General features: G+C 38.4%; 3 protein-coding genes and 1 pseudogene across 7 annotated transcripts in view; 2 read left to right on the top strand and 2 right to left on the bottom strand.

Moving 5' to 3' along the window:
* Nucleotides 1-1403: 1403 nt before the first annotated feature.
* Nucleotides 1404-9799, bottom strand: LOC114463355 (transcription factor 7-like 1-D). 2 transcript variants are annotated; one of them, XM_028446864.1, is made up of 8 exons: nucleotides 5884-6036; nucleotides 3806-4043; nucleotides 3281-3342; nucleotides 3105-3167; nucleotides 2823-2970; nucleotides 2620-2727; nucleotides 2417-2511; nucleotides 1404-1759 (listed from the first exon to the last, which is right to left on the bottom strand). In XM_028446864.1, the coding sequence occupies exons 1-7, from the start codon at nucleotides 5994-5996 to the stop codon at nucleotides 2452-2454; spliced, it is 792 nt and encodes a 263-aa protein (XP_028302665.1). In that variant the 5' UTR covers nucleotides 5997-6036; the 3' UTR covers nucleotides 1404-1759; nucleotides 2417-2451. The 2 variants fall into 2 exon arrangements, with proteins under 2 accessions (XP_028302665.1, XP_028302666.1); XM_028446865.1 differs by lacking the exon at nucleotides 5884-6036 and adding an exon at nucleotides 9707-9799 and having other exon boundaries at nucleotides 1405-1759.
* Nucleotides 9800-13099: 3300 nt separating this feature from the next.
* LOC114463344 (amphoterin-induced protein 1-like) lies at nucleotides 13100-19082 on the top strand. Of its 2 annotated transcripts, none has more exons than XM_028446849.1 (2): nucleotides 13100-13262; nucleotides 16297-19082. In XM_028446849.1, the coding sequence occupies exon 2, from the start codon at nucleotides 16312-16314 to the stop codon at nucleotides 17791-17793; it is 1482 nt and encodes a 493-aa protein (XP_028302650.1). In that variant the 5' UTR covers nucleotides 13100-13262; nucleotides 16297-16311; the 3' UTR covers nucleotides 17794-19082. The 2 variants fall into 2 exon arrangements, with proteins under 2 accessions (XP_028302650.1, XP_028302649.1); XM_028446848.1 differs by having other exon boundaries at nucleotides 16264-19082.
* A 1426-nt stretch (nucleotides 19083-20508) lies between these two features.
* Nucleotides 20509-30444, bottom strand: LOC114463334 (RNA-binding protein 15 pseudogene; annotated as a pseudogene).
* A 6675-nt stretch (nucleotides 30445-37119) lies between these two features.
* Nucleotides 37120-55903, top strand: part of LOC114463339 (sodium-dependent neutral amino acid transporter SLC6A17-like) — a 19406-nt gene continuing 622 nt past the window's right edge. The window contains exons 1-13 of one of the 3 annotated variants that reach the window (XM_028446842.1): nucleotides 37120-37405; nucleotides 42860-42954; nucleotides 43046-43436; nucleotides 48455-48612; nucleotides 49568-49694; nucleotides 50987-51168; nucleotides 51249-51359; nucleotides 51436-51677; nucleotides 52426-52618; nucleotides 52698-52890; nucleotides 53074-53233; nucleotides 53332-53494; nucleotides 53593-53994. In XM_028446842.1, the coding sequence (XP_028302643.1) occupies nucleotides 43154-43436; nucleotides 48455-48612; nucleotides 49568-49694; nucleotides 50987-51168; nucleotides 51249-51359; nucleotides 51436-51677; nucleotides 52426-52618; nucleotides 52698-52890; nucleotides 53074-53233; nucleotides 53332-53494; nucleotides 53593-53994 (2214 nt within the window). In that variant the 5' untranslated portion in view covers nucleotides 37120-37405; nucleotides 42860-42954; nucleotides 43046-43153. Of the gene's footprint in view, nucleotides 37406-42859; nucleotides 42955-43045; nucleotides 43437-48454; nucleotides 48613-49567; nucleotides 49695-50986; nucleotides 51169-51248; nucleotides 51360-51435; nucleotides 51678-52425; nucleotides 52619-52697; nucleotides 52891-53073; nucleotides 53234-53331; nucleotides 53495-53592 lie in introns of those variants that run through there. The other 2 variants (XM_028446841.1, XM_028446843.1) reach the window with 2 other exon arrangements.

Here is a 55903-nt window from a genome sequence, read left to right as displayed (position 1 = left end):
ATTTTTTATGATTATATTTGGCCATATCAATAAAGTTATGTATACATTTCCAGAATGGCCAATCCTATGGAAGCCCATTTCTGCAAGTTAAAAAAAAAAGAAGCTAGGAATAGTAAAATAATGATTAAAAAAAATCTGAAGTCATAATTTTCAGATTCTATCTCATAATTAGGACTTAGAATGATACCTATTTATTACTACCTCATATTTATGACCCATTTTATTTCTGATTAAAACAAGGATTTACATCTTTAAGATGACTATAAATTATGGTGTAAATAATACACTTCCTGGATAACAGTGGATATTATTCAGATATAAATGTGGTTATTATAGATTCATAGAACAATGGACCATCATTTTGCTGACTTTATGGATGGGCCCCAAAAATCTCTCCCCTGTATCCCCCCTTTTTGTTGACCTTGTCTCCACATGACTGTTCTTTAATGTTCATGTCTGTGTTCAACCATCTTCAGGTACAGTGGGGGTCGATCCTCGGTCTCTGGGACCTTTATTTTGGGGGTCTCTGGCTGAAAAGGTTGAGAACCACTGCATTTAGAGTGATCAGTGTTTCCTGAGCAGATCATCGCCTTTGGACTGAGGATGTAATTAAACTGAACACGTGTCAATGTTTAACAAACTGTTCCTCTCAAACCAACTGATTGATGTCAACTTCACTGAGAGTTTTTGAGGCTCCAAAATATGAAATATAGTGTGTAATTGCTGATGTACGCTGTACAGGAGGAGATTGTTAGATCATGAATAAATAAAGAAAACTGCACACAATAGAAACCCTCTTCATCAGTTTTAATAAAATACAAAACACAAGGCAGATACAAAAAGCAATGTAACTTAATTGGACTTTTACAAAAGCATTTGCATCCTTTTGACAACTGACAGACTTTTATACTGGTTTTTAAAACAACAAGAACTCAAAGGCTTCAAGGGAAAAAAAAGATCAGGCCATGATCAGAAAATGCCACTGGGGAGCTCCCTGTTAAACATCTCCTCAAAGTCGAGCTCCCTGTTCATCAGGTCATCCTCTACATTCTCCAGTGCCCACTGGTGGTCGGTGAGTTCAAGTGCCTCCCACTCAGCCTGAAATACAATGGAGGAAGATCATTTTATTAGAAAACTACTGCAGACATTCCAGGAGCCAAATGTAGAGACAGGAGCGAGCATACTTTGAAAGCTTTATTTGTATCTGCAGGCATGGCCATGGCAGCACCGCTCATCTGCTCCTGCATGATCCTAGACTGGTCTGCCCCTGTGGACATTTCATTAGAAAGTTCATTTGAAAGCAATTAAAAAAAGAAAAAAAAACAAACTCTTAAAGGCCGACTGAAAACATCAATCACATCAATCACGTTGCCCTTATTGTTGCTGCTGCTGATGCTGTTGTTGTTGCTGATGCTGTTATTGTTGCTGAGGTTGCTGTTGTTGTTGATGTTGCTGTTGTTGTTGCTGCTGACCTTGCTGCTGTTGTTGTCGTTGCTGTCCTTGGTGCTAGTAAAACATTTAACAAAAGCTGAGTCATCATGAACTAAGTGATTGATTACACAAAATGATTATTATTATTGATTACACTAATTCTGAAATAAAACAATAAGTAAAATAAAGTGATTATTTGAGTAAAGACACTTAATTTCTGCTGATGTTGGTGTTGACGTTGCCCTTGTTGTTGTTGTTGTTGTTGCTGATGTTGTAGTTGCTGTTGATGTTGCTTCTGATGTTGTCGTTGTCATTGTTGTCCTTGGTGCTAGTAAAATATAGAGAACAGCTGATGAGTTTTCTGATTCTACTGCAGGCTTGTTTCTAGGTGAGTCTCTATGATAGAATACAACATAAACTAAAGGTTAAAGACCATCTTAAATGGCTGATATATGCAATTCAAACAATCTATGGAGAGCACAGACACTATTTGAAGTTAAATTGATGCAAACCTTGATGCTCTTAGACAGACATTAAAACACACATCTGAGATTAAACTTGTTCTCAGAGAGTGTGTCTGTGTCTGCACATCACTTTAAGGTACACCTCATTTTTGTTTTAGACTATTGATTCATTATTATATATAATTATTTTAACTCTTTTTAGTTCAGGGGCCAAATTAGGACCAGTTTGGTCTTTATTGGGCCAGTATAAAATACGGTGGTACCGACAATATCCAAACAATAAGTGACTGATATTATTCTTCTCTTTAAATTAGTTTGACACGTGTCTTAGACTAAGACAAATAAACACACAGTTGAGATTAAACCTGTGGTTAGAGAGTGTGTCTGTGTCTGCACATCACTTTAGATACACAGTAGTCTTGTTTTATAGTAACTGATTACCTGATTTTACATTTGTGCTGAAACAAATGTAAAATCAAATGATGATGAAATGAAGTGATGTTTTGAGTAATGAGACTTACCGTTAGTTGTTAGCGATGTTTGTTATACAGTCCCATCAGCAGGAGGGTGGAGGCAGAGGTGGAGCTTTAGCGTTGGACTTTTTACTCTTTTTCCCCTAAAAACAGACACATGCAACTTCTAGTCAGCTGATAAAACACTTCCACAGTCATGGCATCATCACCTCTAAGGTTGATGTGTAAACATTTCTGCAGAGTAGACTTACGTAGTTCACTTTGTTGCTCCAGCCGGGATTATTCAGAGCATGAATTTTAGCTTTGGCTTCGGCTTCTGCTTTAAAGACGTCTCTTTGTTCTGCTGGCAATGACTTCCACTGTGGATGAACAATAACAAAGTGTCACACACACACATACTGAAGACAAAAATGTGAAGATCACGGATCATTCATTAAGGAACAAACAAACGTACGCGTTCAGAAAGAACTTTGTTTACTACGGCACTGTTCTTAATGCCGAGCTCTTCCTGTACCGTCTTCCTCTGGCTTTTGAGGAAAAGCATAAACGCGTTGGGAGGTTTCTTGATATACGTCCTCTTATCCTCCTCATGCTTTCTTTTCCTGAAAAACAAAATGCAAACAGTGAGCAGGGCAGGGAAACAGTAGCTGAGAGTAGTAGAGAGAGAGAGCAGGGAGACACTCTGATCTAGAGTTTCTCAGAAAAAAGACAATTAAAACAACTCAAGGACACTCACTTTGGAACTGGGACGGGTTCCACGGCCTCTGATGTCATGGCAGCCACTACACCATCGCAATCTCTACAAAGATAAAAACATAAACACGCTGGATGAGAAATCATGTCACAAACATGTGGACCAACATCTGTGATCGATCAAGTCTGTTTGTTTGTTTGTTTGTTTGTTTTTCTTACCGTTCTCCAAAAAGGTGAAAAAAATTGTTTCCTTCAGGCATGAGGAATGGAACGCTGTCAGACTGGAGACACAAAAACATAAATATTAGACTCTGTCATGGCATCAACCATCCACCAACAAACTAAACACCAGGGTTGGTGTCAATTATAATTATAACCTGTATGGTATTTGATAATTAATTACAATTATGGTGTAGTTATAATTGTAATTGCATTTTTTAAAATATGTCACTGTCATATCTGTAATTTAGCTCAGATAATTGACTTTGCAACTGTAATTGCCATGATAATCCTATAAAAATTGTCAATCATAATTTAACGCAAACCTGGGGAACTGTGTTACAGTTCTATGTACAGTTAAACACATATGTATAGTTAACAATTATTAAAATATATAAAATAATCAAGCTTTCACATATTTTACCATTGAAAAAAATATTAAAACAGATATTTTCATTGATGGATGAACAAATGCATGCTGGGATGTTGCCCAGATTGGCTCCATGTGTTTGGGTGATGTCTTACTTGGAGTCCAGTTGGTGGTGGAGCAGGATAGTGACAAAGAGGAGGAGATGGAGGAGGAGGAGGAGGAGAAGGAGGAGGAGATGACACCATATGGTTAGAAGCCCAGAGCACCACATCTGCGATCTCTGGAAAGAGCTCCAACACATCATCAACCTCAGGAAGGAGATTGTTCAACTCCTCCTCCTGGACGAAGCTATCGAAGTCGTCCAAAAGATCCATCAGGATGGTCTTTGGTCTCCTGTGACACAAAGTAAAGAGAATAAAGAAGCTGCTGAGGCTCATGCATGAGAACCAACATTTAACACAGACCTGAAACTAAACTCACACAGCAGACAAATACAGTATAAGCAGCCATGTGACTGGATATCACCTGTATTTGTATTGTCTTATCTGGATATTAAAGTTTAATTCTTGCATTATAACAAAAAATAAAATAAAATAAAAACATTTTACAGGACAGGCCTCTGCATTGTTTAGTTCATTTCTAACACTGTCTCTTAGAATGGAAAGATGTGTTTACCTATAATATCCAGCATAAAATGTCTGAAAAGGGCTAGAAAGAAGTAAAACATATTTATTCTAATCCTTCTCCATCATTTAATAATCACATATTATAATCCTGCTTCTTAAGACTATATGTATATATGATAACAGTATTTATACTATATATACATACACATCTGTGTATATATAAATACTGCGTACATGCACACAGATATATATATATATATATATATATATATATATATATTAGAGATTAGAGAAACTCTATTAATCCCCAATGGGAAACTTATTTACACACACAATCTGAATGTTAAATCTAAATGTCATGGGTGAAACTAAATATTTAGCTACAATGCAAATTCACCTGAAGTACCACAATAAAATCTCATTTAGATTTAATATTTAACTTTAAATGTTGATTTTTTTTTTCTTTGATTGAAATGTTTTATTTTTTGATTGAATAATAAATACACAAACATACTACCCATAACATGGCCCAAATACGAAAAATATATGACTTCAATATAATTAAAAAATTCAACTAAAAGTGTTCAAATGCAATTACTTGGGTCTCAGACATTTTTTGCATTTAAACACTGTTTTTTTAATTGAAAATATTTATTTTTGATTAAACTTTTTTTTTTTTTAATGATAAAGGCTTTAAGTTTTTTTCTTTTTATTTTAATGAAAAGTTGTATTTTTTTTCAATTCTTATTATTAAATAATAAAGACACAAATCTACGTTCATACACATTAAAAAAAAAAATCACATACGTTTTTATAAACATGGTTTGTTGCTAAATGTTACTGTTTTATTTTAGCATGCGCCCCATATTCTGTAGCACCGTTTCTAGCCCCACATCCTCCACCACCGAGAGTGGTCGACTGTCCACTACAAGCATTTATCCAGTGACTTTGTTCATTAGTCAGTAATGGACGTATTCATTTAGGCTCTGAACCCTGTCATGTTGTCGAGTGTGGATTGGAGACACAGCAACCTCGGAGCATGTAGCTAGCACTGTCCGAGTGTCCATGCTAGCTATATGCTACATGTTTAGCATTGAGGTGCTAGCAGCCATATAACGTCTATGCTAGCAGCTATCTGTATGCTACATGTTTAGCACTGAGGTGCTAGCAGCCATATAACGTCTATGCTAGCAGCTAGCTGTATGCTACATGTTTAGCATTGAGGTGCTAGCAGCTAGCTGTATGCTACATGTTTGGCATTGAGGTGCTAGCAGCCATATAACGTCTATGCTAGCAGCTAGCTGTATGCTACATGTTTAGCATTGAGGTGCTAGCAGCCATATAACGTCTATGCTAGCAGCTATCTGTATGCTACATGTTTAGCACTGAGGTGCTAACGGGAGCTGAAAAGCAAAGTAAACTATTTCTTGCACAATGTGCAAACAACTGTGCTTTTGTTTTCCCTCCAGTGTTTTAATTAAAACAAAAATTAACGCAAACGTCTCATCTGGGTCTCCCTGTGTGCATCAGTATTATGGGTATATCGGGAACTTTTGCAATAACTAAGGTTCCGGGCTGCTTGGAGTGCAAAAAAAAAAAAAACTTACATTGTTTCTTGAGAACAAGGTAGTAATCTGTTGAATGTCTGGATGACGATGTTAAGAAAAGGTCGCTGGTGATTTTTGAGCGTGTTTTCCTTGTTGTAGACGGAGAAAAACATCCGCCACAAATGATTCTGCCTTGGAGAATGTTGGAAAACTGTTTGTTTTCTTTCTAACCGCTTATATAGGGTGAGAGATGTCACGGTTGCCATGGAAAACGTGTATTTAAAAAATGCTGTTTTTTTAAAAGCAACGTATTTGTTTTTGTCTGAAGTGGATGAAGCAGTGGTTCCCAACCTTTATTGGGTTGTAACCCCATTTTGAAATCATACATTTCTGATGACCTTAAATACATATTTTCCCCCTAGAATTAGATTTTGATAATGTTTGTTTTACTGCTTTAAAAATACAGAGTAGGCCAGAATTAGTGCTCAAAGAGACACGTGACAAAATCTGCCATTTTTATACTGCATTTTATTTGAACTAGATTTATATTTTAGTTAAGTGAAAGTATTGAAAGCAGTTATTTAAGATTGCGTGTTTTTTAATTTGAGAAAGAAGAATAATTTAAACATTTTAAAACAATATTTTTTTCATTTTTGATTATTATCAAACACTATACATTTTAGGAAATCCCAAGGTAAAAAGAAAAAAAAAAAAAAAAAACTCTGTCCTACCCATAATATGGCATAAGATTACTTCAATCAAAATTATTATTTTCAAATTAAATAAATGAAATAGCTTGATTGTTGTAAATAATTTTTTGTAAATATCTGTATATTATTATTATTATTATTATTATTATTATTATTATTATTATTATTATTATTATTATTATTATTGATATTATTATTATAAATCTTACTTTATTTTTTTATGAATATAATGTGTGTGTATCTGATCCTTATTTTCAACAGTCTTTTACTTAATTATACACTTATTTCATGTTTATTCTTTCTTTTGTCTTTGTGAAACGTTTTATTCTTTTATTTGTGATTTTTTTCTTAACTGGCTGTAACAAAAGCAATTTACCCCTGGGATTAATAATAGAATTCTGATTCTGATTCTGAAATAATATTTCAATTTAATAAACATTTTCAATCAAAGAAAAAAAATTCAAATGCAGATTTTTGGGGTGTCAAATATTTATTTCCATTCGAACACTTTTTTCTTTATTAATATAATTTTTTAATTGAAGGAACATTCTTTTAAGATGGAGCATTGTAGTCAGTAATAAAACAAATAAATCTTTTTTTTTTTTAAATCCGTTTTCCGAATTAATATTTTTTTTTTTTAAATCCATTTACTAAATTAATTTTTTTTTAAATCCGTTTTCCAAATTAATTTAAAAAAAAAAAATCTGTTTTCCGAATTAATATTTTTTTAAAATCCGTTTTCCGAATTATTTTTTTTAAAATCCGTTTTCCAAATTAATATTTTTTTTTAAATCCGTTTTCCGAATTAATGTTGTTTTATTCGGTCGCATCAGTATATTGTTCACAACCTTAAGAGCCTCTGTGCAGTATATACTTTGATTTACTTGGTTGTAATTCCAGTGAAATTGATTCAGTGCAGTAAATAAATTCTGAATTTCTTCAGTAACACAGATATTGTGATGTATCGTGGATGAAATTTCCCGCAATATATTGATGGTCACCGTACCGTGATAATATCGTTATTGTGGGCACAAAAAAATTACCACGATGTATTGTATCGCGAGGTACCTGGCGATATACCCAGCTCTAATTTATTATATTGTCATTATTGAAATGAAAAATGTTTGTAGTTAATTTTTACTACATAATTCCTTGAATATTTAGAGATTTTCAATTATTATAGTTATTTTTAAAATGTTTTTGTTTATTTTATACATTCAATGTTTATTCATGTATTTTATAACATATATAATTAATCCAAAAACATCGGTGTATATTTATTCAAATACTAATGAAACATTATGAATAAAATATTTATTTAGTTCATAAATTATCGATACATGTATTTATTTAGTCTGCCTTTTTTTTTTTTTTTCTTTGACTGCATGTTTGGACACACACACACACACACACACACACACACACACACACACACACACACACACACACTCGTCCTGTAATTATAATACATTTCCGTGTTATTCTCATACGACTACGTATTAGGACCACATTAAAATAATTGAGCACAAGACAGGAGGGACCTAATATATTTATTACTCATATTAATTGATCAATTTTCTATTTTATTAATATTAAACATTTTATTTTCCATCCATTTTCGCACCCACTTTCTCTTTTTCAGGATTATTATTATTATTATTATTATTATTATTATTATTATATTTGTGTCGTTTAAATTCAGCTCTGCCTAAAATGGCTGCACTGTGCTTGTTTGGCCAGACGGTGGCAGTGTATTCACTTGAAAGCAGATTGATAAAGGAACAATGATGTTTCACTTACAGTTTATAGCAAAAGACCTTAACTCTCCACATTTGTAAATCCACCAATAAACTCATTGTAAAAATGCTCTTCTAAAACCATTTATGTCAAATCAATCCAATGAACGAACAAATCTATGACAAAATCTAAACCCTGCCTTTATTTGAAAAGGATAATGATTGATGATTATCATACATCAGAGTCTTGTGGTGGTGATGCAGTTAAACAGTCTGACTGCAGATGGAATAAATGACCTGTGGTAGTGCTCTGTCTTGCAGGGTGGATGTCTCAGTCTGCTGCTGAAGGAGCTGCTCAGAGCCCCCACAGTGTCATGCAGATGTATTTTTTCCCCTATTTAGCAAAGCCTAACCAAAATTGTTATAAACTCTTGTTGTTTTTTCATATATATGTTGTGTCATTTTTATATATGCCTCCATTTTGTCTATTGGGATTTCGTACTATCATCTCTTGAGTAATATTCCAGCCATACTGAGTTTGATCTGTTGCTTGCTGATTTCTCTGTACAGCACATTGTGTTGCAGTTCACTGTAAGTAAAAGTATTGGCTAGACTTATTAGAAGAACAAGAGTGTCAAATATTTTGCCCTAATACACAAACATGGCTCATGTTTTTGCCTTTTCTAAAGCCTGGTATGACTCCGCTCTGGTGATAAATGAGCACTCATCTGTGTCCAATGTGTCCAATGGCTGCTATTAATGGGAGCTTTATCTAGGTTTGTGATTGTCCCATGCTGCATACTGGGAGCTTTAATGGAGCTAAACCATCAATCCCTCAAGCTTTACCAGCTGTGAGAAAGTGGAGGAAAAAAGGTTGATTGCTCAGTTTTTCTTAGCCTGGACTCTCCTGGGGCTCTACGCTGTAATCTTAAAGGACACTTTGCAACATTGCACGGATTTTCTCACTCTACAGTATTTCATGCACAGTTCCTGTTCGATTCATTTGTTATTTCTTGTATTCATTTCAAATTCTTTGTTTTTAACTGTTTGAAAGCCGCTACAAGTTTGCTTTTATCCAAATGCAATCCACCATTTAAACACATGCACTCATCTCCCCCCCATTGATCTCTGAACCTGTCTGCATTCACATCACGTAGTGAGAATTAGATTGCTGCTGCAGCTGCTGCAGCAGCAGCACACACACTGTATTTGCCCTGTCCTTCACCAGAGTTGTAAAATGGTAATCGTTAGAGGTGTCACACCTTTAAGTGACTTACTGCAGATTACAATCTGTTGAAGGGAGAATACAAGTGAACCTTCCCCACTAACACCATATCATGGTGAACATGTACATAAGAATGACAGACACCTTGGCATGAGTGCAATAAAAAAGACAAAGATAGATATTGATGAACACAAAGGTTTGAACCACATTACCTTACAGCCATAAGTTGAACTAAGCAGAGTTTGCGTGTTCGTTCATTGTCTATGTGTGCACGACTTAGGTCAGGGCTGGTCCTGTTGACCGTGCCCTTTGCAACGACTGGAACACACTGCACCCATCTTTGTAGAAGATAAATTAACTGACTTGGACGTCACTACTGTGAGCACTTTTATTACATTTCCAAATACAGAGGAGAACATTTGGGAGTCTTCTCACCAAGAGTGTGAGAAAGACAACTCACTACCTCAACTATGCAAGTATAAACTAAAATAAAAATGTATGTCTCCTTGAATCCTCCTGTTTTCTTTTATTACAATATTTTAAAAAAAAAAGCTTGACTGATCAGCACCTCATATTATTGTGTGAGCAAATATACATAATATTATGAGGGTTTGGTGGGGAACCAATAAGGATAAAGCAAACAGACCTGGGCTATTTCCATTTCCATGTTAATAAAGCACAATCTGAAGGGAATATGAGTTTAAAACCAGAAGAAGGAGAAGGAAACTTCACACTAACCTAATGTAAACACAGACAGGAGAGCGTTAAAAGTATACCTGAACACAAGGAAGGACACAGGTAAACAAGAGCAATCCAAAAACCTTGACTGTAAACAAAACTATGAACAGTAACACAACTCACAGTGCGAGGGTAACTCGATAAAAGTAATCAATGTGCAGGATTTAAATACTTGCCTCCAGGCAATGAAGGCAGTGCTTTTAATCAAGAGGTAGCTGGAAAAAAACCTGAAATCAACAGAACACATTTAGTACAACCCAACTATAACAAACAATAAAGGAATGAAATGAATCTACCAAAAATAGGAACCACCATATAGTACACAAACAACACACTCACATAGTGTATAACAGATATGATATGAAATGTATTGCACAAAGGTCCCATCCTAAAACTTTAGAGCAAAATGTAAATGCAGTGGGCCTGCTTAATGTGAAAGAGCAAGACTGTTTCACACAATACATTTACATGTACACAGCTATGCTCACAGGTTGATTAAAGCTGCAGTATGTAAGTTTTTTCTTGGCTTACTTTGGTAAAAAAAAAAAAAAAAAAATCCATAATCACCTTTGAATATATTGCGATATAAAGTGTTCTGAGTGGACCTCTGCTCCTTCTTTGCCCTGAATTTGAGCTTCAAAAATTCAGTAGTGTGATGCTTCTTTTCAGCCAATCAGAGATCTTGTTACAGAGTGCTCCATGAGCTGCTTTGGGATGTGACTATTGCCTACCCGACTAAAGTTGATGCACGTTCACATCCCTACAGTATATCTGCAGTACTGTAGAGGTACAATGACAGACATTCATGCAGGAGAAGTCATCGCCGCAGCGTTTGGCATAATGGTTACGTGGTAAAGCAAGCAGGAAAAGGAAGACCAACATGGAGAAGCAACAGCCTAAAGTCACAAAGCCAATACAAAGATCCACGCAGACTCAAAGTAGACGTCCGTGATAGTGCGCTGCCCCTTGCACTGGTGTCAGAGGGAGAGTGATAACAGATGGGATCAATTGCGTGTAAACCTCAGAGAAGCTTATCCAAGGTGAAGAGAACAATTAATTGACAGTCTGGATGTGAAGTGGGTCTGCTCTGAGCTGCAACTGGGATCACTGCAGGTGAAGGAGGGGCTCACTGCTGCAGCCACTGTTTTTTTAGGACAGTAACTACAGTTTGATACATGCATTAATGTCAGAATCTCTAAAACATCAGAAAACTCTCCAATAACACAATATAAAGCCCATACATTTCACATTAGTCTCTATTGTAAAACAAAGTTGCTAAGAGCTCCACAATTGTGTGCGTTGTCATACATATTGTCAAATCACATCAATGCCAAACCCACCCCCCCTCCTACCCACGCATCACTGTTAAGGATGTGCAACTTACAACTACAATCATTCTACAGATGTATATTTACAAAACAGAAAAAATAATAAAGGGAATTAAAGTAATTTAAATAAATGATCATAATAAGCAATGAAATATATACTTTTAAATAATTAAATAACTAAGATAAAAACAAATAAAGATATACAGACATGAAATTAGTCATGTTCAGCGTTCTTCTCATCCAGAGATATTTGTAATTTCTCAACATATTTCAGAAAAGGGATCAGGTCTCTAAGAATTGCTGAGTAGTTTTTTTTTAGAGTGAATCTTGTCTTTTAAAAGTGTACTTTATCATCTAAATTAACTTAAGTAACCATGCTTTTCTGAGGTTTGTTTTTTTTTTTTTTTTTTTTTTTGTTTGTTTTTTAAAGTTTGTTATGGCAAGTCGTACACTATAATTTTTTGTAATTTTTCTAGAACCTTGCAATTTCTATTAATGTATCATACATCCATATCTGCCAATATTAGGAAAATACAGAAATGCTTTCTGTTCCATCAATCACACAGGAAGATGTGCTGAATGATAATCGTGGCTACAGTGGGGCAAAACAGTATTTAGTCAGCCACTAATTGTGCAAGTTCTCCCACAAAAAAAGATGAGAGAGGCCTGTAATTTTCATCATAGGTAGCTCAACTATGAGAGACAAAATGAGAGATATATCCAGAAAAGGATTTTTAATGAATTAATTTTCAAATTATGGTGCATGGAAAATATGTATTTGGTCAATAACAAAAGTTCCTCTCAATATACTTTGTAATGTACCCTTTGGTGGCAATGACAGAGGTTAAATGATTTCTGTAAGTCTTCACACACTGTTGCTGGTGTTTTGGCCCATTCCTCCATGCAGATCTCCTCTAGAGCAGTGAGTTTTGGGGCTGTCGCTGGGCAACACGGACTTTCAACTCCCTCCAAAGATTTTCTATGGGGTTGAGATCTGGAGACTGGCTAGGCCACTCCAGGACCTTGAAATGCTTCTTATGAAGCCACTCCTTCATTGCCCTGGCGGTGTGTTTGGAATCAAAAATGCAGAAAAAACCCACCAAAGCAGACAAAATGAGAAAAAGAAATAAGGGGTCAACAAAATACACATTTTTTTTAAAAAAAATACACAAAATGACAGAAAAATTCATATAACAACAATACACAAAAAGATTCTAAAAACACACAAAATGACAAGAAAATTTCACAAAATGATTAAAAAAGTGAAGAAATTACAGAAAAATACTCTAATAAACACAAAAAAACCACACACACAACATGACTCCAAAAAACACACGTCAACAAAAACCCTCAAAAAAGGTGAAAATTACACAAACCTTTTTCTTTCTTTGGTTTTATTGAACTATTTATCTCATATTATTATTATATATTTTTTCCAAAGTCGTGGTCGGTTTTGGCCACCATATGTTTGACTGCACTGGCGTAAAGGGAGATAAAGACCTGCAGAGGAAATGTGACACACACCCTCCTTTGCGGATCAGCTGTCACGGACCACACAGGACCACAGGCGGTGTCCACTGGCCGCCCCGCACACCCCTTCAGCCGGATGACACACTCAGAGCTGATCGCTGAGATGGATGCTCTGTCCTGAAGCGGACCGTCTCTATTCGTCCATTCCTGTTCATCCACAGATCAACATAAGGTAAGCGCCCACGTCGCAGGGACGGGACAGTCCGACTCACTGCGCACTGCATGGGACTGATGGATGAACCTGCAGTGTTTTTCTCCAGTGTAGTAATGCCTCTGTGGTCGCTCACAACTTTTTGTCAGTACTGCTTTAATACGCCATGAAAGCGTCTCCCGGGTGGGATGTCCAACCCCGGTCCTGGAGGCACCGATCACACATTGAAGTACAAGGGCTTCTGCACTGGGTGATTATATATTCAGTTATTTCAGTTGTTTCACAGCAGTAATATATAACCTCTAGGACATACCTGTCAAGTTTTGGATTTGAAAATAAGGGACATTTTCTGGCGCCCACTACTGAATACAATAATGTGATTTGAATCTGGAGGTCGTCCTTGATTAACATTGAAATGCTGTGAACATTCCTACTAGGGCTGGGAAATATGGACCAAAACTCATAGCTCAATATTTTTTTCTCAAAATGGTGATATGCGATATAAATCTAGATAATTTATCAAATGAAATCTGACCAAAAAGACAATTCTGGGTTAAATTTGCCACAAAACGCCACACAGGGACATTTATTAACAAACAGCTGCAGAATATGTGCACTCAGAAATTAATCTAAATGAGCTTTACATGTTGTTCTGAGACGTAAAAGCAGCGACTCCTAAAACTAGTATTTTGATACATTATATATATATATTGATAAATGAAATATTATAGTTTTCTATATCGCCAAAATAGAAAACTCGATACATCTTGAATTTCGATATATCGCCCAGCCCTAATTCCTAAATTATAAAACAGCCTAAATAAAAACATAAATGTGTATATGAAGCACATGTGTTTATTTAATTTACTTACAGTTTATATACAAGTCAACACATTGTATATCTACTGTTAATTTCACGTTGCTTATCTTTAAGTTAGACATTTACATTTTATTTTCATTAAATATTTTCTTTTAATTTCTCATTCTCACTCATGTGGTTCTCTGGTATTCACTAATGACTTATTAGACACATTTATTACAGACTTTACATTCTTTAACACTTTTTTAAAGCGGTGTATATTTGTGGAGCTTGTGATTGGCTGATTTTTCATGGTGCCTTACGTCATTCCTTCCGCTGTGATAAACGCTAAAATCTCAGTTATTAATTTTACAGAACGTGTAACTGTGTCCCAACCTGCTGCTCTTTAGGAAGATAAACTCTGTGTCTCATTTTGCAACGTATTTACACCAGTTCTTTGTTTTTTTTCGCCGGAACGTCTTCATTCATCATCTGTGTTCTGAGTTGTTTCCGGGTTTGGTGTCGCTGTCTGCACTAATCTCGCGAGAGCTGCCACCAAGCCAGGCCATTTCAGGTGGAAGTTCTCGCGAGGCTTGTGACGGCGTTCAGTTTAGTAAGACATCTTTGAATTATTATTACATTAAAATACGGGATAATTACGAGAAAATAATAATTAGGGAAGATGGCGGGAAAGAGGGGTAAAATACGGGAGTTTCCCGCCCAAAAGAGGACACTTGACAGGTATGCTCTAGGGTTAGTTTGAGTGCATAATGTCACAGTGGTTCTCAAAATAGAGTCCGAGGACCCGGGGTCCGTCAGATATTTTATATTTATAAAATACATTATATATACATATATACTGTATCAGGGTTGGGGTCAATTACATTTTTAAATTACAATTACATTTTCAATTACAATTAAATTACAATTACAGTCACCAGTATTTTTTCCAATTACAATTAAATCACAATTACTGAGCTTGAAATAAATAGCCTAATAAAAGTTTTCCTTCCTCATGTGTTAGCTTTCTGTGAACATCTTTTATGATAACAGATCCTAAATCAGCTGTAAAATACACTAAACACAAATATCTATCTATTAATTTATTTCCTATATCTTTGTTAGGCTTCCTAATAAATGAAAATATAGGTTTTAATATTTTTGGTGTCAGATTCTGAGCTTTTTTTTGTGTCCGTTTGCCACAAGAAAAAAAAAAATGAATGGTAAAATGTGGGATAACTTTATATGAAACATATTTTAATAATTGTTAACTCCATATGTGTAGAACTGTACATAGCACAGTTTTGCGTTAAATTATAATTGACAATTTTTAGAAAATTTTCATGGCAATTACAAATACAAAGTCAATTATCTGAACTCAAATACGATTTAATTATGAATATGACAGCAACGGGTTGTTAAAATTACAATCATAATTAAGCCATAATTAGGCCAATATATATATATATATATATATATATATATATATATATATATATATATATATATATATATATATATATTTATATATATATGTATTATTTGGGTTTACATTTTTGATTTTTTTTAGGAACATGCTTTTCACACACATGCACAAACAAGACCTGTGGACATGCTGCTTTTAGGGAGCGCACCAGAGCAGTGTTGGGGTTCGGTGCCTTGCTCAAGGCCACCTCGGCAGTATTCGAGAAGTGCCCTGGCACCTCTCCAGCTACCAGAACAACTTCAGTTTTTTTGGTCCACACCAGGACTTGAACTGGCGACACTCCGGTTCCCAACCTATAAGTTCCCAACCCATGGTAATATACTATAAACACATTTTATGTATATACAAGACCAGTACAGGTAATCTTTAACTTCATTTCTACTGTGAAGATCAAAAATATTTAAGTTGAAACATTCAAAGAATCAATCAATTCTAAACATATACTGCTACAAATGGCATCAATTTTAATACAGCTCTGTTTTTGATGTTTGTGACTCAATGGTTTGCAGGTTATGAGTTTTTTACTTTTTACAGCCAGAAATGATGGATTTATGCATAATATGGCAACAAGTGTATTCTGAAAGAAAAAAAAACCCTACAAAATGTGTTTAGCTGATTATTATTCATTCTTTGTGAAACACTAATAGCACTTAGAAAAGTGGTATGAAAGTAAAGTTTCTGATTATACTGTATTGTTGATCAGGATACTGATCTATATTCTGTGTGACATCATGCAGGTGATGATGGGGACCTTTTTTGTTCATCCTCAGCTTCCAACCTCAGCGATGATGAGGAGAAGAAGCTCCATCTCAGTTCTTCACCTGGCTCTCGTGATGGTTACGGTCAGTGGGCAGTTTATGGGAAGTCCCCTGGACTGTCTCCAGACTTGTGTCTGTGCCAGCAACATCATCAGCTGCTCCAGGAGGAATCTAACCAACGTCCCCACAGCTCTTCCTCGGTACACTGCTGTTCTGGATCTCAGTTTTAACTCCATCCAAAAGTTACGGGCCGAGTGGACGCCCTTCAGCCTCAGCAGGATGGACAGTCTGCTTCTCAGCAATAACGGTCTCACCTTTCTCTCCTCTGAGGCCTTTGCTTACGTGAAAAAGCTACGTTACCTGGACTTATCCTCCAATGGGCTCCGTCTGCTGGATGAGTTCATCTTTGAGCCTCTGGAGCACCTGGAGGTGCTGCTGCTCTACAACAACCACATCTCACAGATAGATCGATCAGCCTTCGCCGGGCTTACCTGTCTCCAGAGGCTTTACATGAGTCAAAACCAGATCTCACGCTTCCCCTTGGAGCTGGTGAAGGAGAGGAGTCGCTTGGAAACTCTCACCCTGCTGGATGTCTCCTCCAACCGCATTAAAACCTTGCCACTGCAGGAGATGAAGGATCTGCCTGCCTGGATCAACAATGGTCTGTACTTCCACAACAACTCCCTGACCTGCAGCTGTGATCTGTACGAGCTGTTGGCCCGCTGGCACCTCAAGGAGCTCCGGTCTGCTACGGACTACAAGGGCAGTCACACATGTGTGATACCTGGGCAGCGCAAAGAAAAACTGTCCATACTAGATCTGGACAAGGTGTACTTGAACTGCAGTGAAGTAAAAATAAATCAGAAGGAGGCTTTGCTGGATCAGTTTTTGATTCTGGACTGTGATACCAGGCAGAAGGACATGGTGAAGACATGGGTTCTACCAGGGAACCTCACACTGCCCTTCACAAAGACCGCTGTAACGCTGGAGGGCGGCAGCCTCCAGATCGGACCACTTAGTGTCGAGGACTCTGGAGTCTACACGTGCTTCGCTTCAAGTGATTCCCTTAATGAGACAATCTATGTAACTGTGGTGGTGTTCAACTCCACCCTGATTGGAGGGCTTCAGAATCTAAAAACGGCGTACACCACACTGATAGGGTGTGTGATCAGCATAGTCATGGTTTTCATCTACCTCTACCTCACTCCCTGCAACTGCCCCTGTTGTCCAGGTGAAGACCTGGAGAAACAGGACCCCGGAGACAGCCTCCTCTCTGTCAGTCTGCCTCAGGCTCACGAGGAGTCAGGGCTGGAAGGGGTGGAGGGTAGAGGCCTTCTCTCCAGAAAAGCAGCTTTCCAGAAACCCAGAGATCTACAGGAGATGAACGGGAGGTTAAACGCAATCGGTGAAGAAGAAGAAGATTGTGACGAGGAGAAAAAGGAGGAAGGAAGAGAGTCTGATGCACAGTCTGTCAGTTCAGTTTGCTCTGATACACCTATGATGCTGTGAAGCATCAAAATCCAGACAGAAATCTATCTTTGATGTCCCCGTGCTCCATCTGTGAGTGAGTTTGAAACAAAAGGTCTTTGAAACATAATTTTAAAATCGCAGGGTCTGTAAAAGCAGTCTGCTAATGAGTAGTTTAATGTCTTCAGTATTTCAATAAATACACTGTATAACATTTCTATGGTTAACAGCTCTTTATGATCATAAAAATGGCTAAATAGCATTAAAAATGTTGCTTATGAAAGGGAGAGAGATGTGATGCATGTGCAGCATTGGACACATCAGGTTTATGACCCCAACATTTACAAACATACATATGTAGCATAACCAACAAGTTAAAATAATCACTGTGCTTTATATTTCAACTTATTTGTTTACAGCATTATTTTTCTACATTTTACTTTTATTTTTTTTTACACATTTATTTTTTTTTCCTTCTGCAATTCTGATTATATGAAGCGAAAATCACTGTTAAACCTGATGGCTGAATGGTCTGCCTCTCACTGTATACTTCTAAAGACTCAGGTCAAATATTCAGCTGGGAAATTCGACTTAGTGTGTTTTATTCCTTATATTAATGCTACACTGTTTATTGCAGTGCTCCAACAACATACCCCATATTTAGTAATATCTACTGTATGAAAAAAAGGGTCAATATAAGGCTTACATAGTGGCGTACATGTGTTGATAGTTGTATATATTTCGTGAGCAACACAACGTCGACTACATCTCATCTGTTGACATTTATCAGCGGGCGGGAGGATATTAGTGTCCCACCACAAAGCTCCTAAACACTGTCAGAAATAGCAGCGAGAGAAGCAGCCAACAAAGAACCACCTGATACATTTTAAAGTCTAATTATAGAAAACATCAGAGCTTGAAGAGTTGTATACAAATGCAATGTCCTCCAAATTGGTTCTGTTGTCTACAATTATTCTTTTTGATTGTGACTAAAGTGTTTTAAAGCAGATGAGTGATAATAATGTCTTATAAGCCATTTCTGGCTATATGCGGACTATGCAATTGCATAGGGCATCATGAGCCAATATGGGTCACCAGGGATGAGTCCTATAGGCCTCATCTGAGGAGAATGATATACCCGTCTTTATACCTACCGGTAATATACCTTTAAGAAACATAGGATAGAAGAATAATGGCTAGTGTTTTTAGGTTTTGTTCTCCATTTCAACCTCAATTTTTTTTCTGCAGGAAAACACTAAATATGCAGTATTTCCAAAAATTAAGGCCAAAGTGAAATGCATTTGATGAAAATATTAATAACAATAATAATAATAATAACAATAATAATAATAATAATAATAATAATAATAATAATAATAATAATAATAATAATAATAATAATAATAATAATAATAATGCATCAATTTTATATAGTCATTACACCTAAAACTTATTTTCCCTTTATTTTGAAGGTAGATGCTTTGATCTATTAGGTATTAATTGAAAAAGCATTTAAATGTCATGATTACAGTATATGAAAAATATGTGGTTACAATGGGAGTCAATGGGGCAAATTTTGTCACGAGGTTACCAAGTGTCAGAATGATGCATATCCCCTTTTCTATACACTTACAATACTGAGGACTTTGGAATGAAGGAAATAAAAATGAAAAAACAATAGTGGCAAAATTTCATACAACTAGCCTTAAAAGTGCACAAAATAAGGAGAGGCAAACAAATAAAAATGCCCAAAATGTCACTTTTGGTCACAAAGATGCTCCGAGGGTAAAAGACGTTAGCTGTATAATGTAATAGATTGTCGCAGTATACAAACCATTTATTAGATGAAGAATCTCTATGAAATTTTGCAAACTGGGGGCCCCAAACACCATTTTTCAAAGGCATTGCCTCAACAAACATATAATAAAACTTAGTTTTAATTCTTTATTCACCAAAAAAGTTCAATAAGTTGAATGGAAAAGATTTAAAAAGTATCACAATGTAGCAGTAGTGAGTTTTTATGTAAAATGATAGCAGACTTCAGGAAGAACCCAGCCCCCCTCACCCCCCTCACCCTGGGAGACTCTACAGTGAGCTCTGTGGAGTACTTCTGCTTCCTGGGGACCATCATCACTCAGGACCTCAAGTGGGAGCTGAACATCAGCTCCCTTATCAAAAAAGCTCAGCAGAGGATGTACTTCCTGCGGCAGCTGAAGAAGTTCAGTCTGCCAACAAAGATGATGGTGAACTTCTACAGCTCCATCATCCAGTCCATCCTCTGCTCCTCCATCACCATTTGGTACGCTGCAGCTACGGCCAAGGACAAGGCCAGACTGCAGCGTATCATCCACTCTGCAGAGAAGGTCATCGGCTGCAATCTGCCCTCCCTCCAGGACCTGTACGCCTCCAGGATTTTGAGGCGTGCAGGAAAGATTGTGGCCGACCCCTCCCACCCCGGTCATAAACTGTTTCAATCTCTCCCTTCTGGAAGAAGGTTTCGGTCCATCAGGACCAGAACCTCCAGACACAAAAACAGCTTCTTTCCCTCTGCCACCATCCACATGAACACACCCCAAGTCACCCACTGAACCCCCCACCCACCCGATCACCACCTCCATGATGACATTATCTGCTGCACTGTATATATATCCTATTTATCCTTTATTCTCTTTCTATCCTTTATTTATCCCTCATCCTTTATATTTATCATTATTATTATTATTATTATTATTGTTGCTGGGTTGTTTGTTTTTTTTGTGCACCAACTACCAAGACAAATTCCTTGTACTGTCCTTAAAACTGTACATGGCCATTAAAAACATTTCTGATTCTGATTCTGAAAATATACCATGTTTTTTTTTTTTCTTTTCATTTTTCTATGATGAATATGAGGGTTTTTCCACAATGTAGATTTACAACAGAACTCATGTTCAATACAAAGCCAATTCTGCACTGTGACATACTTATTTGTCTGTTTATTGTCCAAATGTCACTTGATGCCAAAGATTGAGTTTCTCTCATGGTTGGTGAATAATTTACATGTTACATGTCACATGATCTGTGTTGTTTATCCATGCGTGTAGTGTTCACAGCTTGTATAGCTGGTTTAAAATCCCCTATGGATATTTCAATAAATGCAAACCTGTTTGTGGACACACTGCGGTTTGTTGTTGTTGTTCCAGTATTAATTGCACCTAAAGAGTAAATCCATTGGTAATAATGAAGCAGGATTTGTTAACTTGACATCATGTGTTAGGGGCTAAAGATGACATTCATTCTACGCACTCAAATTGTTTTTTTGTACACTAATAGTTTCTGCTGAAATACTTATTAATTAATGTTTTTCTTGTATTTTCTTTATGTGGAGCTAAGTTGTTTTTTCCCCCATGCACTAATAGTTTTTGTCATAGTTTGTGGTGAGATACTTACTTAAATGTTTTCCTTGTATTTTTTACTGGGAACCAAGTTGACACGAGTCGATGTGGATCCTTTCTTGAGCCGGATTTGGTCCGCACCTCGAGTTTGACACCAATACTATAAGAATTCAGTCAATCAAAAGTGATTTCTTCTTTTTAAGTTTTTTTTTTTCTTTGGTAAAACTTGTATTATTCTTGACTTTCCACATGTCCTGCTCTTTAATTCCAACTAAAACCAAACTCAAAAGTAGCAACAAACTGCAACTAGCTTTGACTATTGTCTATCGTGCCATGTATTCTAATAATCATTTTGGTTTTCTAGCCTTTGCTAGTGACTAGTTTTGTCTGGTTTTAGCTTAATATAGTCCATTTAAACTATTAGTTGACATGATCAACACCTCTCAAGCATTAAATCTCGTCAATTGTAATGAAATGTCTTTCTTTGTTTTCCCGTTAAATCATTTTGTGAAACTCCTTTTCTTAAATAACACTGAAATGAATGACTTGTCATTAATCTTGCTTTAATAGAAACTCAGAAGCAGAAGACCCTTACAGTGTGACTTATAATCAATGGACAAATTAGCAGAGGTGAAAGGTTCAGATTACAAGCACTCATGTTACTGTAATTGAGTACATTTTTAAATTACTTGTACTTAAGTGCATTTTAACAGAGGAAAAGTACTTCAATACATTTCTACACCCAACCGTTACGGAGTAAATTCTTATATATTCTTATATTATATATAATGTACATATGTTAATATAAGTTCCAATTGTGCAAGATTTTGTCTCTTACTTCTTTAAGTTTATACACGAGACGTTTACTGTATGCAAGGGAACCGTGGCACGATTTATTAGCAACAATAAATGTTAAAGTAACTTTTACATTACATTACTATTTAATTGAGCTACATTTTACTTGTACTTGAGTATTTTATGTATGCCTTACTTGTACTCGAGTACAAATTAAATCAAGCAACAGTACGTCTACTTGATATTAGTACTGTTTAGACCTCTGCAGATAAGTCACTTCAACTTTCCTTCTTTGCATAATGGAGAATTGTTGATGCTCCTGCAGCTGCTTCATGTTTACCTGGCCCTGCCCAGTGAGTTACCTGATAGTGTAAATGGGAGTCGTGATGGAGCACTACTGTTTGCATAGCTTCAGGTGAGAGCAGCACATTTAAAGGTGGTAGCTGCCGCAGCGTGAAGGCTCTCTGCTGGATGAATGATTGAAGAGTCTGCACGGATGTTAGGGCTCCATATTTAGGCTCAGCACTCTCATGTTACCATGTTTAGGCTACATGCTTCATATCCAACACCAGTCAACTCCTGGTAATGTGGGAATGCATCAAGTAAGTTCATGAACTTAAAAATTGGAATACATGTTGAAATAAATGTTTGCCCATTTCCCTTTGTTAATGCATAATAAACCTGAGTGCCTCAAAGCCTGAGGACAAAAGATGAAGGAAAGCAGCTGCCAGAAGGTCATTGAAGGCCTCACAGGAGGCTGCACTGTGAGAATGATGAGCATGTAAAGGCTGAATTATAAGTGGGGTGACTCATCTTGCTCAGACCCTCCCAGGAGAACCAGTGCAGCACGTTGAGGGCTCTGCCATCTAGTGGCTACTCTGTGCACTGTACTGAATATGCTCTAAGTAGTTTTAAACACACTGTTCTTCTACCTTTATCTTCTCATCTATCTTTAAAAGCACTTATCCTGTTAAGAGTCACTGTAATACACACTCTCACAACACTTGACATTAACATTCATGTTAAACATGTTTGACTGTGGAGAAAACCCACAGAAAAATATGCAAACTTCACACAAAAAGCAGGAGCTTCAACCCATGGCTGCTGAACTTTGCACCACATTGTTAAATTTTTTTTTTCAATAGTAAATCAACTGTAGAAAACGCCCTATCTGTTCCCTGTGGGACATTGGCTTCATCTGCAGGCTTAAACACTTGTTTACAATAGATAAAGAGTTAAAGCTACTTTATGGAAATGGTAAATGCAATGGACTTAAAAGCTTTTCACAGAAAAAAGGCTGGGACACAAACATCTCAATTAAACTCCTTTATTTGGGCATGAAAAAAAAAAAAAAAAAACCAGCTTCCATAATACTGCTCAGGTGTGAAACACACAATCATAGAAACGTGTAACTGATACTCACCAACGCTGTGATTCTGATTTGCATTCACGACCTCAGGTTTTCACAGTGAGCGTGTTCCTCCAGACAAGGGTTTGTCTCTGGCTCCAACACGCAACACTTAATGATCATCATCTGAAAGTAAAGCAAAAAAATCCAGTTTCTTCCCCCCATGCTTTGAACACGTCACACCTCCCTAACAGCACAGAGTAAAGATCAACTGATGGTGGTTCGGTACCTAAAGGTGGGTCACAGAGACCTGCTAAAACATTTAGTAGAAATAAACAAAAACACATGCTTTTCTTTTGAAGGGATTCAGGTGGCATTCATTTCTACTTCTAACAGTATGAGGCAGAAAAATGATACATTCAACTACTGCAAAGATTTTTGAATTTGTGATGATTTTCTACTTAAAGTTCATGGGTTGAATTTTTTTTTTTTTTTTTATTATTCAAAGAATTAGTACATCATGCAGTGCACATATTTCATACTAACGACACCAGATTCTTGTGTGATGGTTTATTTTTTATTAAAAATGTTTTAATCACTCAAAAGTTGCAGCTTGTTTTTAAGGGTTGATGTGGATCCTGGGGACAAATTAGTTGAGAACCAATAAAATAAACTAATCTTACAAGCTCTGTTAAAAGATGTTTACTTGCAGTTCAGCTACACTGAGCAAACTCATGGGATTATAGGTTTTCATTTCTCAACATTAAAACGTTCAAGCAAATTTATTTGTTTTTACTGTTTTTAGGGATGTCCTGATACAACTTTTCCGATATACCGATATTGCAGCCTTGCGTATCGGCCAATACCGATATTGACCTGATATCAGTACGAATCATACATACTTTTACTTATTTTGTAGTGTGGAATGTTAGAAAAGGCTTGATCACGTGATGTTATTCAGAGAACAATAATCAGCAACAGTTGGTTACTTTGTTGGAGTGTGAACCACAGTCACCTATGGATAGATGTGCTGCAGTGGAACATTTTATCGGAGCGTTTATATCGGTGATTTTAGATGCAGTCCGATAAAATCCGATATTCGTTTTCTGGATATCGGATTGGGACACCTCTAGTTTTTTTTTTTTTTTAAATAGAAAAGACAATCAAGCTTGTGCTTTTCAACAAACCCAGTATTTGATTATGTGCACAACATAACACTACCTGTGCAACGTACTTTCAGAAAGTAGAGAAATATCTGTTTTCAACCAGGCTTTCAATCATTAAAATTTTACATATTTGAGAGAAAAAGCTTGGATTTGTTGTTTATTTTTTTTCTTAGGAATTTTATGTTTTGTGATTAGCGCTATTAGATAACATGTATTTGGCACTATATAAATAAAGTTGAAATGAATTGAATTTCACATGGATATCATAAACTTTCTATACTTTGGTTAACACATCCAAAGGATATTTTATTGCGCCCAGTGTGTGTGCGTCAAATTACGACTTTTAACCACTTTCACACAATTTTTTGTATTCAAATTCTACATTTTGAGAATTGTATTGCGGTCTGCAAGCTCAGGTATGAAAAGCTACTCTTGAATAGACAATTTCAACAAAATATTAAATAAAGCAAGGCATTCTAATACAATTTGGTTTTTTTTACCATCAAAAAGGTCAAATACATTTATTTTTTTAAACAGGAGGGGTTTTTTTAAGTTTTGCTTTTAAAGCCCTATGACCTTTTAATACAATTCAGATCATCTACATCTTTAAAGTAATATGTAAATTTTGGTGCATTATTCACTCAACACTCTGAGGACTGTTTTAGTTATGACAGTACATACCTGTTGGCCGCCCATATACTTTACCTCTGATGTAACTGTACTTGAGGCAGTCCAGGACCCTGTTCAGGAACCTCCAGTCCAGCAGCAGAGTGTTGAATGTGGGCCCCGCAATGATGAGCAGGAACAAGAGCCCCGTCCTGCAGCAGTCTGATGACGTTCCTCTACTTTACAGCAGTCACTCCCACGTGTGGTTCAGCAAGGAGGAATACTTTGAAGTGTGTAAAAACTATTTCAACACCGCAGCTAAAGGTCAGAGCTCTAAACGCTCTGGTCTCTTCTTCTCTCTTCCAATATTTGGGAAGCAAAGCAGACACTGTCTCACTCTTAAAGCTTTTCTCCGGCACGGGGAGGGGGGGGGGAGCAGAACACTGAAGAGGCTGTGCTGCAAAACTCCAATGAAAGAGAAACCCTATCGACACAAACAGAGCAGGAAGCTCCTCACGCTGCCGCAGTGACACTCGCTGAGGATCAACTCAGTTCTGCTGCACTTCCTGCACAGAGGGCGATGAACGAAAGGCAGCCATTGTTTCAGCTTAGCCTTCAATCGAGCCACAGCTCTAGATGTGATTGATGAACAGGATCACACCTCGAGCATGAGGTGCAAAAAAAGACAACCCATTTTAGCATTCAATTTGAAGGAGGGTCACATAATCATTCTAAAAGCAGGCAGAGACGTCTCCGTCACTTCCCAGACTTTCACTCCTCTCTGCTGTCAAAAGTGAAAGCCTGTAGTTTCAGAGACAATTCCAAGAAAAGAAAACGTCACAAAGGTTTTGTTCCGAGGCACTGGTGTTTCCCACGAAAGAGTAAATTTATTTAAGACAAGATCTAGTGGTTGCATGCTGCACTCAGCATGGTTTCCTGACAGTTAGGTACAGCCTACTTCTCAGGCTCATGAGCACTGACGTTCTCCATTTCTCTCTTCCGACATCTTGAGTAAACACTGCACAAAATCTTGTTTCCCATGGAACCAAAAATCAAAGCATGAAACACATGAATAGTCAACAGTTCCATCAGAGGAGGCAGTTTTCTGATCGCAGCAGAGCAGCCTTCTCTGCACACATAAGATGACAGCATGTTCTACACCCGGTCAAAAGGTTTGCATTGCATACAGCTCCTCTTTTACATCGGCTTTTCTAAACTAACGCTGGTGTAGTTAGCGGATTATAAAAATCTAACATGTCAAATATAAAATAAAGTAAAATATTGGTTTGATCAAAATAAATGTGGTACCAGCTACAAACAAAAGTCAAAGGATGGAAACGACCAAGTCATCGATTAAGAAAACAGTTTGGGAGGCATCGGCATTTTCACACGACAAAAAAAACACATCGGAATCAGAGAAAAAAATTATCTTAAAGATAAGCTTTTCAACAGGATTTCACAAGATTATTCGTTGTTTGGTGAACATTGTCATCTCAACAAAATGCCTCATGCAGATCACACAGTGCCCATACACTGAAAAGTTACCTGTATTTGAGCCTTAATAAAATCACTGGAATCCTGCTATAAAATTTAAAAAAACAAAAAAAAAAAACAATCTTTGCAGTTTCATTCATTTTCTTTGTCAAATCAAAGCTAAACTGTTTTTCTTGTAACACTTTGTTCTAAATCCAATGAACAGAATACATTTATAGACAGCTAAAGTTATTTTAGAGAAATTGTACAAGTATGATTTATGGAATGGAAAAAAAACCTGTGCATTTGCTGGGAATATTACAAATTATGGTCTGCTTCCTATGATAAGACCTCTGCATCATCATTATCCTCTGTCCCAAGTAGAATCACTGCAACATGTACTGGATTTTATATGACAAGTGAAAAACTTCAAAAGCCAGCATGTGATCTGCATATGTAATGAGGTATAAACAATGTATTGAGCTCAAAAAGAGGGACTCATTCACAAATTCCAATATGACTGTAGGTCTAAATTCACTGAAAAAAAAGACCTCCTTTTAACATCATGTGAAACTTTTCTGTACCTTTTTTGTTTAACAAGTTTTAATTATTACAAACACTTTGGATATGTTCATCTTGTACTTGTTTCATTTATGAAAACAATGGGGAAACAGATAACAAAAAAACAAAACTAAGTCACAATGTCAAGATCCAGAGAATTTATTTCACTAAAGAAATTGTATTAATGTGAATACTAAGAGGTCTCAATAATAATAATAATAATAATAATATAGGAGAAAAATGTATCGAATTAATCTAGACTAACAAAAATCCAGGAGCAATGAATTCAACTATCGGGGTCTTCCAATACATTTCTATTGTGATCAGATCACAATATACCACTATGTGATTTGATTATTTCTTAGCAAAACCAAAAGATAAAAAGTAAAGGTCAATGGCTTTCTCTCTGGGACTTGTAAGTTAAAGAAAGTAGTTATACAAAGTAAAAGTAAAGATCAAATTGGTTCTGATTCTGACTCAATGGCAGCTTTTAGGTATACTCTCAAATGATGTGCATACATCTGAAAACAAAACTGAAGCAATATGCACTGTTCATTCAGTTAAAATGTGCCCAAGGATAGAGTGGCTTTCACATCATCATTTCCCTTCCCTCTTTGCTGCTTAGTTACAACACTGCTTCCTGTTTGTCCATCTCACACAATAACACATGTTGAGCCAATAAACAGTTGCACACAAACAGCTTTTTTTTTTTCTATGAAGCTCCTCTGATAATGACCATCACCATTAATTCGTCCTCTGATTTGGCGAAAGCTTTAGCAGAGGCGTCCAGGTACTGCTGGGAGAACTCACAGGGTGGGAAAGCGTGAAGAACACCCCCGTGGTCTTTGTCGCTGCTACCCCCCACAGGGAGGCTGATGATGCCTGCGGCCTCCTTCTGCTTCAGGTAGGAGACCAGGTTTTTCAGGGGTCTCTCCATAGAGCTGCTGCTGCTGTCTTGGACTCCGTTGTCTTCTGATTTCCCAGGAACAGCTAGCAGGATGCAGTATCCGTTGGAGCCGGCAGCCTTTACGCGGCGAGAAACCTCGTCCAGCTTAGGCTGGTCTAGACGCAGGCGCTGGCTGATCTTTAACTTAGACACGGAGCCGCCCGTGGAGCCCTCCACTAGCAGGCTGGTGGCAACCTTAATATCTCCTTCTAGCAGGTGCAGCGATGCAGGGAAGCTGCTGTTCTTCAGCAGTAGGAATCCCTGCCAGATTTGAATCAGCTTGCCGAGGCCAGACTTGGAAGAGGGGGAGAGCCGCTCTCGCTGATCATTTCTCTTTGAGGGGCTTTCTTTGTGTTTACGCCCCCTTTCCATGCTGGAGGAAATCTCGGCTGGGCTAAGTGTTTTTCTTTTCCGTTCAACACATCCAGGATCTTGTCGCTCTCTAGCAGGGGAGTTCCTGCCAGCGTGAGGAGGGCGGTCATTGTCATTGTAGCGTCCCCCGTTTCGACAGCCCGCTCCTGGACTGCGCTCTGATGAGGTGCCAGGGTGCCGCAGCCCATAGCCCCCACTGTCAGGTAAGCGCTCCGACAGCCAGCCGTCATCTAAATGTCTCCTTGTACGGCTGACGTCTCGACCTTGAAAGTCCCGCTCTCGCTCTACTGTCCAGCTCTCCTGTGTGCGCCTCTCCAGACGATCTATGGGTTCGAAGGCAGCTCCTCGAATCCTATCGTGTACACCCAGTGTGGGCCACTCAGCAGCAGGGTACGGCTCTCGTTCTCTGAAGTGAGCAGAAAGAGGAGGTGAGCGTTCTCTCGCCTTCAGTGGGTCAGTGAGGCGGGGTGGGAGGTGCTCTGGCAGTAAGTCATAGTGTGGCAGGGGGAGAGGAAGTTGCATGTACTGGTGTTGCTGGTATCTGTGTTCTATTTCTGCAAAATCCACTCTGAGTCTCCTGTCTGGGCCACCCAGAGGAAAACCTCTCATATGAGCACATGCAGCCTGTGCAGCATCCAGGCTTTCATACAGGATATAAGCCCAGGCCTCACCTTTCCTGTAGTCTATAGTCCTGATAGTTCCAAAACGGTCAAACTCTCGAGCCAAAGCTGTGAGTGCAACCCAGGGCCCAAGACCTCCGACCCACAGTCTTGCTGTGGGTGTTGGTTTACCATATCCAATATTTATGGGGTTGTGGCCAACTATTTTACCAGCCATGGCTATTTTGGCACGGTGAGCCATGTCCAGATTTTCAAACTTTACAAATCCGTAGGTGTTGCTCTGGCCTCTCACTGCTCGTTTAATGTCCACCTGTGTGATCACTCCAAACCTCTCAAACGCTCTCCTCAGGTCACTGTCAGTAACAGTGGTGTCCAAGTTGCCCAAAAACAACGTCCTGTTAGCCCTCTGGTCATCCTCTGGGCTCATCAAGTCATCCTCCCGGAAAACAGCACACTCTGGGATGAATGAGGCTCTGTTTCTGCTTTCATAGAGGGGGAACCCCCTGTCTCTCTCCAGATCCCTGAGGTGAGGTGGTGGTGGTGGGGGTGGAGGAGCAGCGAGGCGGCCCAGGGCCAGCTGTTGTAGCCGGTAGTCTCTGTAGCCCGGCCCGGTGGGGGACAGGGCCCTCTGAGGGTGGATGTTTCTGTGTCCAGGGAGGAAACTGTCTTTGGTGACGGGTGAGTGGCTCTTGCGTTTGGTGGAATAGATAGTCTCTATCTTCAGAGGCCGGTCGTACAGCACCAGCTTGCCGCGGGCGTGTTTTGCCGCCCGGGCATCCTCGGGCCTCCGGAAGTTTACAAACGCCACCCGCTCGTCGTTTTCTCGGCTTATTTTGACACTCACGTCCCCAAACTTCTTAAACTCATGAAACAGCCCGTCCTCTATCTCCTCGTCGTTCAGCTGGGAGCCCAGCTCGCTGATCTTTAGACTCTTGTACTCACTTTCTGGGGCGGACGGAGGTCGCTGCTCGCTGCGTGAACCTGCCCGGGAACCTTCTGCAGCCATGTCAGCGACACCGTGCGGCTTCAGCCCGGACACATTCCCGTAGTCGTACCCTGCAGAGGCCCGGCCGGATTGGTTGTGTCTGTCGGCCTCCCTCAAGTCTCTTTTGTCTCCGTGTAAACCTCTGCGGGATGAGCTGCCGGACTGCACCGAGCCGTTAGCCGCGCTGCTACTATTCCCCGGCGGGGCTTCGCTCCTCCTGCCGCTCAGATAGCTTCCACCTCGGTCTCTGCTGTCCTCCGTAGCACGGGGACGCTTCCTCACCGGTGACCGCTCTTTCCCCTTCATTTCAATCTACGGACGCACAAACTTTGAGCCGTTTCAACTCCTTCAAAATCGCTGAAATCGAGCTGCACAGCCTAAACTTTCAGAACAGTGATCTGTCACTTCATCAGTGACTGCGCCATTTTGGATTTACTCAATCGTCGTCACAGGACATTCCGCCTCCACTTGGGCCTCCTCGGGAAGCTGATTGGCTGAGGTGTACGTCGATCATGTCTAATCTTCACCTATGATAAACAAGGGTGCGGCTGAGGGTTCAAAGTACACTAGGACGCCCAGTGTGGTTACAATCAGTTATATATGTTCAAATGTAAAGGAAATAGATAGACTATATGATTAAACAACTATTTTTGAAAAACATGGGCATTGATCAATTATTTTGTACGGTCTGTTAATAAATAGGCTTTCCACTGTATTGTAAAACTATATACCATTTTAATCATGTTTAATTCTTAAAAAACAGAATCAATGAAATTATCGTAGGCAAGGAACAGGCAAATGTACGGTTTTTCAACCTGGGGTCGGGACCCCAGGTGGGGTCACCTGGAATTAAAATCACCTGAAATGTCTAGTAATAGAAAAATTGAATTGCTGATTAAAACGATGTTTTTTTCATTTGATTTATTTATATCTATTTATCTATAGTTTGCACGAAACAATACATAATATCGCAGAAATAGAAACATTGCACTCACAATATCAAACAACTGTATCCTATACTTTCACTTTCTCAAATGTAAATTATAGTTCAAATACAATTTTGTATCAAAATCACTGAGCTGGTGCATATTGTCACTTTTTTACACTAATACTTACTTCTCTGTATTTGTATACACACAGTATAACTAACAAACATTATCACAATTCAGAGAAAAAAAGAGTCTGGGGTCGCCAAACATTTGTGATAGAAAAATAGAAAAAGGATTGAAAAAGAAAAAGGTTGGGAACCACTGGGCTAATGGCTGTTTTACAGTTTATCTACATTTAATTTAATAATAAATATTTTTTCATCATCCATCTCTTTGTATCTCCACGCTTCATGCTGTTCATATCTGACGGTCTATGGTAAATAAATCCAGAAGACAGACTTAGAAAAGCACACACACAGTAATTCTTAGTGATTTCAATAAAATAAATAAAATAATTCTGATTTACAGGTCAGTTGACCATTTCACATAAATCTATCTATCTGTCTATCTATCAAGCAAGGAACCTCTGTGTGTGTGTGTGTGTGTGTGTGTGTGTGTGTGTGTGTGTGTGTGTGTGTGTGTGTGTGTGTGTGTGTGTGTGTGTGTGTGTGTGTGTGTGTGTTCCTCAAAGATCTCAGCCATCAGGATCAGACTGACCTGAGAGTTTCAACATGGCTGCCGCTTGGCTGTGGGTTCAAGGGTGTGCAACATCGAATTTGTTTGGGCGCCCCAACCCCACGCCTCACCTCCTGAGTGGTCGGACGCAGTGATGATGTCATCATCCCTATGTTCTAATAGTTGTACCCCTCAAAAACAAAGATGTATGCTAGCCTACATTACAGTGCTAAATATTAAACCTCCCACTTTTATACAGCAATATATACCTCCTACGGACACCGCATTAGTCGTAATAGATTTAAGATACATCTTAGATTAGCATTAGGTTTATACAGTTTTTAGCAAAAAAAAAAAAAAAACTTGAATGTTATCTTATTTATCCATATTTAAAATTATACTAGTGACAAAAAACGATTGGAAAAAAACTGGAAAGCAAATGGCTTTTGCATAACTAACACTGTCGAGCAACTAAAAACTTGATTATTAAACCAAGGAGTGCAATAGTAGTCAAATAATAGCCATGGCGTTTTTACATCATGTGGTAATTCCTCCTGTTGATTAAAAAACAGAAGTATCCAGGATGGCAGATCTTGGGTGTATTAGACCATTTTATGACAATAATAATAACAGTGAGTGACTTTTACTTTCTAAAGCCTAAATGGTATCATAGTTGCCATGTCCAAAGTTTACCACTAGAGGGCAGAAACACATTTGAACTACATCAGTATCTTTGGAGTATTTTTGAGGTAACACACACACACACACACACACACACACACACACACACACACACACGCTTTTGTGTTCAGGTTTACACCATTGAAACACTGAAATTATTAGACAGAAAATCTTTTCATGGCTGTTCATAGATAAGGTAAAATATACAGGAATATTACTATCTTGCTCGCATCCTGTTTCTCCTCAGTCATATTTCACTTATATATTGAATATGTGTGTATTCCTGTTACTTGCTTTATTATGTGTGTCTCTTTAAAATAAACATTATTATTACAGCATGGCGATATTTAAAAGCAAGATATTGAATCAACCAAGATTTCCTGGAGGCTACGATGCTGCTTAAGAGAATATTTTCTTTTTATTGTTAAGTAGATGCTCTTTGTTCAAAAACCAAACTACAGTTCTTTGAAAAACTGCAATTATTTGGATTTATTTTCTTCTGACTCATGCTCTCAGTCAGTAAACCTTTGACACCGCGCATACGTGCTAGAAACATTGCCAGATTTAAATTGCCTTTACAATTAAAGCCCAAGACCTTTCATTTCATTTGCTCAGCCAAATGCTTGTGTCTAACAACATGTCAAAAGAAAACGCCAAACTACAGGAAGTTGGAGCTAAGGGGCTACTGAGTTTCTGTTTTGAAAATAAATTTTAGCGTAATAATTCCAGTAAGTTCAGTTTGTCTTTTTGTTCGTTTTAATGTTCTAATGAGTTCACATGAATGCAATCAGTAGATGTTTGATGCTTTCCTTATAAAAATAACTTGTAGGGATGCATCAATGCAATCACTTAGATGCCTCCGAGTCAGACTGACAGTTGGCAGTCGAAACATGTCAGGATATCAAATTTACTGAAAAAAGTTGTCCGATTAAAGGAAACCTTAACATATTATAGACTAGAGTGATTTAGGTTTTCTGGTTTCATGTGCACAGCTGGACAGATGTGCTTGTATTAAGTGTGCAAATTGTCCCAATTGGAAAACAACTAAAACAAAAAGATATAAATAACCATCTTCTACACATACTTTAACTGTAAATTTGTCACAATACAAATGTGTACATTATGTGCTATACAAATAAATTTGCCTTGCCTTGTCAGGCTTCAGTTCCCTTAATGTGACGGCTCACATTTACCAGCTGTCAGGTTAAATCCCAATATACATTTTTGCTTTTGTATAAGGAGAAAATCAAATTGTACAAGTAGAGAGCTTTATATAGCTTTGAGTGACCCAGACAGAGCAAACCACAGAGGGAGAAAAGGGAGGACGAGAAAGAGGAAAGAGTAGGAAGAGAGTGGGGTGGGGGGAATATGGATGAGACAGGAATAAGGGAAAAGTACTGGGTGGATGTGGTGGTGCATGCAGAATGCTTGAGAGCACGTGAGCGTGTGCTCGGAAGCAGAAAAGAAAGTGGGGGCTGCAAAAACAGCAAAGGAGACGAGGGGGAAGTTGGAGGCTGCTGAAGGTGAACAGCGTACGTCTGCTGACGTCAAACACAGTGTTGGCTGGATGCTTAAGACGTGCACAGAAGAATCTAAAGAATGGCAAAAGAGAGGAAAATTTGCTTCATCATCCCAATAAGAGGGAGAGTTTTAGTGTGAACTTAAAGAACAACTTTATTGTTCTTTCACAAAAACACAATAATTGATTCTTCTGTTTCCATTTGGATTTACCTCTGACAGTTTAAATGAGTAACTTATGGATGGATAGATAGATAGATAGATAGATAGATAGATAGATAGATAGATAGATAGATAGATAGATAGATAGATAGATAGATAGATAGATAGATAGATAGATAGATGAATGAATGGATGGATGTATTGAAATGTCATCCACAGCTCTGTCACCATGAGAGTCATGACTTGATTCAGGAAATGAGCTGAATAAGTAAATAAATTTACAATATTACAAAGAAAGCTTCATTTAATTACTTGATTCAGGAATTTCAGTGGAACCCATTATCAGAAGAGTAAAACTGACCTGTCACTGGAGTCCAACCTGAGCTCTTGTTGCGTATCAATATCTAAAAATTAATAACATTGAGAAATCCAACAGTCATCTCTGGCTTTGATAACGCACATCTTCTTTGAATGGTTTTAAAAAAGCGGATTATCCATCCCATCCGTTTTCTGACCCGCTTGTTTCTTTTTTCAGGGGTGCGGGGGTCTGCTGATGCCTATCTCCAGCTCTCATTAGGCATTAGGCAGGGGTACACCCTGGAGAGGGTGCCAGTCCATCGAAGGGCAACACATACAGATACAACCACTCACATTACAGTATTAATCCTAAACCTAAAATAGGAATACAAGTTAATTTGACTATCCGTCTTGGTGTGACTGAAAAGGTTTCAACCCTGGGTAGGAATGGGCAGTGCTGTGTTTGTTTGCCCAAGATACACAACATGATGACATCCTATAGCTTTACCATGTAGCCCAGTTAGCAATTTGACATTTTGCATTAGTTGAGACAGGACTGTATTGGTCAAGGTCACTTTAGCATCTATCTCAATGACAGTAATAAAAAAAAAACTGCCTTTCTCCTATGAAACAAGTGGACCAAGTACTGTTGAATTAAAGGTGGGGAAATAAAACCTATTATGTTATTGTACACTTTAACAAGATCATTTACCAAGCAGAGGAGCGGCTTTTACATTTCTGCTGCTCCACACGAGCATCTGAGACCTCTGTTTGGCCATTCAAAAGAAGTGAAAGCGGAATGTACAAAGGACACAGGGATGACACAAAGTCAAATTATCCATGTTGCTGTGGCAACCGCTCCAAGTAGTCGGTCTGAAGTAGGTGAAGCAAAACCACAACAGAACCAGGACCTGATGGAGGAGCAGGAAAAATAAGCGGGACTAGCTTGTCTAAATGAATGTAATAAACACATTTTTCTTTTGTCATTTAACTGTGAAGATATTTTATTGACCAAAATCCTCCTTTTATGTTTTGTACGATTAACCCTCAAAGGATGACAAACATCTGACAAAACATCAGAGACCGAAGAAATGTCAGGGTGGGGACAGAAAGATCAATAAATTCAGGGTGGGTAATTTTTTCCAAACACTCCCTCCTTTCTCTCGTTTGGTGGCATTAGAGCCATTTTTTAGTGAGTGGTGAATGATTAATGGTGGCCTGTGTGATTCTGGTTGCAGTAGTTGAGTTTTATGTCTACAATTTGCACAGAAAATAGCAGAGGTCTATTTGGATTATAGATAATCAGTCATCAAATCAGGGATTCTGAAACTGAATCCTAAATTTCATTCAGACTTATTCGCAGAGCTGTTTCTGGCTATATGCGGAAAATGCAGTTGCATAAGGCCCAGTTTGTAAGGCCGAGCAAAGCTAAGTTCTAGGACTAAAATGAGGAGAATTAAATGTATGTATTTATCCCTTTTGTGCTAGAATATAACTGCAGAATTGTAAACTGTGGCTAGTGTTTTGAGTTTTGTTCTGCATAGAGTATTGATGTTTTCATTGTATTCACATTTTTTAGTCACTTATCTTGCTTGAGTGCCTCAACTTAAGATGTTCAAATTTAAAGAAAGTTTGTAATGATTGTAGTTGGTTTAACTTGTAAAAAAATGAACCGATTGTGGATAAGAATTGATGGATAAGAAATCTCTCCATGCAGTTACACAAACTGGCTCCCCAGCATATTGCATAGGCCCCCACAAAGTTATGAACAGCTACTTATTCACGTTAACACATTCCAAAGTCCTTCCATTTCCCTTGTCACTATTATGCATTCATCATGAGGGTTTTTAATTATTAATGTTGTTGAAAAAGCTGAATCATCTGCCTTAGATTTAAATTTGGAATAAACAGTTGTCGTTTTTTTCCTTTTTAAGTCTTTGGATGGATAAAGGATCAAGGTGTTGTTGGAATCCCTTCATCAATGCAATAAATGCATCATTTTATGATTTAGTGGCAGTATTGTTATTGCACAATTTTAACTTGACACAGGGAGAACATGTAAACTCCAAACAACCAGAGGTGTAAAGAGTACTGATATATCCTACTCAAGTAGAAGTAGTACTTGAATGAAATTTTATAAGTCCAAGTAAGTCATACACAAAATACTAAAGTACAAGTATAAAGTAGATACATTAAGTAGTACTCCGTGTAAAAGCTACTAGATACTTTCACCCCCATGTTCATTTTGGCACTAAATCTCACGACTGTTTTCTTGCATACAGTAAACATCTCATGTATAAACTTAAAAAGGAAGGGACCAAATTGGAACTTAATTTATTTTCCACAAAGGCATCTGTAGATTTTTTTTTTAAATGAAATAACACCAATGAATTCAATTCAAAATAAAAAATAAAAAAATAGAAAAAATATCAGGCTCTAAGTAATAAGCATAGCTAAATGTATGAACTCTCAAACTGAGAAAATAACCAACATTTAATGCTGTTTGTGAAGCATTTGTTTGTTTTATGGTCATTTCATTTCTTTTAAATAGACATTTACAATGTCTGTTGATCATTTAAAAAAAAAAAAAAATGACTCAGTAATTGGTGGGTGTAGAAATGTAACGAATTCCTTTACTTCTTTTAAAAACGTACAAGTAAAATTAGAACAGTAACGTGAGTACTTTCACCTCTGCAAAAAACTGATCCAAGAACTGTTGTCGATGTGCACGAGGGCTGATTGTGGATCAGGTGCTCACATTTGAAGCAATTCAGAGTGAAGCAGCCTTTATGTATATATTTCTTTCCTTTATTGAAGAAAACGAGAAATGACGTCACTTCCTCAGATGGCAACGCGAGTAACCTTGAAAAGCAGGTACATTCACACCTGCCTTTGCCTTCAGCCGTGGGTCGTGACGCCCAGCACGCGCTGCTGCCACTGTCCCAGTATGAGTGGGACAGACAGACAGACAGGCAGACAGACAGACAGACAGGTGATGGTGATGATGGTGATGATGGTGATGAGCCGTTCTTCTTGCGTCACGGTGCGCACCGGACTCTCCGCGCAGCCTCGTCAGTCCGACACACGGTGGAGCTGAGAGTGTGACATCCTCTGCTGCTTCTCATCACTGCAGGTCCTGCTTCACGGTGAGTTAACACATCTCACCTTTTAGACTTCATCGATTACAACTTTATGTTCTCTTTTTAAAAACAGTTTTAATGACGTATCTGTTGTATGTGTCTCTTGATCAACTCCTGCAAAGTTGTGGCGGGAATGTGTTAAACGTGTTCTCCTTCTTCTTAAATGACCAGTGCAGACTGCAGGGAGTGATTGTGAGTGACCTTGGTTGGGACTTTATAAAGTCAGAGGCAGAACATGATGCCTTCACGTGACTCTGTGCTGGGACGATGATTAGAAACCCTCACGAAAACATGAACACACGTGACACTGCACACAACTGTGCTTTCATACAGATTAACAGAGGCTTTGGAGTCACATTTCAAACTGTATTTTGTTATTTTCACTTGGAATCAGCTATCACTGGAGATCACAGGCTCAGCATATGAATAATGAATAGATAGATTAGTGAATCTGATTCATGCAGTCTGATGTACTGCCTGGAATTACAGGTTTTATTGTGTTACTAAAACATTAACAAACTGCACTGACCATATTCGTTTTGTTCTGTGGTGCCTGTCTGCCTTACTGTTGCATGTATGTCACCACAGCATGTAAATTACTTTGAGATGAATCAGTCATTAGGCCTGGGCGATGTGGACCAAAATATTTTTTCTCAAAATGCCGATATACGATATAAATCTCTGCAATTTTAATTCAAATTAGGCAAGACCTGTATTCGCAAGGCGGATACTTATTTGGCAAATAGAATTGTTCATGTGAAAGACATCTGATTGTGTGTATTTTGTTGTTGAGTAATGTCCCTTTATGTTGTTCTTTTTCACAATTAAATTGAAAACAATGATGCTGGAAAAACAGAAGACTGACCTTGACATTAAATATGACCTTGAGCGATGGTCAAGGTCACGCATTGAATGGAAATGTTGTTCAATGGTACCAGTCTGAGCACTTTATCTCAATTTGTGGCCAAGTTATAGGGAAAAAAGTATTGTATTAACCCTATACCGATATTTTTACTGGTAGGTCGTACAGCTTAGGTCCAATTAAATAAAATACTCCACTTGAGATGAGCTTTTCATAAACGTAAGCATCAAACTTGTATGATAAATATTTGTGGAGATTTGGAAAAATTTTGGTTTTTGACACTTGATGCAACCTTGACCTTGACATTTTGGCTCCAAAAAAGGTCAACTGCACATCCTTGGCATTGGCCCTATGAGATGACACACGTGTCATTAGTGCTGCATTAATAGCCTACGAGGAGTTCCAGGACAAAGGAGTTGCAGAAGAAAAACAATAACTCCTACAAGAACATTGTATTTGGCAATTGAATATAGTTAAGTCTAACCAAAAAGACAGGTTAAATTTGCTGATGCAAAATGCCACACAGACACATTTATTAACAAACAGTTGCACAAAATGTGCCACTTTTGCCTTTTTCTCTTCTAAGGGACAGCACGTGAGAGTGAGTTCTTTAGTTTGGCTTGTTTAGGGGAAGGTCTGGGTTAGGACGCACTCAGAAATCATCTAACTGTGCTTTGAATGCTGTTCTGCGAAGCGGTGAAAGCAGCGACACGTAAAACAAGTATTTCATTAAAACAAAATAAGCTATAAAATAAAGATATACATTGATATAGGCGATATTGTCATTTTCTATATCGCCGAAACAAAAAACTTAATATATCTTGACATATCGCCCAGCCTTAGTGTTCATATTTAAAAGATGCACATTTGACCATGAGCTTGGTCAATTCTGCCTTTAAAGCTCTAAGACGATGTTTTCACAGCACAACTGCGGATGTTGCTGCTTTCTTTTGTCAGACTATGTGTGGTTTTCTGTCCGATGCACACTTTTCCTCCCGCGTTTTAAATACGTGCTAGTCGGGCTAATTGGGACTAGCACGTATTGGGGTATTCAGTGTGTGTTGGCGAGTGTTTCACAGATGCATGAATACGTCATTTGTTTTGGTATGACTCACAGTGTCATGATGGTAAGTGGAGATGGACACTGTGTCACAAGAGTTACTCAGATCACATATGGCTTCCAAAGTAGCTCTAAGACCAAAAATAATTAGGCAGAAGCAGGAGAATAACTCTGTCTGTGTGTGGTGTTGAAATCGAACGCTGAAACTAATCAATACTCAGACATCACTCTATGTTTCAGTTCTCAGTCAATAGTCTCTCATCCCAGTCGTCCGCTGAAATGTACGAGTATATTAAACATGTCAGACTTTTTCTTTGATGGATGAAGATCATTGAAGGCCAACATCTGCTGCTCTTTATACGTCAACTCGGTCTATATTTTGTTCCTGAACTTCACTGTCGGTTCTAACTCCAGATTTGTGTCTCCATGGACCAAATCATGTGAAAATGGTCTTGATTTATTGGAATCTGATCCTGGTATTAACCTCTGTTTTTGTCTTTACACATTTTGGTTACATTAAAGAGTCCAGCGTTGTATACTTTTTGTTTTATTTTTTAGCTGTTGTTATTTCCCACGACCCTGAAATAAGACAAAGTGGGTCTGAAAATGGATGGATGGATGGATGGATGGATTATTATTATTGAGATCATATATATTACTTTGGGTTTAGTCAGGTAATGTCTTTCCTAATTCTTTGAGAAGCAGCATAAGTACAAAAGCCTGCTGTTCAAAAGTCTGCTTATGAAAGAGAATGTGAAGAAAAGCACTACACATAAAAATGAAGAGGTGGGAGCGAATACATAACGCTGACCAAGTAATAATCTTGCCTTTTAAGGAATAAAAGTACTATTTTAATATGTTTTTTAAATGATTGTACATATATTCTGATTATTATATAAACCACTATTGATGTTGTGAGCATAAACAGTTACCCCTCATTAATTTATCTCAGAGGTTTGAATAAAAAAAACCCATAGCAGTGGTTCAGTGGTTCCCGACCTTTTTAGATCGTGACCCCATTTTGATATTAAGAATTTCTGGAAACCTTTTTTTTCTAGAATTAGTTTTCAATCATGTTTGAACTCGGATATACTGTATATATATATATATATATATATATATATTTTTTATTTCAGGCAACCCCATTTAAATTCCAATCGATCCCTGGACCTTCAGGTACCCGCTTTAGTGCCATCGATTACCTTTAGGCGTGCACGTACCCCCATTTGAGAAACACTGATCTAGATCATTGTTGGTGTTTAATAGTAGAAAGGGACAACCATAAAGCCTCAAAGAGACCACCATGTTCCAAGGTAGGATCTCTATAGTGATCATTAGAACGATGAAAAATGAAAGTGGCTTTAATATAATATGATACAGCTCTACAAAAAAACCAACCCTCAACCTTCGACATGGTATCATCTGGACTTCATGTTGCTCTTTTTTCCATTTCCAGGAGGATTATATATGAGTTGATGTTGTTTGCTTGTTTACAGCCGGGTTGACGTGTGTCGTGTATGTTGGTCGGGATTGAGTGATGAGACAGAAAGGCAGCATATAGGGTTTTACAGTTAATACACAGGATTAGAAAGAGTCATGGATTATTACATCATGCACTCCTGGGGTTAGGTGGTGGTGGGGGGTCTTTGTATATCTCAACTTTGAGCAGGAGCTCTGAAAGAGTTTTTTGGCTCATTTGAGTTCTTGGTGGTGCATCTGCTGATCCTGGGAAAGCTTGTTTGGACCTGATGTAAGCGCTGCAGATGTTGTAAGGCTCACGCACATCCCAGGTGTTACATCACAATGTGTTCATTCTCACCACTGATGTTTCAGTCTTCAACTACAGTCTGATCTGACCGTTTGATACAGTTTTTATTTGTGTTTTACCCTAAATGCACCATATGCTGGGCAGCAGATGTGTGTGACAGAGGACCAGCTCGCTCAATAAGTAATGAGCCCCACACAGGCGCTGCTTGTGATGTGGATCAGGAGAGCACATGAGGGCATTACATCGGAAGCATCATGTTCACTTCCTACATTACATTTGGGACAAACCAACAACTCACTGCGGGAGGGGTGAGGATGGATGTGGCGGAAAGGCTTCAGAGGATTAGAGGATTTAGAGAGGAGAGATATAACTAAAGTTAAGCTAAACTGAACAGGGAAATTAAAGCAAACTATTTGAAAGCTTGGGGCTTTTTTTTATTCTTTGTTTTTTTTTTTTTTTACTACACACTTTTTTCTTGATTGTGTCATCACCTGTGTTGGTTAAAGTCTATTAAATGTGTGTCCATATTAAATGGCCTCTATAGGCCGTTAAAATGTCCTGCAGTCCCTCTGTACATGGTTAAACAAACAGGCAATTACTCCTAGCCATTAGTGATCTAATGTGGAGCTCATACATCATAGGAGTAACTACAAAAACCTACACAATTTAATAGTTGTTTTTCTTTTTTCTATGTGATTCAGCATCACAATGTAGCAAATCATTGTAAAGGTTTTTTCTGGGTTAGTATTATTTGTATTTTTATCATTGTCAATATGTACTCGAATGGCCCTACAGGGAGTTCACCAGTAACCTGTCAGAGTATGGCTCTTAAACTGGTTTTAGTCCAGAGAAAACAAATGGCTTTATTTATATCCAAATTGTGAAAAAAATTATATCAACATTTTGTAGCACCTATTAGTGAACTTTCCTATTTTTAAATATCCGAGCCAGAAAAATAGTCTATAACAAAAAGGGAAACTCCAAAATAGTCTGTTGTCTTTTGGGTCTTAACTAGTAATCTGCTCTCTGCTCCTGGTTTATACTACTGCTCCATAGAAACAGCTGCTCATTGCAAATATAAGGAGGTAGAGTGATTATATCATATCGCCACAGCTGTAATTAATTACTCATCAGAATCATTCCCCAAACCGTCCTTCCCCGTCTCTCGCTTTCCACACCCACACAGTTGTTGGTAGATCAGTGGTTCTCAGACTTCCTTTGTCCAACTACAACATTTTGCTTAGAAAACTATTTAAAAAACAACTTTAGAGCAGAATGAATGAGTGTTAACACACATTTTAAAGTTATTATTTAATAAGTGGAAAGAAACAGTATTTTATTTAGTGCAGTGGTTCCCAACCTTTATTGGATCGTGCTCACATTTTGATAACAAGAATTAAAGACGTTTTTTTTTTTAACTTTTTGTTCATGTTTGAGCTCAGATTTGTATTTTTTTTTTTACTGCATTTTAGTTTAACTAGATTTATATTTGACACAGTGAAAAAATTGTGTGTCGTTTTAATACGAAAAAAAAAATCAAAAATAGAATAATTACAAATATACAAAAATCTACGCCATTTACAATCCAGGCGACCCCACATGGGGTCCCGACACCAAGATTGAAAAACACTGATTTAGATTTATTTCTATATTTTTTATAATTTCTGGTCATATCATGCCTGGGATGGAACCAAGACTGACACTTTATTTGTTAATTTTCCTCTCTCTCGCTCTCTCTCTCTCTCTCTCTCTCTCTCTCTCTCTCTCAAGTATCCCCTGTAGTGCAATTACATCCCCTTCAGGGCACACGTACCCCCATTTGAGAAACACTGCAGTAGATCTCAGTAGTCTCTCAGTCCAGCAAGGTGCAGATATTTACATTTAAATATAACGTTAAATTTGACAGAATCACTAAAAGAACATGAAACATGTTTCTACTGTTCTTCTCTGTTCCAGGACTAAAACAGAAACCAGTCCATCACTCTCCAACATTGCTCTCCCACCTATCAACGCTCACCTTTCTTTCTTATTCTAACGTCCTCCCCCCGACCCTGAGCTTCCCTCATGCCTAAGAACATTAAGGTGACACAGCGTGAGCAGAGCCTCGAGCATGTCACACAGTCCGTGGCTGATCTACTGGCAAATGAGGAGCCGCTGGATTACAAGAGCAGCTCCCTGAACGTCGGTGCCCCCGCATTAAAGAAAGTGCCGCAGATAGAGGTGCCTGAGAACGATGGACGGCCTGCGTGGAACAGCAAGCTGCAGTACATCCTGGCTCAGGTGGGCTTCTCCGTAGGCCTGGGGAACGTGTGGCGTTTCCCGTACCTGTGCCAGAAGAATGGAGGCGGTAAGTTAGAGACATAACTGTCAAGTTTTAGATTTGAAAATATGGTACATTTTTTCCTTTCCACCACCTGAACCAAGCTCCCGTATCCCTTATAATTTAAGACAGGTGTACAAGCAATCTAAAATTTCCACTTGTCAACCACTTAATAAATACTATTAGGTGATTCGAATCTGGTAGGTCGACCTTTGTTGACATTAAAATGCTGTAAAAATCCTACGTTATAATAGCGCCAAATGAAAACATAAAAGGATATATGATATACTTACAGTTCATATACAAGTCAACACGTTGTACTTACTGTTCATTTCAAGTTGTTTGTCTTTAGGTTAGACATTTAGATTTATTTTCATTACATACTTTCTTGTAATTTCTCATGATCACTCACGTGGTTCTCTGGCATTCACTAATGACTTATTATACAGATTTGTTGCAGATTTTACATCCTTCAACACTTTTTTGGAAGGAGTGTATATTTGTGGCGCTTGTGCTTGGTGGATTTTTCATGCTGACTTGCGTCGTTCCTTCCCCCGTTGGAGACGCTCAAATCTCAGTTACAAACCGTACAGAACGTGTAACTGTCCCATCCTGCTGCTCTTTAGGAAGGTAAATTTGATGTCCCATTTTTCAAGGTATTTACAGTACACAAGTGCTTTGTTTTTTTCCACCGGAACATCTTCTTACAGCCATTTATCTCTCTTCTTAGTTGTTTCCGGTTTTGTTTCTGTCGACAGACTCTGCATTTATTTAATCTCGCAAGAACTGCCACTCATGCCACTTCAAGTGGCAGTTCTAGTGACTAGTGACAGCGTTCACTTTAGAGAGGGAGAGGAATGTTTTTATTTATTTATCTTTTACTCATTATTACATTATAATACGGGACATTTACGGGAGAATACTAATATGGGACGATGGCGGGAAAGAGGGGTAAATAGTTTCCCAGCCATTACAGAAGACTTTGATTAGATTTTTAATGATTTATTTACAGTATTTATCTCAAACATGACAAAACAATATAAACCAATTATTTTAGCCCCAGCAATGTTTGAGAAGGGGCAGAATGAAGCTTAACACTTATCTAGTCCTGTCCCTACTTCCAAGCTCTTACACAAAAAACAAAATAACTGACATTTGAGCACATGCATTATCTATATATATATATATATATATATATATATATATATATATATATATATATATATGAAGAAAAACAAGCATTCATAAGCCTATCTATACTTACAGACCCATCAGATTCAAGTCCTTGTACTGATCTAATAAGTTTTGCTTATCCTTTTTTTTAAATTTCTTTATGTTGTAACATATTTGGTTAGAGACCACGCCCAAAGCAGAAACGCACAGCCAATCACATGCATTAACTACTTTAAATTCATTGTGGTGGTTTTACTTTCTCAGACATTATTAAGATCAGCAAAAAAAACGCTGCTTGTCTCCTGATCAACCTGAAAGTACAGGCATGTGTCACAAAATGTCCATAATCAAAGACTTTCTAAGCACAGGTGCCCTCGACTTTTCTCGGCCACAGCCTGCCTCAGCTGCAGTCAATCACCCTAATCAGAGCTGATACCGTAAGTCAACCTTCCCATCTCTGCCCTCCATCTGCGCCAACCAACATATGCAAACAAGTAAACGTTAATGTGAAAACTTAAATAACATGTTTGGTGAGATGAACTGAAATCAAGACTATCCCAATTTTTTGTAATCTGGATTAAAATCTGTTAAAAAACCAATCAAATTATAGAGGGCGAGTTGGATTTCAAGTGGGCCGCAGATTAGAGGCGGGGGGGGGAAAAGAACATTCTTGATTTTGTAACCAATGTTTTGGGTAATTTAGACGAATTCTGTGGAATTGTTTGGGAGAAATTACAAGATTTGGGGAAAAATGATTTCCACAATTGGCAATTAAAATGACATTCATGTGATATAAAAAAAAAAAAGGCAAAATTCAATTCATTAAATTGGTGAATTTGAGATATCTACAGCTGGATTATTTGGTAATTTACACAATAACTCTGTGATTTTTACTTTCTCATGCAGGTCCCCTGGCCTTGAGTTTGACACATGCTAGACAGTCTTTACATGGCCTGTGTCATCTGTCAGTGTCTGCTGAGGCAGGGCCAAATGTATTACGTGACGTTACAGCATGTTGAGGCAGCTTGTACATGTGACACTTCACAGTGTTCCCCTCTGACTGCAGCCCTTAATACGTCATTATATGGAAAAGTAACGCGAGAACTACATGTGAAAATACATCACCTTTGTTTTTATCTACAAGTTAAGAGTTTTTAGGAGTTTGTTTGACTTTTAGTACAGTGTGGCCAAAGACCCACCAAAGCCTCACCCACCATGTTTTCCTTTCATTGCCCTATTAGTAATAAATACATGTGTAATTATAACATCAGTTGATCTACTCGAGTAATGTTATTTTTTGGAATGTTTTTAACGAACCAACAGGATCTAGAAGTGAAAATTAAAATCACATATTTATTTAAGGTTATTCAAGGTTTTATTTTGCACCCCAAGCTTATTATGGGGATTTTTTTGGGGTTGTTTTTTTTTTTTTTTTTTTTAATTTCTTTTCCTTCATTCAGCTTCTGAGTGACATTCACAATGAAACTTTATGCCTTTCATTCAGAGCAGCTGTATCATGCAGCAAAGAGCCGTGTCTAAATATAGCTGCCCTATTGATTACTACAGCCGCTGGAGCAGGCGCATTAAAGTGATACTGTGGAAAACAAAGGAGAGCGTTGTACAAAGTAACTCCTGTGCAGCCTGAGCATCTGATGTTTAAAGTGTAGGCTGACGGGGGTTTTTTTTTTTTTTTTTTGCTGTTCAAGTTTAAAACATGATGGAGTTTCAGCAGCATTAAACAGGATGCCCAAACAGTAGCTTCATCCATGCAGTTAAAGCTGTGTGTGCTGGCCAGTAGCCATTCCTCACTGTGTAATTGGCTGTCAGGGAGTCGATTGTCAACACATTGAAGCTGGAAGGTGTTGGGGAGGTATCGCTGTGTGGGCTCTTCTTACAAACACTGTTCATCTCTCATTGTGTCCTTTCTCTTTACTTTTACCCCACGGCTCGGCCCTGTCATGGATGAGCTCTGCAGTCTCACAGCAAATTGAATAATAGATGATTGAGGTCATCTGCAGAGCTAATAATTATCAACCCTCAGCAAGAACTTCAATTGGAGTTTTCATTATTACGACCTCTGCCCGCACGTCTGTCCATCACTTCTTTTATATCATTAACCAAAACAATGAGTTCAGAACACATTACTCCAGTTTTAAAATCTTTACACTGGCTCCCAGTCAGCCTCAGAATAGACTTTAAAGTTCTGCTGCTGGTGTATAAATCTGTAAATGGGTTTGGTCCAGAATACATCAGTGAGATGTTAGTCAGGTATGAACCCAGCAGGTCTCTCAGATCTATGGACACAGGTCAGATAGTGGAGCCCAGAGCTCACAGTAAACATGGTGAAGCTGCTTTTAATTGTTATGCTGCAAAGAAGTGGAACAAACTGCCAGCAGAGCTGAAGTCAGCATCACATGTGAACATTTTTAAATCCAAGCTAAAAGCTTTTTAAGTTAAGTTTTAAGTTTTCTGTTGCACTTTTGAATTGTGTAAAGCAGATTGAATTGCCTTGTGTATATTGTGCACTGTACAAGAGAGTAGTTTGAATCCAGGTTACAAAATTATTCTTGTAATATTAATTATATTTTTCGCTTTTATCAAAATATTAAATAATGTAAAGAAATAGATTGTTTAACTAGCGCCTTGTCCAGGGTGTACCCCTGCCTAGCACCCAGTGTGAGCCAGACTTAGCCGGAGCAGACCCCTGCGACCCTGGAATAGGACAAAGCGGGTCTGAAAATGGATGGATGGATGGATAGATTGTTTAACATTTGCACTCCCATCATAAACCTTAGCCATGACCCAGCTTACAAGGCAAATCTGATCAAAGGATCCTTCAAAGGATGCATTTACTTTTATCTCAATTTCATCCTATGTTTACTGCTCATTTTCCCTGTGACTCTCCTGACTCTGAAACATTGGTAAATGTATTTCTTGCTTTGGAACAGGGCCTTTATTTCTGCCATGACTCTTTGTATCAGGCAGAATGAAGATCTATAATTTGTTTATATAATATACACTTTTTTCTCGCATTAACTTCTAAAAGCTGATATCTGGAGTTTCTGAGAAATCTATGTTTATGTATCATTCTTTTGAAATGCGAAAAAATACCTAACTAGTCTTTTACTGTAGTCTACTGCCGGTGGTCATTCATATACATTAATGTATATAAGTCCCGCCTTTGTCCTATAGACCCCTATACAAATGGAAAAGAGCACCGTGATCACCCAGCCAATAGGCTTCGACTTCCTGTAGCGGAGTCTGTCAATCAAAGTGAATGCGGAACTGTGCACGGAAACATTACAACAGCAACCAGGTAAATATGATTTTGGCTCTTACCTCACCCATAGACCTATATCAATGTGACCCGATGCGATCTTATGTTCTGCGATGCGTGTGCAGAAAAGTAGAGGCGTGGCTTCTGGTAGATTGGCAGAGGAAGTGGGAGGAAGTGAAGCTGTTTAGGGCGGGACATCGATACGTTTCTCAGAAACTCCAGATGTCAGCTTTAAGGGGACAAATTTCTATGAACAGTTCTCGATGTTTGTATTTCATTAAATCACTTCTGCACCTTTTACACAAAGACATGCATACATTGAACAGCTTTTTTTTTTACTCTCACCAAATGATTACAGATGGTCTGTGGGAAAGCCTGTAGTTTCTTTGTCACAGTCACTGTGTGGTAAGAGATGCAAATACAAGTTATATCTTTTATCTTTGTAATGAAAAGTTTTAAAATAAAACTGCACCGTGAACTCCAGCCATAAATAAATCCTACTAGTTGAATAATTGGATCAACTACAGTGACCACCTTTCTAACGTTACAGTTGCTGTTCATTATATATTTCTTTTTTTTTTTTTTTGCTTTCTAGGTGCGTATTTAGTTCCCTACTTCATCCTCCTTCTCATCATCGGCATCCCACTCTTCTTCATGGAGCTGGCAGTGGGTCAGAAGATCAGGCGTGGGAGCATCGGTGTGTGGAACTACGTGTGTCCAAATCTGGGTGGGATAGGAGTGTCCAGTCTGATGGTATGAAGAGCATCTCATGTTCACTAAAGCCTTGTTTCTGTTGTATATTACGTAATATTCTTTACTGTAGCCATTAAGGCTTTCATTTGCTATATATCTGATATCAGCTTAGTGGAGGATGGGAATCATGGAGTCAGTAATGCAGAACCTGGAGCTCACATTATAAATGAATCAGCTGAGGACAAATATAAAATAAGCCTTTGACTGAATGAAGCAATGAAGTTCATGTGTCTATGTCTTCTTTTTGCCACCTCGTTCCTGGATTTATATGCTGCATTTATGTTCTTAATAATAATAATAGTACATCAATTATATAGCGCTTTTTTGGACACTTAAAAACGCTTTACAGAATCAAGGATTTATTCCTTCACTCCACACTTAGTGGTGGTAAACTACTATTGTCCCTGGGGCAGACTGACGAAAGCTAGGCTGCCATAGTGCGCCCCTCACACACAACATTCATGCTAAGCAATGTGGGTGAAGTGCCACTGAGAAATCCAGGTCCCCCACTGTGGCACCTGGAATTCTCAGTGGTCTCCCATCCAACTACTAGCTGGTATGACCACATTACATGTCCTTGACATTCGAATGTAGCCGTTCTGCTAAGCGGAGTTCCTTAAAGCTGCCTTACTGGTGCACGACTAGCTATAAATATCTCACTGAAGATCACTGTTGAAAAGAAAGCTTTTTAAATATTCATGTTTTCTTCTACGTTATTTAGCTCCTTGTTTGCAAGACGGCTCACCAGATGGACAGCATGAGCGGTTGTGTACGACACTGGCTGTCACATTGTGCTGACATTAAATAGAAATATATATATTTGTATATTTATTAATAAATATATAATTATGCTTCAACATTGTTGCAGATGTGAGGCCAGAAGTCAAGAACTCTACAAATTCAAAGGCATAATTTCTAACTTTAGCTCTGTCTGCCGGTCTGTCCCTTTATTCAGGTGTGTGGATTTGTTGGCCTCTACTATAACGTCATCATTGGTTGGAGCATCTTCTACTTTTTCCAGTCCTTCCAGTATCCTCTTCCCTGGAGCGAATGTCCAATTAGAAAGAATGGCACGCTCGCCAGTGAGTAAGACACGAAAAGTACAAACAATCGTACATTCTGCAGTGCGCACACATACTTACATGAATCTAAAAATCATAGCCTTGTCTAATGTAAATGATGTAAGTACGATCAAAGATTAGTGGCTGTACAGGAATGGCAGCGTCACAGATATTTTAGAAAGGTTACAGAAATAAAGAATATACTAAAACCACAGTGGAGGTTTAGTAATTGGTTTCTATAAAATATAAAGGTTCATTATTGGTCAGTATGCAGCTGATTAGAAGAGAGGAGATGTGTCAATGTAAATTGATTGGGATGCTTATTAGGGAGGATCAGCACTATTCTCCTAGTTTTCAACCTTTGGAGGGAGGCATTGACTTCAGCAATCCTAAACCATTAGTGGACCCAGATTAAAAAATAAATGGGGAAACTTCCAAGATGCAAGAACTTTTCGCTTGCCCTGTGTTTTCTATTTTAACCCTTATTTTAGGATTATATAATCCTAGTTCAGGATTAGGTTTGTGGATCATCAAAACATGAAAACAAGATCAGAAAGACTGTCTTACACACACTCTTTCTTTCCTATCTCTACCAAAATATTTTCAGATTAAAGCAATTATTGAAGATTTAAAAAAAAAAATGCATAGAAAGCCTTTGGGTGACTCATTAAAGCCCATATCAGCAGGAAATTATATGCAAAGGTTTAGGCCAAAGAGAGGAAAGCCGACAGAACATGCTTGTGTCTGCAGTTCTCAGTCTGATTAATTACTAGGATACTGTATATACAATAACAATGTGCATTATATTTCTCTAAGTATCCCACACTGTGTGCATGCAGTGACTGTCAGCATTCAGAGAGGTTCATGCTCTGCAGCCTCTATTTATCCTTGTGTTGCTCATTTATGGTATGTTAGTTTTATAGACTCATAGATTTTGCTGAAATCTGAAGTTTAGTCTTATAATGTTTCAGTAATCAGAAATTATTTTATATTTTAGTCTAGTGTCCGTCATCGAGTTCACATTTTTTTCACTCAAATACATCTTTTAGAGGAATTGATGTTTTTAAAGATGAACTGTTTTCACTAACCTTGCCTGCAAGATGGACTCTCCTGGTGTTCACAAACACCAGAATCACCAATCAGCTTCAAGCATTCTGTTCATGTCCCTCCCTGGTTCTGAAAGGATTCGCCAGACACAGACCCAGATCGATGTGGAGAACTCGAGTTAGAGGGAGGACTACACATCAATCTGGCTCGTGCCACGTTAGGTTTTTACCTCTGATAAATGACAACTTTCTCCCTTTGGTGTACAGTTGTGGAGCCGGAGTGTGACAAGAGCTCAGCTACAACATATTTCTGGTACCGTCAAACTCTGAATACAACCAGCACCATTGCAGAGAGCGGTGGTCTCAATGTCAAAATGGTCCTGTCTCTCCTGGTGGCCTGGATCATCGTCTGCCTCGCTGTTATCAAAGGCATCGCATCCTCTGGGAAGGTGCTGCAGTGGGATTAAGTGAGCTGAAATATCAAGCCTCAGCTTCCCCAAGTGTTTTATTTCTCATTCTTTCTGCACAGGTGATGTACTTCAGCTCTCTTTTCCCCTACGTGGTTCTGTTCTGTTTCTTGGTCAGAGGTTTGATGCTGAAGGGATCCGTGGACGGCATCGCTCACATGTTTACTCCTAAGGTAAACCATGGTGTGTCCAGCCTTTCTTTTCATGTGATATCCAGCCTAACAAACACGTGATAATACCTTTTTTCAGCTGGAGAAGATGCTGGAGCCCAAAGTGTGGAGGGAGGCAGCTACACAGGTGTTCTTTGCCCTGGGCCTGGGCTTTGGAGGAGTCATAGCCTTCTCCAGTTACAATAAGATAGACAACAACTGTCACTTCGATGCTGTGCTTGTCTCTTTTATCAACTTCTTCACGTCCATTTTGGCCACCCTGGTGGTCTTTGCTGTGCTTGGGTTCAAAGCCAACCTCATGAATGAAAAGTGTGTCACAGAGTAAGTGTCTTGCACCCACTCATCCTCAGGGTTGTAGTTGCAGAGTAAATAATGGACAATTCGCTAGTCTGTTGCTTTCCTAACGCACACTAACAGACAATTGCCAAAAATAAAGAACTGTCTAGGATTTATTTTAGCTGGTATCCCACGTCTACTTACTGGAGTTTCACTTTGCAGTGTTACGGTCTAAATAGTATCTAAGTCTACGTGGCAATTGACTATCGACTGTGTTGCAGGTTCGAGGGAAATAATAGATGCAACAAAATTCACGGTTAGAGATTTTTACCAAACTAATTGCACATCCTTTGTGAGGGCAGTAAAAAATATGTTTTCCATGTTTTATTACCTAGCACCATAGGCCAAGTTTGAGATTTTATAGGCCGTCTCAAGATTCACGCCAACAACAATGTGTGCAACATATTCAATCATGCAAAAATGATTAGTAACATAAGTGATAATGTTGACTAAAAAAGAGGACCGAAGTAATGTAAATAACTTGCAGTTACCTGGCTAGAGCCTCAAATGACTCCCAAAAGAGACTCATTCCCTGAATCACCCTCCCCTGTCTCTCTCTACCTGCTGACACACACACCATAGACAGTCTACCTCCCAGGAATAATTGTCATAAACAATGCCCTAAAAGTCAATAAAGCAATACATTTGTGGAGTGGAAATTAATGAAATGTATGTTTTTCTTCTTGTTTTTTTTTTATTGAAATTTTTTAACAATATTTAATAATCCACTTAGGAATGCAGAGAAGATCATGGGATACCTCAACTCCAACATCCTCAGTCACGATCTCATTCCCCCACATGTGAACTTCTCTCAACTCACCACATCCGACTACGCTGAGGTCTACGGCGTCATCAAGACTGTGAAGGAAGGTGGTTTTGCACAGTTAGGTTTGGAGCCTTGTCTTCTGGAAGATGAGCTGAACAAGGTGAGTCTCTGTCGTCTGTCAGTGATTCATCTGGGGACCTTTTATTTCCGTGTTTTACCATCATGATTGTCATCTTCAGGCTGTCCAGGGCACAGGTCTAGCCTTCATCGCCTTCACTGAAGCTATGACTCATTTCCCAGCCTCGCCCTTCTGGTCTGTCATGTTCTTCTTCATGCTCATCAACCTTGGCCTTGGTAGTATGATTGGAACCATGACAGGCATCACCACACCAGTGCTCGATGCCTACAAAGTCCAGAAGGAGCTGCTGACGGGTGAGCACCATCAACTCACACTTCAGAGCTACACTTTACTTCGATTTAGGAGACTGGGATCGATACAAAACAAACTCAAATGTGCTTTTTTGGCAAATACTTGTAGGGAGATATTGTTTAATGTGTTATTAGCTTTTCATCTGACGTTGTGGTTCCCAACTTTCTTTTTTTTCTTTTTCCCAGTCTGTTGCTGCATTGTAGCATTCCTCTGTGGCCTATTGTTTGTTCAGCGCTCTGGGAATTACTTTGTCACCATGTTTGACGATTACTCAGCTGGTCTGCCTCTCACTATTGTGGTCATTCTAGAAAATGTGTCTGTCACCTGGATTTATGGAACTAAACGGTAAGGCCAACATCGACTTTTTATGTTTTTCATTCAATTTGAATCCCAACAACTGGACTTATCTTTGTGACTGTTCTTTACTATTATCTCATCTTCAGGTTTATGCAGGACCTGGAGGACATGCTGGGCTTCCGACCATCCATGATCTACTTCTATTTGTGGAAGTATGTCTCTCCTCTCTGTCTCATTGTTCTCATCACAGCCACAGTAATAGAAATGGGAATCAGCCCACCGGGGTACAACGCCTGGGTTCAGGAGCTGGTCAGTAATAATGCTTTACGTGTTAAACTGCATATTGTGATGTTGTAGCAGAGGGAAGACAATGTTCATTTCAATCCTATCTTGAACTTTTCATTCAGGCTCAAGAGCGCTTCCAGAGTTACCCTCCCTGGGCTCTGGCCATGTGCTTCACTCTCATCATCGTGGCTATGCTTCCTCTCCCCATTGTCTTCATTGCCCGTCACTTCAACCTTTTATCAGATGGCTCCAACAAGCTGTCCGTATCCTACCGTAAATCCATGATGAAAGACATATCCAACCTGGAGGAGCAGGACGAGACCAGGTTCATCCTCCGTCCCAAGCCCGGAGAGCTGTTATCAGTCCCACGTCGACCGTACGTGACTCCAGCTGGCAACAAATCCATAGACCCCAACTCCCTTTCTCCAAACAGCTGCTACGGTGCAGGCTATCAAAATGCTGCTATCAGCCCCATCACTCCGACTACACCTCCCTCACCCATTACGCCAGAGTCTGACTCGTGAGTCATGACAAAAAAAAGCCCCTTCGATTCTCAGTCCTGTAACACAGTTTATCTTTCAGTCCTTAATATCTCCACCACTGCCCTACTAGCCATCCTCCAGCCCCCACCCAGTGCACAGACTCCCAGATAATCGAAGCACACTTTTTAAACTATCATTAAGGAATCACCTGTGAAGTTTTGTTTAGACACTTGAGCTAAAATGTGGTCTGAATGCTGGAGCATTACTGTGAGATTATTACACATGCACACATGCATTTACACTGCATTATAAATCACTAGCATTCTTTTCCTAAGACAGAATTATGTGGTCACGCCTTAGTCCAAGGATCCCCAGCAGACACAACCCTCACAGTGTAACGCACAGTTCTGCACAGTGCAGGGGATCTGGGAGCCTGAATGTAGAGAAACTACTGTAGTCTGATACAACAGGCACGGTGTCTGAGATGAATGTGATCATTTTTGGTGTTAAAACCTCTGATTGTTCTGTTGATGCTGTCAGCACTGCTTGTTAAAGCCACCCAGAGTTTAACATAGAGCAGGTTTGTTTCTCTTTTTAATGATCTAGATGATATATCTCACCTTTGGCAGGACCAACTCTAATGTAAACTAAGCACACGGCTTTCACAACCCTTAATGTTTCTTAATGTCAACCATACATGTGCTTTTCCTGTCCTGGATGTAAACAGTGTTGTATAATGTAATATAATATAGGATAGTTTTCACTTGTGCAGACAATACTGAGCACACACTAACACACACACACACTCATGTTGTTGAAAACCATTCAGTTTTCCACCAATGACTCGGAAACCATGTCCTGAAAATAGACATAAGATGGAATTTAAAATACTTGACATTGGAATTTGTCCGAATGAAATACTGTTTGAGGGGGGCCCAGTTTGAAGAGATTTCTAATCCATTAAGTGGTCCATGATTATTCACAAAATTTCAGTCAGCCTACATCTCCAACTGTGCAACTTTGATGTTCTACTATTTTGACCAATTTGAGCCTTAAAATACTAGCCACAGTTTGACTTTTTTTATGATATCAGAGTAAAAAAAAGTGAAGTTTCTTTCTATTCAAAATAAGAAGGGGACTTGCTTTGGGGCCCTGAGTGGATCATGGGGTCCTATGCATTTGCATGGTTTGCCTATAGCCAGAAACGCCTATCTGGTCCCTTAGTGGCACAAAGCAGAATTTGTTTGTATGTATTCCAAAACCGTTTTTACAGCTCTATTTAAACATACCAATTTCAGTTGAGCTGTGAAATGAAAATAAGCAATAATTGTGTTCAGAACTGAACAACAGCTGGAAAGCACAAGAAAGAACAAACACACAAGGAACTAAAACCACGACATATGACCCTGAATATTTAACCCAAGCTAAACCAGTGCAAACATTCCACATGCACTGAAAGAAACACTTGAGCACACAAACACACTGTCTGTAAATTTGTGCAATAAAACCAATATGTGCGTGTTATTAACACACTATTATTACCTCTGTCCTGGCTCATCCATATTTATGTTTCTCCCCTTCGTGCACATCACTGCTGAGCAGTTGCTTTCCAGTGACTTGAAGTTTGAGCTGAGCACATTTATAATAACACTTATATCTTTTAGTATAGCACTTTATCCAAAGCAAAGACATTAGGGTAAAGCCAGACTATATTTATATCCTGGAGGTATTTAGTTTTATAGTTTCAACCGTGTGTATATTGTGTATATTCTATCTCATGTGAGGATGTATATTTTGATGTTTCTGTACCTTTTTCTTATGTTAAGAATGTAACTGCTGCTGAAAAGTACGCCAGGAATCACTGAATGTTCTTGAAAGCGCTGACGCTGCTCTCTGATGTATTATATTGTATGTTTATAATGTACATCGTGTATATTAAATGCTACTTATA

Source organism: Gouania willdenowi, chromosome 5 (assembly GCF_900634775.1).
Source record: "Gouania willdenowi chromosome 5, fGouWil2.1, whole genome shotgun sequence".
NCBI classification, from domain to species: domain Eukaryota; kingdom Metazoa; phylum Chordata; class Actinopteri; order Blenniiformes; family Gobiesocidae; genus Gouania; species Gouania willdenowi.
This window is presented reverse-complemented; position numbering and strand designations above follow the sequence as displayed.

Excerpts from the sequence above, each read along its gene's own strand:
- LOC114463344 (XM_028446848.1), top strand. The coding sequence starts at position 16,267 with ATGATGGGGACCTTTTTTGTTCATCCTCAGCTTCCAACCTCAGCGATG.
- LOC114463355 (XM_028446864.1), bottom strand. The coding sequence starts at position 5,996 with ATGTTTTTCTCCGTCTACAACAAGGAAAACACGCTCAAAAATCACCAG. Across the intron at positions 4,044-5,883 it reads CCTTGTTCTCAAGAAACAAT|GAGACCAAAGACCATCCTGA; the intron begins GTAAGTTTTTTT and ends TTTGTGTCACAG. Across the intron at positions 2,971-3,104 it reads GAACCCGTCCCAGTTCCAAA|GAAAAGAAAGCATGAGGAGG; the intron begins GTGAGTGTCCTT and ends TTTGTTTTTCAG.